Source organism: Lissotriton helveticus, chromosome 3_1 (assembly GCF_964261635.1).
Source record: "Lissotriton helveticus chromosome 3_1, aLisHel1.1, whole genome shotgun sequence".
Classification (NCBI taxonomy): Eukaryota; Metazoa; Chordata; class Amphibia; order Caudata; family Salamandridae; genus Lissotriton; species Lissotriton helveticus.
This window is the reverse complement of record NC_136061.1, coordinates 205,883,356-205,955,444: the sequence shown is the minus strand read 5'-3', so window position 1 is coordinate 205,955,444 and position 72,089 is coordinate 205,883,356.

Below are 72,089 nucleotides of genomic sequence, written 5' to 3'. Positions count from 1 at the left end.
CTTTTACATACCATTAACTACAGTATTAAGTCAAGTGTATGTATGTATGTATGTATGTATGTATGTATGTATGTATATATATATATATATATATATATATATATATATATATATATATATATATATATATATATATAAATATATATATATATTCCACTGGCAGTCGCCAGTAGATAGTTTAGATAGTTTTAGTTAGGACCTAGATTCCATAGGAAACACATTTTTTATTTTCCCAATAACTTTGGCGCCGTTTGAAGAATCTTCGCGAATTTTTAAAAACGTATGGCCCGCTCCGGTTAGCTCCTATCTTGAAAGTTTCGGGGTGATTCGGAAAGCAGGGGCCGAGAAAAAAGGGGGGGTCCCAAAACGTGTTTTCTCCATGTTAATTCCCATAGGAAACTTTAGACACGGCTACAGCCCGAACTGCTGAATGAAATTACACCAAATTTGGCAAAAAGGTAGCCCTTGTGTCAGAAAGTACTCTTTTTTTTAAAATGGTGTATATCCGTTCAGTAGTTGCTGAGAAAATCAAAAAAATTACGTTTAGTTATTTAGAGGCAGGAGGAACCGCGCACCCTCCCGATCAACAATCCAAACCAGGAAGTGTTGGCAGCCATCTTGTGCTGTTGTGAAAAAAAAAACACAAAAAAAAAGAAAAGGGGGCAGGGTAGAAACATGCTGACCCCTAGGGCTGCTCAGAGGGTCCCACAAGGACTCCCAGGGCCCAAAAAAGCATTAAAAAAAATCGGAATTCGCACTGGGTGGGCGAATCCAGCTGAAAATGAAAAAAACGAAGCGCAGGCTGCTGCGCTTCCTTATTATTTAGCCCCCGGGTGGGCCAAGTCCCGGGGCATGGGGAAATATAATTGCAGGGGCCCAGGGGGACCCCCGGTGCCCCGGGACCGCCACCCCCTGGGGCTTTTCTTAAATATTTGTAGTTGCTTGTTTTTTTAATGTTGGGGCCTTGGGTATCGCCACCCCTGGGGCTTTTATCAAATATTTGTGGGGCGCCAGGCCCCCCAGGCAGCCCCAGGGACCGCCACCCCCAGGGCTTGTTTTAAAAAAATGAAATAAACCTGTGTGGTGGGGCTCGAGCCCCACACACACCCCAGGGACCACCCCCTCCCCGCGTAGCCCTGCTCCTGGAGCCTGTGATGGCCCTGGGGTCCGCCACTCCCAGCGCCGGCTCCTCCAGTGTCCCGCCCTGCCATAGCAAACTGTGGTTTGGATTTTGGAAGAGAGAGCACGAAACCAGCTGATGTCACTGAACATGTCATGAGTGATCTAATATGTGATGTCATCAGCGGTGCATTGTGGGGGCACGAGTTATAGTTAGCTGAACTAATTATAACGGGGGAATTTCTCTGGTTTTGTACGAATGAAATGTTCAACTATCTATAACTTTCCCTAAAACCTATGTTTTTTTCAGTGAATTTCTAAGGTTTTTTAAATGCTAATTTCTAACTTTAACATGCCTGAAACCTTTGGTTCTTATAGTGAAATAAATTGTAGAAGCATAAGTTTAATGTTCCATAGTTATCAATGACACTACAAATGTGTATTTTGCACCTCAGTCATTTTCAATAACACAATAGGAGTGTGGATAAAGTCACCCCATGAAGTAATTTTTGCTTTTAATCTATTTTAGGAAAAAATCGATTTTTTATTATGGTGATGGTCATGGATTATTTCAAACCATGTACTGCATTACGTAAATTATGTGTGGTAAAAGCCTTGTGACTTAGAATCACAAAAAATCAATTTCAGTGGCTTTAGGTCCAGAGCTGTTGTGCTACTATCTAACTATATCAACAAATATTTGCTGTGACTACTACAATTCATGTTCTTGTCCATCTGTGTATCATCTAGTTGCTCCTGCCGCAGGCTATTGTCTAGTGGGCGATCACTGCTCCCCCAAAAGATGAATGCCACTGCAGTGCAGTGTTGCTGGCTGGTTATCTTAGGGAAGGAGGAGGGGAAAGCTGCTGCTGCTTTCTTGTGTCCCCAGTTGGAGGCAAGGTCAAAGGCTGTCAAGGTCCCAACAGCCACTAGTCCCCTAATCAGAGACCATCCCGCAACAATCAATGGGAGGCCTGGAGAAAGCAAAGTTAACTAAATGAAAGTAAATGAGGGCCCGCAGTGACCCGGCAGCACCCAACAGGACATATTACAGAGGCTGTAGGCTAACAAGGCTGTTTTTCTGTAGGGAGAGAGTGGACCTCTTATGGTTAGAAGAATAGGTAGGGAAGGGGTGGTTGCAGGTTTTCAGGGTTTAAAGAGAGAGAGAGAGTGAGCCTGTGGTGGGAGGTGATGGTGGGAAGAACAGTTGGGGATGGGGTCGTTGTGGGTTTTTAGAGTTTAGGGAGAGGGGTGGGGCTGTTGCAGGATGTGAGGTTTGGAGATTATATAAGAATTTGTTTGTTACTTCAATATGTGTTTTTAATTGTTTTTATTCACTAGTAGGCATTAGTTGCAGGAATATCATCACCGTTAATTAAACAGGAAGCTCTACCAATGTAGTTACGGTAGAGGATAGGCCATGCACCTAGCCCATCACAAAACAATTGTACCTATCCCCTTCATCTCGTCTTCAGTCTCTTTCTACCTGAGCTTTCTTGCCATGTCAGGTAGGTTACCTTATGTCCTCCAGTTCACCCTCCGGCAATCAGTGTTGAAAAACTGACCATAACTAACCCTCTCTCATTTAAGGCATGATCAGGCTGAGCAGCACTAATCCTCCCATCAGTAATAGTTGTATACTTATTGCCTTTACCCTACCATCTGTACCAATTGACCACTAATTGGGTCTGCCAACACAGAAATAAAACAGCAGTCCCTCCTTCTTGGAGCTTCTTCTTAATACTTCTTTTATTACCCGAGTAGAAAAAGAGATGTCTGCTACCTCACCCAATCAGCTCCTCACACCATATTGCAAAGTTTTTTCCAAAGGACCTTCTTAATGCTTGTGGTGGCCCACTGCTATGTCAGGGAACATGGGAACCCCGCACTTCGTAGCAGACAATGACCATGATCGCAGGAGAATCACAACTCCCAGCAACCTCAGTGGACGTCAGATGCACGGCCGCATGTGACATCAAGACCGGGGATAAGGCGAGGAATCGGCAAGAGATGCTGCTGAATATTCCTGGGGTCCAGTTCTAAGTGCTGACATTTCACAGCAATTTGGGAGCGTTCTCTGGTTTTAGTATGGGTGCTGTTTGGCACTGCTTATTTTTTGTTCTACTTGGAGTCCTATGAGGGCGTGTATGCTTACACGCTAGGAGTTTGGTTCATAGTATTGCTCATTACCATATGTTCCCTTCATTGGCGAGTCCGGGTTACTTTTCCTTTGGATGGACTCATGCGAGGGAATCATTTTTCGCTTTAACAATAGCGCTTTGTTTTTCATTGACATATACCCCGTTGAGGGGCCCTTGTTATTTCTTCCCTGTTGGCGAGTCCAGTGCCCTGGCTCATGCAGGGAACATACTTGTAGCCTACGTAGGATTGGACTGTATATCCTCAGAGAGTGGTTTCAAACTCTCAACTTTGTTCTTTGTTTATTTGTTTATGTTCGCTGGATACCATCATTTAGATCATATGCTATTGCAGGTGAAAGTCTTCCAGGCATGCTAACGATATTATAATGCACCTTACTGAATTGGATGGCATCCCTTTTTTCTACCAATGACAATGATGTCTGTTTGGAGGGTGTTGCATTCTTTTGCTCATATACTCTGATGGATTAACCTCACTAATGCACCACAGGCACTCACAGGTACTTTCATTCCGGAAGTATTTCTTTAATTTTTTTTCTCCATAAACGTTTTCTTCCCCTTCTTTTCGCTTTTCCTTATATATTTTTTGCAATTGAAGGCGCTTTTGAACTCTGCTCATACTAAATTGAACTCTGTTTTCGTCCTATTTCTACATACTATGGACTTACCAGGGGGAGGGGATGATATGTATGGTGTGTTCATTGTCGACATTGGTAAGTTAGCATGAACTTCGCTGCCATTAGGCTGCTTTTGCGCACAACACTACATGCGTTTATTGTGCAAAACTTTGTTTGTGCCCTTTTCACATGAGAACTGTCTGCTTTTCGTGTTCTCTGCTGTGCTCTGAGGTTTAGTCTGCTCACGATGTGCAAGGTCGATAAACAATGCCCCTTGTTATTCTGTTCTGGTCAGTCCCTTGCACCTAGACATAACATGACACACAGCTGCACCACTGAAAATCGTATGCTTTAATATTGCAAGCTAAGCATGTTGTTCATGCACTTGGAGAGAGACCTTTCCAGAGAGAAGAGCTGTGCTTGTCCTGAGATGTAAACCATTCATCTAGGCCTTGAGGTATGGGGTCTGCTGACAACGCCCAGAGGTCTTCTTTTTTATAATAAACTATATCTTAGCACGGGGAGGGTGGTTAGGCACTGGAGCCCTTTTCCACTGTCTTTATAAAATTATATTCCCGTTTGTATTCTATGGAATTGTGACAATGCTGACAATATTGTTTCTATTAATTTTGCTGCTAGTAATGGCACGTGTACTGTCCCATTGAGTGCATTAGTTAAATAAACATTTTATACTAAATCGTGACTCTGAATACTTTTATTGTGGAGAAGTATAAGTGAGTGAGCGAAAGAGTTGTCTTGCTCCCGTGATTCTTGAGAGAGTCGGGAGCGTCGTGTTCTGGTTTGTCCAATCATTGGTAGCTGCGCTGTTAATCAGAGAACGAATGAGACACTATTGGTAGTCGGTTTTTGGGATTTTGTGTACTGAGGTGGTAGGTTGGTACACCACTATCTACTAAGGTACTGGTTTCCTGCGCATAGTTTTGTATATGTGCAGAATCCCTGCAACAACACATATCAAGGGTAGTTGTTGAGATACAAAAAGTGGTTTCAGCATACCACCAAGGTTGGAGGTTAGACTGGTGTGCTAGAGTTACAGTCTCATGTGTTTTGTTTCTTACAGTATACAGTGTAAGGAATTGGGATTACCTGCTCCTCACCCCTTTCAGCAGAGCAGCATTTTCTTTCTTTACAGGTTAGTGGAAAGTTGGGTCCCTCTAGGTATAGTGGGAAAAGTGATAGCCATTTTATCCAAAGGGTCCAGACTGATGATCTTTTTTTCTTGTGTTTACATTTCTCCCTCCCCGCTGTCCCCCATCCATCCCTTCCCCTGTTAGACCATCCTAAAATCTGGGTGTATTTATATCCAGACTTGGGGCTGTCGAGAGGTGGAGCCCTGAGAGCATCGGTTCGAGCCTGAGGATACGTTCAGGTCTGGCACACGCTAATAGGGAAGGCATCACAGGAAAAACAAGGTTCTTCATATTTTCAATTGTGCTGATGAACTAGCCAACTAGACTTACAGAAAACACAGAGTGTCTGGAAAATCCAAGACAGATATCAATATGATAAAAACAACTAGCAACATAGTGTAAAACACGTTTTTGTAAAGTAAGCGAAGTGAAGCCTTCAAGTCTCAGGTCACTAAAGAAGAAGATTACCTCAGTTGAGTCCATGAGGCATACATTGCAGGGAAAAGTGCACACGACCTATCCTTGGCTAACCCTTGTTGTAATATTTTCTGAACTTTGATGCCCCTTTCTTGTCTGGGTAGAAGGGATGGCAGGTAACCTCCTCCTATAACAGTCGGTGTAGATTTAACCACATCCACCCGAAAGTTGAAATCTTTTGATAGTGGAAATTTATAGCATTTTAAATCACACAGCTTGGGAGAAGATTAGGGATTTCATGAAAAGATGAGTAGAGATAATCAAAGAAAAGTGAGAAATAGGCAAACAGAACATCAATCGGGTCCAAGAGAATGTCACATACGTGATGAAAGTCAAAACTTAAATAATTTATTAAATTGTTATTGTTGTCCCTCCCTGGCACATGTTGATCTTATGGGAGACGGGGTGGCCAGGCAAACATTTCATAAATTAATTAAAAATAATCCCTGGTATCCAATCCTTTCCAGGGCACGTGGGAGGCAGGCAAACATTGAATACATTAATCTAAACAACAACTATGTAATGCATACCAATACAATCAGACACAAGCAAAAATAAATATATCAGGATAACCACATAAAAAGAGCAAACACGATATGGCTTCTTCTAGCAATGTTACTAGAAGATGGTTTTTATAAGTTGTAAGAAATTATTAAAACACTCATGCCTGCACAAAAAGGTGGTCGCTCATCACCACCAAATGGCCAGCAAAAAAGAGGAATGCAGATCAAAGACAAAATGGCCACACACGCACGCACACATGCATGAACACATGCAAGCACACTCACACTTGTGTGTACACACATACACACACACTCTCTCCCTCTCACTGACTCCACAAAAAGGTGGTTTGCCTATGTCCAGCAATGAAGGAGCATGTGAAGATGCACTGGGGGCATGAAAGTGTATTTTCTCATCAAGTTGACTCCTACTGCACTCAGTTCTCTCTGGCAACTATGTATTTCTTCATTTCATAACAGCACATTCAATGACTGCGTTCTACATTCCCGTTGGTCATTGCATAGTTAACATTCTATCCACTCTACATAAGCATAGAGAACAAACTCTAAATGGTCACAAACACACAAACACTAACAGCCACTGACTCCACAAAAAGGTGTCAGCCGCATGACCAGCAAAGGTGTAGGTATGGAGAACAGAGCACGTGGTGGTCTGTCCTGCCTGACGCACCTTCCTCACCTCAATGAAATCATGTAGCATTGCAGGGAAAGGATTTCACAATTATGTATACCCAAAATGTGTCTGGGCCCACACAAGGGACTGCCCTGAGCCTTTGCCAACTGCCAGTAAATCAGCAGAGTCAGATAAAAAAATATACTTTAAAAATGCCCCAATAGGAAGCAACCCAATGGAACATCAATTCCCTCCTCCAAATACATTTAGCAGTTGTAGAAAATATTAAACAATCTCACACATACACAATCTCAAAGAAATGGTAGACAGGCATATGGAGAGGAAGGTAGCTAAGAACAAAGGGAAATCACTGGCTGGTCATGGAATTTAGGAACTACTCGAACCTTAGCCACCAACAAGAACCACCAACAAGAACAGGCAGACAAAAAATAACCTACATTTTGCATGAATACAGGGACTTCCAAAAGCCCCTAACATTATTTTAACATGCACAGCAGCAGTAAGAATGTAAAATATACATTGAACCATACACCCCAGGCCTACTGCAGGGCAGACCAGGCCTCAAACAGTAAAACAACAACAAAGCAAAAGGATTAACAAATCAGTACTAGATTCACCAAACAAACTTAAGGAAATGGTGAAAATATACATTATAAATCAAGACCTCCACCATCCTAAAAACGTGCAAATCTTATCCCTTAAAAAACTGAATTCTACAAGGCCCCCTGCTCCAAACTTCAGGCCAACCAACAACAAACACAAAGGAGAAAAATAGTAGTGTCTACCCTCTCTCAGAAAAAAAACATCAAACTTACTTGAATCTTCCCAAAAAGTAAAGTTTCCAAGAGTGTGGTTGCAGCAGAGATTGCAGACAAAAAGAAAGTGATACTTTCTCTCCAAATTCCAATGCAAAATGATCAAATACTGAAAAGAATCTTGAGGAGAGGAAGAGAAAGTTGATAATGTATGTACACTACCCTCCCAGTGTCTATGGCACTTTCTTCCTGTTACAAAAGGTTTTTGAAAGCGTTTTGTGCTGATCAAATTTTTCACACAGCCACCCTCACCCCTAAATGCTCCACACCCAGGAATACCTGCTAATAAGGGGCCACACATCTTGCCTGGTCCCACGCAGTCCGCAATCAGACCCCCAGCACCATTCACCAGGCCGCTCAAACCCCCCCGCCCCTTGACCCCCAAGGGCCCACACCCTGCCTTCTCCACCTGTCACCCCGAATTCCGTCGCCCCTCCTTGCTCTACCCACCCCAGGCCTTGCCGCCCCACTTCCCCCTGCTCCCCTCGCCCCCCTGCTCTTGATTCGCATCCCTTTTGACACCGCGCTAGCTCCACCTTTCCCCGGCCGCTACCCTAATTTCTTCTCTCCTTTCCCACGCAGGACTTACCAAACTGGCAACCCGGTCCTGATGAAGATCCTGACTAGATAGGATCGAAACGCCGCTGACCCTACATACAGCGCGACTCACGGCGCACCCTCAACCTTGGTTCCCAAACGAATACTTGTTATCCATTCATTGATGACGAACCATTGCTTCTGTATATATTGTTTTGCACTTTGTCATTTTGCGTCCTTCGCTGTGTTTTCCCATCAGTCACTCTTGTTTCACGAGCACCAAGTGCACAAAGCCCCTTTGGGTTGCTAACACATTTTATGCCAACAGTGCTGTTACAACTGTCCTGTATAAAATGTGATTTTAATATATGATGCTATCTGCCCTTTCAAAAATTGATACCAAGAGTCTCTCCTTCTTTCACAACCTCGTAATGCATGGGTACTCACAAACTTTCTCTCGGGGGCCAAATTTACAGTGTGGTTTGTGTCCGAGGGCCGCACCGGTGGGGGCGGGGTCAGTGGGGGCGGGGCGGGGCTAGAGCAACAAAAAAAACTGTGACCATGAGGTTGAACACAGGTCCCTGCAGCAGACGCCTTCGTCCACTGAGATACAAGACCCAGCATACACACCTCTCTCTCTCTCTCTCTCTCCCTCTCCTTCCCTCTATCTCTCTCTCTGCCTCCCTCCCTCCATCCCTCTATCTCCCTCTCTCCCTCCCCGGTCTCCCTCTGTCTCACTCACTCTGACTGTATCACTCCCTTTCCCTCTCTCCTTCCCTCTCCCTCCCTCTCCCTCCCTCTCCCTCCCTCTCCCTCCCTCCCTCTCCCTTCCTCTCCCTTCCTCTCCCTTTCTCTCCCTTCCTCTCCCTTCCCTTCCTCACCCTCACTCCCCTTTCCCCTATTCCCTCTCCCTCCCTCACTCCCATTCCCTCACCCTCACTCCCTACCCTCACTCCCCTTCCCTCCCTCACTCCCCTTACCTCACTCCTTCCCTCCCCTTCCCTCCCTCCCTCCCCCCATTCCTTCCCTCCCATTCGCTCACTCACTCCCCTTCCCTCACTCCCTTCCCTTCCCTCACTCCCTTCCCTTCCCTCACTCCCTTCCCTTCCCTCACTCCCTCCCTCCCCTCACTCCCTTCCCTCACTCCCCTTCCCTCACTCCCCTTCCCTCACTCCCCTTCCCTCACTCCCTTCCCTTCCTCACTCCCCTTCCTCACCCCCTCCCCTCACTCCCCTTCCCTCACCCCCTTCCCTCCCTTCCCTCCCCTTCCCTCACTCCCCTTCCCTCACTCCCCTACCCTCACTCCCCTCACTCCCTCCCCTCATTCCCTTCCCTCACTCCCTTCCCTCCTCCACTCCCCTTCCCTCACTCCCCTTCCCTCACTCCCTTCCCTCCCTCACTCCCCTTCCCTCACTCCCTTCCCTCACTCCTTCCCTCACTTCCTCCCCTTCCCTCACTCCCTCCCCTTCCCTCACTCCCTTCCCTCACTCCCCTTCCCTCACTCCCCTTCTCTCACTCCCCTCACTCCCTTCCCTCACTCCCTTCCCTCACTCCCTTCCCTCCCTCACTCCCTTCCCTCACTCCCTTCCCTCCCTCACTCCCCTTCCCTCACTCCTTCCCTCACTCCCTCCCCTTCCCTCACTCCCCTTCCTCACATGTTTTGAGATCTGCTACTTATATGTAATCGGAAGTGGGTACAAAATCGCCTCTGTACATTTGAGCTATAGTTCCCAGTGGCTGCTGGCATCTACCGGGCAGGGGAGGTGGGCAAATAAAATAATTTATGCATGCAGCATGTTAGCAGCGCCCTGATTGGAGGGAGTGCCTCACTCGGCGCTCCACAGCTGCCTAGAGGCGTGTACTTACTCTCAGCCCAGCTGCCTTAATGCAGCTGGGTTGAGAGGTTTAAAGTGCGCATGTCTGGCTGGCTGTAGCAAGATGGCCAGTCTAAAAGACATGTTCACTTTGAACAGTGCATAGGCAGCTTTCTGCCCACCACTCCTCCCTGCTGTCACTCAGCAGGTCCTGTCCCGTCCTAACGCTTTGTTCAGCACGGGACAATGAAAAATAAAATGGTAATGAATTTCCATTTTATTTTTTATCGGGGGTTCTTGGCGGGCATTTAAGTGGGGTGACGCTCCTACACTCCAATGGAGGAGCACCCCCTGAAAGTTCCACGTTCTGAAAATCCAATACTATACCATCAGCTACTCACCGGTCATAAATGATGTCTTTAGTGGTTCAGAGCTAGAGCGGAATGAAGAACCAGCAATCAGGGACATATTTTCCACTCTTTATGAACCTCTCTCTGGTGTTACCAGGAGATGCGGTGGGAACACCTGAAGCCATCGAGGTATCATGGCACAATGCCCAGTACTTTTGGGAGATATCGTGCAGCATTTTGCGGTCAGGATGCGCCTCTCGAGGAGAGTGCCTTGATTGTTTTTCTCGGCTCCAAAACTCATCTGCCGAGTGGACAAGATTACCTGTGAAATCATGCCTCAAACATTTGTATTTTCTCATATTCAGCAAGAAAGCTGTGTGCTTGGACTCTTCAAGAGAATAGATTGGCTCTTTAAATCCCCTTCCAGGCCTGGAGCCGGTGGCAGGCAGCGCTGCAGCTATTCACTGAAAGCGCTATTCTGAACTGAGCTCTGCGATAAATATTTGGTATTGGGTTGGAATGTAATGGGCTGCCACTCACCCTGCCTGTGTGCTCCCCCCCCCCCGGGCTGTGACAGCTTCCAGGTGCGGCGCACACAGCCGCACCCAAGCATTTCACAGGTCTTTAAAAGACCATTAGCATGTTAATGAAGCTAATTTACGCTATCAGCGCCCCTGCAGCCCCACTCTGACTACGGCGGAAATCGCCCGGCCCCCACAGGCCGCAGAGTCTCCAAGTCGAGCTCTGGTTGCAGACAGCCTTAAAAATAAAAAAATAAAAACTCAGGTACAATGTCTGAAAAGTCCGCGGGTCGCCAGGGAAGGCTTGCCGGGCCGCCAGCGGCCCGCGGGCCGTACTATGAGTACCCATGTCGTAATGTCTTATACATGCACGTTTATTTACCTTTCTCATTGAATACGATTGAGATATTACACCCATATCTCAATCTGGTCTATGGGTTATACTCCTGTTGTTTTTTTCCTTTATTGTGAGCAACTGCTGAGCTGCGAGAGTAGGTCCCTCTGTGACCATTACTTTCTAACCAATTTATTTTGCCGACTTGGGGAAGGTTTCCGTCCACCAAGTATGTCTAAAGAGACTCCCTGCTACACAGACGATTACACTTACCGTATACTTAGCAGCCCCTCCCTACTCTCCAACCCTGTACCTTCTTCCTCCACAACCCGTCACCAAAACTTCTAAATTTCTTTTGAACAAACTTGACAAACTTAAAAAGAAACAGATCAGAACCAATCTCCTTGCACGCATGCTCACGGACTACCTTAGATCAAGTGTCATCCTTTTAGGCCTTCAAATCCGAAACACACCAGCCATTTTCACACAAGACCCCAAATTTCGCACTGGTTTCAGCCATGTAGATACCACCTGCTCCCAGCACTGGATGGTGCTGGGCATTGACACCGCCACTGAACACAGACGCAAAGAATTAGAAGAAATTGCCGAAATCAAAAAACTGATTCTGGAAGACAGCTCTTATCTTGATGCAAAAAACCTTTTGGATAAAATAAACTCCACCATAGCCACATTTGACACTTTTGAACTTAACAAAAAAGTTACCAAATCCAGAGGGACATCAACTACTACAAGACTGAGACAACCTACCCGTACTTCCTCGACAAATTCTACAACACTCCCTACAACCCACCCAGAACACGCAATTGGGGCAGATTCCACAACAACAAACAGATTACCTTCTCTGATTCTTCAAACACTTCCATCGAGGAATCTGACCCCGGTGAGGGATCGAGCGCATCTAGGAACACCAACAGATCAGGTCCCTTGCTACCGCCTGGTTTTTTAGAACAAGGGCGCGGACGTGGCCAGAACCGCATACGGACTAGGAACAACTACCAGCCTCAATACTCCGGAGAAAGACAAACCCGGAACAGATTTGACCAGTGGGGACCCCCACAGTAGCCAATTGTCCTAACATCCGGGCCCCTCCGACACCCGGGGTCAGTGCCACCCCAAAAACACAAGATCAACAATCCATCCCTATTTTGAACCTCTCCAGCCACACCCTATCCAGCGAGGAAATCCACCTGCTCAGCAGGGGCCTCGGCTTTGTGCCCACGGAGTGCAGCAACTTTTTTTAACTACATACACAACTACTCCAATTTTTTCAAAGAATTAGACTAAGACATTTCTTCATGGATAAACCAGACTTCCAGACCAAATTTTCACCTTCCCTCCACCTTCAACCCGCCATCCTCAGTGATGGCCCCCGAGATACTCTCATTTGAACGACTGGTCCTACATGAGATATCAGACCTCTAAAAACAATTTAAATATGTCCCCTACAACCTCCCACTTGTCGAGAAACAGACCCTCCTACACTTAAAGGAACAAACTGATGTGATCATTAAACCAGCAGAAAAGGGGGGAGGTATTGTCGTTATGGATGTGGACCAATATGACATTGAAATAAAGAGGCAACTTTCCAACCCACTGCACTATTGCAAACTCCCCAGGGACCCCTTACCTGAGTTGAAAAACAAGATCCAGCTAGTAACCAACCGAGCCAAACTGGATGGGATCATCACGCATAAGGAACTTCTATTCTTGAACAACCCACACCCCCAAACACCGGTAATTTATGTCCTCCCCAAGATCCTTAAGGACAGTACCAACCGCCCAGGGCGCCCGAATGTTTCCGGTTGCGGGTCCATACTCGAGCCACTGGGCAAATATATCGATGCTGTGATCAAGGAAATCGTTCCCCACACTGAAACATACATCCAGGACAGCATGGACCTCATCAAAACCATAGAGGACCGGCCTTTTGACATCAATACGGAACTCGCGGGCTCGACATTGAGTCCCTCTACACCAACATCCCCCATGAGGAGGGACTCTCAGCCATTGAGAATATGCTTGAAACCAGGCCACGACTGACCCTAGTTCCAACCTCCTTTATCATGAACCTTCTACGCATCACCCTGGGAAATAACTATTTCCTGTATCAAGACACTTTCTACCTACAAGTTAAAAGTGTTTCTATGGGCGCCTGCTTTGCTCCCAACTTTGCTATTCTTTTCGTGTATAATCTGGAAATGACACACATACTCACCCCCATTAACCCACACAAAGCATAAATCTGTCTTTGGCGTAGATATATAGACGATATCCTACTGCTGTGGTCAGGCAACTCTGAAACATTGAACAGTTTTGTAGAATGGCTTAACGACTCCCAACCTCACCTCAAGTTTGCCATGGACTGCAGAACTAATGACTTGCCCTTCCTAGATGTCACCATCCACGCAGAAGATGGGAAGATCGGCACAGCTCTATTTCGCAAACCAACGTAACGTACACGCTACTTCACTATTCCAGCTACCACCCACGAGGTCTCAGGGATGGGCTACCCTATGGCCAATTTTTACGTATTCGCAGGAATTGCAAATGGCGCAAGGATTATTTCAGAGAGTCAGACATCCTACAGAACAAGCTGGTCTCTAGGGGTTATCCCGCGCGACTCGTGAAACGTGCTCGCAAGAGGGTGTGGTACTGCCACCAAGATGACCTTCTGACACCCCAACCAAAGAGAACACCTGCATTCCATTTGTTACCAAGTTCAAGCCCATCTTACGTTCACAAGGACTCTTCCTTGAACCTCCACTGTTTTTGTACCAACGTGGACAGAATCTCGCCAACCATCTCGTACATGCCATTACATGGCAGACTAAACCCACACAAACAGACTCAATCACTACCACTTGGGGTTTACCACCGCTGATCGGACACTAAAGGTGCCAATCTTGTATTGTTTGTGATCTCACTTACAATATGAAGAAATTCAAGATCAACAATAAGACCTACCCCCTCAAAACCCTCATGAATTGCAAATCCCAGAACGTGATCAACGCCATCCGCTGTCCTTGTGACCTGGTGTACATCAGACAGACCAGCCAAATAATCAAACAAAGGATAATACAACACAAGAGCAGAATCCACTGCGAGGTCCTGACCGAACCCCTAGTTTCACACTACGTTGAAATGAACCACACTGAACTTGAAATGTCATGGCAAGTGGTTGAACAACCATCACTACCTATCAGAGGCAGCAATCTCCAGAGCCTACTGAGCCGCAGGGAATGTAAATGGATCACACTCTGCAATTCAGTCAGTTAGGGGTTAAATACACTTGATGAATGGAAATGTACCATACAAGTTTGACACCCCCACCCGCCTTACTGGCTGATCCCAACCCCCCACACTGCGCTAGATGGCCATCGCTGATCCCCCACACCAGGCAGGCTTCCCCTATATTACTGCCTCCTCTGACACCCTGGCCACTAGCCTTTCCTCAAAGGCCCTCCCCCAAAGGCCTTTCTCAAAGGCCCTTTGTCAATAAAAGCTCCCCTGGGAACCTAATATAACCACTCAATCTCACAATCATACTCAGTGGTCTACCAGATGTATATAACCCAATACCACATATTCATGCTATGAACCAGGAAAACCAAATCAGTGCAAAGGACAATATATAAAAAACAATAATGTTACAGTTTATTAACAATATTATAACAAAAATGCAGAAATCATTAATAATTCATTATACAATATAAAAATAAGTTAAAAACATTATATTTGAATAGCAAATATAGACATGTGGGACAAAAATCACAGAGCAAGAAAAATTAATTTCAAATCAGGGAGTACCACGGTACTTAGACCTATAGACAAAATAGATTATATGCAAAAATGCTTTAGGCAAGAACAAATTCTAGCTAAATAATCAAAAGCAATTATTTGCAAATGTCATATATCAATGGTAGTTCCCAACATTAAAGCATTGACGCGTTTAGGTGGGTCCAATGGCGATAACTGCCCACCTTCATCAGGACAAACACAATATCTTCCCACTTTTTATAGCAATATCTATTAAAAAAATATATAAAAAACAACATACATATTACAATTTGGACTGACTTGGTTAGCTGGCTCACATATTAAAATACCACCCAGACACACTACTGTAATTAAACTGGGCATCCTGCATACTCATGCATCATACTCTACAACCATTCACACAGCTTTTAAAACCGTTCCAAGAATATAAATGTGGCCTTTAATAGTGAAAAAAGTGCCAAGGTGCTAGTCTTTACTTAAGTCTCGGCATAGCACCAACAGAACACCACTGGTTATTATACCCAAGGTATTACCCTCTTATGTCTTCACAAGCACTTCAACGATAAAACGCATTTGTGAGCAAAAGGGTACAATTACCTCATATGTTTATATGTGTTCTTTCTGCTATTATTAGCTTGAAAGAAATTTTATATACCAATGGTGACACTCCGTCACTTGTGGCAGAAACTGAAAAAATCAGAGGAGAAAAAAATCAGTACCACACATTCCCAATACACTAAGTGGGGAACTATCTAATATTTCATGTAAAGTACTTTAAAGGATATACACGGCTAATGCTGTGGCGTCGTTTTATATAAAGAGCACAGTTCCTTTCTCATGGCACCCAATCTGGCCAAAGAGATGTAATAACCAATCTAAAAAGAGAGAAGTACGAGTTCATTAAGTAAAACGGCCACATATTAATCCAATGCCTAAATTCTAAAGTGTCCTAAAGACTCCACTCGTATTATACCTGAAAAAGCCAAAAAAGGAGCCCAGGAAATGGTTCCTCTTGTTTCTCAAACCGATCAGAATAGAGATATATGTCCACAGATAGCCATAGTCTGACACTGGGGGAAGAGAGAAATTATTAAATAAAAGTGCCCCACCGTCGCTAAATTTGTGCACTGGTCCTAGAGACCACCACTAGTGTCATACCTGAAAGAAGCCGGCAACGGAGCCCCCGATATGGTGTTTCTCGTGTTAAGCCAAACGATGTTCTAATATATAACAAGCATTTACAATGCAATGGTCTCGGCAGTATTAAAGGAAGAGCTATTGGCATTGCTTATGACTTTTTTTAAAAATCATAAATAAATAACATTGTCATTTACATTGCCAATAGCTTAATCGTTAAATAAATGGCATTGTCATTTACAATGCCAATAGCTTAATCGCTCGCATATGCATCACCTATTGCATTTACACCCACACAGAGCCACCCACACACACACACATACAGAGCCACCCACACAGAGTCATTCACATAGAGCCACCCACACACACACAGCCACCTACACAGAGCCACCCACACATAGAGCCACCTACAAAAAAAGTTATCTACACGGTGCCACACACACACAGGAGAGCAAGCACAGCCAAGGGGCAGGAGAGCAAGCACAGCCAGGGGGCAGGAGAGCAAGCACAGCCAGGGGGCAGGAGGGCAAGCACAGCCAGGGGGCAAGCACAGCCAGGGGAGAAAGCGGGGGCCAGGGGGAGCAAGTGGGGGCCAGGGGGAGCAAGCGGGGGCCAGGGGGAGCAAGCAGGGGCCCGGGGGAGCAAGCGGGGGCCAGGGGGAGCAAGCGGGGGCCAGGGGGAGCAAGCACAGGCAGGGTACGCAAGCACAGGCAGGGGGCGCAAGCACAGGCAGGGGGCGCAAGCACAGGCAGGGGGCGCAAGCACAGGCAGGGGGAGCAAGCACAGGCAGGGGAGCAAGCACAGCATAGCCATTACTCGGCGCCTCCAATGCCTGCTCGGAGTGGAGGTTGATGAGGCGCCCTTAGCTCCAGTAACACAGCTGCAGGTCAGTCTCGTCCTCCAGGAATGGTCGAACCTGGACAGCACCCCCCTCTCGGCTGCCAGTGAGTAGAGAACAGGGGAACGTGTCGACTTGTAGGAAGAAGGGGCAGAGCACCCTCTTCAGCTCCTCCTGGGTGCCCGGGTTGGGGATCAGCCACCAGTGCTTCTGCTGCCATCGGGGGGCCATCGTCTGGTTCTGGGGGCGTCGGGCAGAGCCTTGAGACCACGGAGCAGTCCTCGGAGTCCACAGCCAGCACACCGCCCCCTCCGGCAGCGCACCCAGTAGGCAGTGGCACGGGGCGGGGGGTAGAGGAGGCATGTTGAACCCGCTGGCACTGCCAGTAGTCCAGGTCTGAGGTCTGCCCCTGTGGCACGGTTGCGCAGCCGTGCACCGTCCACCCATGCCCAGAGCTGCCCATCGGCCTGCGCCTCGTCGTACTCCTGCTCCGAGGGCGTGCTCTGGTGGGCTTGGCTAGTCAGCAGCTGGCACTGCCCACGTACCTGCAGGAAGTAGAAGCTCTGCCCCCCGAGGCAGGACAGGTTGGCATGGGAGGGAAGGTGCCTAGCAGGGAAGTCCAGGGCCTCATTCCTGGTGAGCCGCCCCCCCTGGACCCGAGGCCTGTGGGGCCCGTGTTTCGCCTCCTGCGTCCATCCAGAGTGCCCTGAGGTTGACGTGGCATTGAGGGCCCCCCGGACGAGCATTTCGGAGGCATCCACTGGCCCTGGTCTGCAGATGAGTTCTGGGGAGGGTTGGCGCCGCTTGTGAAGGAGCCAAGGGCGTTGCCCCGGGGCTCTGTTATCTCAGCACTTTAGGACAAAGGCCGAGCGTCGGGCAGCAGAGTGCCTCTCAGGAGAGGGGGTGAAGTGCTCTCGGTTACTGGTCTTCTGCTGAGAGGCCCTTCGCCCTTTGCAAAGTCTGCAGGCAGCGAGAGACCACGTGTGCGCAGAGAGCTGGCGCCTGGGACTGATAGATTTAGGGTGCTATGATGGCATGGGTATGGTAGCACTCTAAATAAAAGGTGCAGTTGAGAAATGTTAGAGGGGTGCTGTACAGGGGGTAATATAGACATGTTTTACCTTATATTGAATGTACTGTTTTCTCCACTCGGGGGTGATGTGGGCTTAAAGATGCGCCGCGAACTTCATGCTGCCCCCGGAACCGCTGCCGTCAGCGGGTCATAGAGGGTTACACGAACCTGAGACCCACTCCCTCCTGTGTGTGTCCCTTTCACGGTTCCTCTGCCCTTCTCTCCTGTTCCCTTTCACTGTAACCCTCCCTCCTTTCCTTTCCCTCCCTCTACACCCTCTTTTCTCCTCTCTCTGCTTCTCAGCCCCTCTCCTTGTTTTACCTCCCTCTCCCCTCTGTCTGCGGACCTGCAGCCATATTCAGTGCGCTTACTACGCCTGCGCATTTCACCCGGCGTGACATCATGGTAACCACCTCCTCCTTCCCAGCGATCAGAGACAACCTACACATTAGGGGAGGAGCGTAAAATGTCAACAGCAGATCCGAAGGTGCAGAGGAGGCGGTAAAATCGAGGGTCATGCATAAGTCTCCGCCTTATAAAAAAAAACACCTATTAGTAAACAAAACACCGGGGAGGGTGATGGTGGGTGGGGACAGAAGGAAGCGGAGCGGCCTGGATGGTAAAGACTGCATGTCGGGCGAAAACTTTTTTTCAGCGCTATACAGCGCTAACAAGAACTGAACCATGTTCAGTATTATTTTCAGTGGCCACTATGTTCAAAAGGGTCAGCGTAACATTTATGGAACATAAGTGCTTTACGGTGTAATGTTCCATACCGGAGTACAGCCTCTGTTGACTTCGGAGCCTGATAGAAATATACAACTCTTCAGTCAGAAATTGGCCTTCTAAGTTGAAAACACGAGATGCAACAACTGTGCATTCATGAAACAAGCATGAAACAAAATGACTGCATTCTCAAAGGCAAGACAGGAGCACTCCACACGACCATGCTTCTCCGAGGCGAGGAAGGAATGCCTCGGGGAAAGCACAGTCATTTTCCGATTCGGGGGCGTGGTTTTCGTTCTCTCCTCTTCACATTGGCTGGAAGGTAAAATTCCAGCCAATGGGAAGAGGAGAGAAAGAAAACAAGAAAGAAGCTTAAAAAAACACCCCCAAATCCGAAAAAGACAGGGCTTGGACCGAGTGACGCCCCTCTCCTCCAATGGCTGGCCAGCATTTACTAGGCCAGCCAATGGAGAAGAGGGGTGGGTTCCAAGCCCCATCTAAGACACATTATCTCTTCGGCTCCGCCCACTGCTTTGCAGTGCGACGGTAGCCTCGACCTAAAAAGAGGACCGTAGTGTATCACCAATATTGCTGTGACTAGTAACATATTGCAACAATGTCATTTCTATTCCATTCACGACTGTGTGCATAGAGGTTATGTTCAAAAATGTGTTTTAATAATGTCTTCATATGCCACATTGTACTTCTAGCAAATTCGGAATTGCATGCATTTAATTCCAGCCCTCCAGCAATGGCCCTCTTTTTGCCACTCTCTCGGGGGTCTCTTATCTGACACCTACTGTTTACTGGTGGCCCCAATCAACCAGTGTTACGACGACGAACAGCATGTTGCAACTATGTTTTTTCTGTACCATTTATTTCCGTGTGCACTGCCATTGTGTTTTCCAAAATGTCTGTATATGCCACATTGTACCTGTAGCTAAATCCGAATTTAATGCGAATAACCCTATTGCTTAGGAAATGTTCCCTTTCAGCCTACAAGCCCGAAACCTGTCTCCCCATTTCACACTCTTCCACTGCCAGCAGCATGTATCGTCTCTACGAGCCAGACTACTCCTGATGTCTGCGGAGTATTGCAAGCACTGTCCCATAGTCTTTCTTCACCCGCCTCTCTTCTGAAGGACGTGCCATTTTCCTGCCACCTCCTTCCCCACCTACTACAACCCGCGTCACAGACCATGCCTACCCCAGGATACTTTTCTGTGATCCTTCGCCTCCCCACTTTACTTGGACTCCGGGCGTTGACTACAGTCTACTAACAAAACTCCAAAGCCGTCCGACGGCCACCGGATTCACAAGGCGGCTAGATCAAGTCTGACATTAGGTAAGCCCAGCCCCCAGCCGAGGCCACGTTATCATCGATTGCCAACTCGCCTCCTCTTTTTCCCGCCTCCAGGTACCAACAACAGGACCTTGGCAATGGATCGGTTGGTCCGACCCTGCCCCCCGACTTCGTTTCTGATTAGGCTTAAGACACTGTGCAGATCGGGGCTCCGATACTACGCCTCCGCCTACCTTTGTTCCCTACATAGTACCTTCCAAACTTAAGTCTGCTCGCCCCTAGCACCCTGCCCCCTCCCCTGCCACTCGCACTCCCTCCAGGCCCAACCTTCATTCTCTCACTCCCTAGGAATACCACATCGGATTCTTCGAGCCTCCCTGAACCCAACCCGGACATCCTCGAGTGCACCGAGTAGATTTCTTCACCCGCTCGGAAGTCGTTACTTAGCCCTTGGAACACCTACGGACAGTACTTGGATAATACAGTACTCCATATTGCCCACAAGTACGTTTTTAGCAGACCATTCCCCCTCCTTCTTCAGCGTGTCCCGCCCTTACCCCTCTGACATCCCACTGTGACCCTCCGACTGGGTACCAGTCTCTCCTTTCATCCGCCTTCGCCTCTCTCTCTCCTCCCCTACTCAGCACACCCCGCGCCCCTGAAACATCATACAGCCACCCTCACCCCTAAACGCTCCACACCCAGGAATACCCGCTAATAAGAGGCCACACATCTTGCCTGGTCCCACGCAGAAATCCGTCTGCTTGCAATCTGTCCCCAAGCACCATTCACCAGGCCGCTCAAACCCCCCCGCCCCCTGACCCCCAGGGCCCACACCCTGCCTTCTCCACCTGTCACCCCGAATCCCATCAGCCCCTCCTTGCTCTACCCACCCCAGGCCTTGTCGTCCCTCTTCCCCACGCTCCCCTTGCCCCCTGCACTTGATTCGCATCACCCTTTGACACCGCACTAGCTCCACCTTTCTCCGGCTGCTACCCTCATTTCTCCTCTTCTTTCTCACGCAGCACTTACCAAACTGGCAACCCTGTCTTGATGAAGATCCTGACTAGATAGGATTGAAAAGCCGTCGACCCAACATACAGCGTGACTCACGCTGCGCCCTCAACCTTGGTTCCCAAACGAATACTTGTTATCCATTCATTGATGACGAACCATTGCTTCTGTATATATTGTTTTTCACTTTGTCACTTTGCGTCCTTCGCTTTGTTTTCCCACCTGTCACTCGCACCGTCACTCTTTGTTTCACAAGCACCAAGTGCACAAAGCCCCCTTGGGTTGCTACCGCATTTTATGCCAACAGTGCTGTTACAACTGTCCTGTATAAAATGTGATTTTAATATCTGATGCTATATGCACTTTCCAAAATTGATACTGAGAGTCTCTGCTTCTTTGCAAACTCGTAATGTCTTGTACATGCACGTTTATTTGCCTTTCTCATTGAATCCGATTGAGATATTGTTGCTCAAAACCCTATTTACAAGAGCAGCGTAAATAGGAGGCAGCTCCAAAATTAAGACCAGGGAACACCTGGTCTTAAACAGGCAAAACGAGGAGAAATCCTTTATTTCCCCTCGTTTTTGCTTTTTCCATGTGTGCTGCCTTGGGCAGCACGCATAGAAACAGCAATACGCCAATTATTGTTTATGTTTAGGAAGGTGCCCTTTCTGCACATAAACTATCATTAAAAAAATGCAGTTTTGTAACTTCTATGTGTGCTGCATTAAGCAGCACACATAGAAGTTACAAAACAGCAGTTAAAGGTGGTTTATGTTTAGGAAGGGAGACCTTCCTGCACATAAACAAACTTCCCCTCAACACAGGCACCCTTGCACTATGATGCAAGGGTGCCTGCTTTGGCACTAGGCACCATAAATATGGTGGAGCCTGCGTTTCTAAAGTGACAAAGCGTTTTGTTAACCTTCTTGGCTTAAAGACACGCTTAGCCACTTTCTTGTAAATATGATCCCAAATGTTTTAATACACTTTAAATACCTGTATGAGTTCTACTACAACGCTGCGAAATGGTATCAATGTGGGCTGAAGGACAATGCACGATGTGCAAGTCGTGGGGCAGTAGAGGCAAATTTCATGCACTAAACATGGGGATATCCCAGAGTATAGCAATAATGGAGAGCGGTAGTAGATGTCCTTTCCGACATGCTTATGGAAAAGATAGAGCATCAGCCAAGCATATTAGTTAGGGATGTGCGACCTGCAATGTGCAAACTAACGGCAATAGAACTACTACTTGCAGAAGAAGGGTGGCCATATGCTGGGCAAAAGGAAAAACGCCCACGAAACAACAAAAGATGGTGGATATCATATGTTGTAGAGATCAGTTGAAGGTCTATGCTGAAGAATTGCCATAGCTTTCTCGATCCAAGAATGTATGGACCCCATATAGGTCTATCTATTCGGTGTGGGGTAGCCCTCTCCTCACCCTGAGAGTCAATGGGGCAGATTTACAAGCCCCTTGCAACAGTTTTGCGCTGCGTTGTGTCACTTTTGTGAAGCAGGGGTGGTGTAAACAATGGGGCCAATTTCCAATGTCATGCATCTAGGGAGATGTGTCACGTTGTAAAGCCCTGCGTCACATTATACCAGCATCAGGTATAATGTATGCAGGGTGGGCATTTCCACGCAGGGAAAGCCACCTAGAATTGATGCAGGGAAATGTACAAAATTCTAGGATGCCACTGCGTCCAAACCTTACGCCTGCTTGAAGTAGGCGTAAGGAGTGACACAGTACAATGAGTATAGGCCTCCCCATGCATTGCTGGAGTTGCGTTGTGCTTGAGACACGACTCCAGCATTGTGAGACTTTTGGGCCAACAGATGCATCTGTCAATCCTTGCGCCATGGTGCGCCATATTGTAAATAGGGTGGATCCATGGTGGCGCAAGGGTATCACAGGCTGGTGCTGGGAAACTGACACATCTCTACAGATGCGATCGTTTCTTGTAAATCTGCCCCAATATGTTTTAGCAGAGGCAACAGCGCTACAATGCAACTGACAGACATCTTCTGTTATAAGATTGACCAATTGAATGCTGTAAATTGTCCTTGATGTTCTTTTGTTTCTTACCTGTACTGAGGCAATGATAATATCAAATTAATGAAAAGCTTTTACTACTGAGGCGGAATCTTTTCCCAGACAGCATTCATTTTTCACTTCGATGGCCTGTGAAATGGCTTTTCCCTGCAGCATTAAAAACATTCTGGAATATTTAAATGTAATTCACTCAGGGTGCAAGTAGTGACTGCTTCTTTACTTTAAAAATCTTTTATTATATTTTAATTTATTTTTTATTTTTTTGTGTTTTGTAGAGCACTACTTACCACCCCGGGCAGCGTCAGATAGGCTATTTTGACACTCCTCATTCTCTAAGTGGGCGGCAGGCACGAGGGCTACTTTCACAGCTGGATTGTCTACTGAGAGGCAACCATACCCCTTGCGCATTCTAGTCACCACCTCCTGCAGTAAGGGGCTGCCTTGAACACAGGGCCTCATTTATGTTTTCTTTTGCCTTGCTGCTGCGCTGCCTTACGGCAAAAGAAAAGATACAGCGCATTCCTGTCATTTTCCCTTGTGCCTGCGCTCAATGGTGGAAGGGTGCCTGAGTTGCTGGGACCATTATTTTTGTGCAGGAAGGGAAACTTCCTGCACAAAAAAATCACAAGAGGCATTTTACTCTTGAATGCAGCACACATAGAGGAAAAACAAGGAGAAAAATATATATTTCTCCTCGTTGTGCTTCCCTTATGCCTCCCCTGGGAAGACGTATGGTTTTGGTGCTGAGTTAGACTTACGATTTCTCGTAAATCTGGGTCAGTGTCAAAAAGCCATGGCTGTTGCTTGGAACTCCCCAGCAACACCCATGGGACCCCCCTTTCATGCAGTTTTCAGCCTGAAAGGGGCACATATTTTTAGGGGCATGAAAAGCCATGCAGCGTGGCTTTCCATGGCCTTATAAATAGGTCAGTGGCACATTGAGCCACCTGAACATCAAAAAAACTGACGTTCCCTCGGCGCAATAGTGCCACTGGCACTATCATAAATGAGGCCCACAGTTTCTAGGGCTGTTTATGGTTTCTAACTCTGACCCTAAGATGCCCTCAGAGTACTTATTCATGCGCGTGTAAGTTACACCAGGCACACTAATACAGAAGAAATTTCAAGAGCATGCTCACAACGAAGAAACATTTTCAACGTCTTACTAAGGTCTCATGTCTTGTATTTTTCAGTGCCTCTTTCATTATACATATGTTAAGTAAAGTACTTTCTAAAGGGCTATTTCATAATGGAAAGAGGTGCTTCTAAGGCCCATAGAGTGGACACAGAGTAAAACTAGAATTGAATAGCAGTTCTAGCATGTAACTGGGATAGGAAGAATAAAAGAGGCCCACCTTTTATTACCTAGTTTATCAATGTGTTTCAAAGTTCACGCAAGCCATTCATTAATCATCTATGGGCTTATGTATACGTTTTCATGTGGTTTTATGGTTTAAGTTGCTTTATGGTAATCTAACTGTTGACTGTTATATATGTTTATATGCATTCCTGAAGCGTAAATCAGTAATGTCTTGTAATCTATAAGTTTTGATTGTTGAAATGCTCCTGTAAAGCGCTCTGACACCCTTTGTAGGGTCATGTTTGCGCTATAGAAAACACTAAATAAATAAATAAATTTATGTATATGAGCATATTCACTGATTCACGGATCCCAGGCTAAGGTTGGGATATATGCGTATACAGCTATGTTATGATAAAATTATGCATGTTTGGGTATTCCACAACGTCTGAAAATCTGCCAGCTATAGAATTGCAAATAAATTAAGACTCAGGAATGTTCTTGGAGTGTGAATATTTTAGGCAAAAGCAAATCAATACATTTAGTCGTTATCAGCAGAATAAAAAGTAAGCTAACAACAATTTATTGGCAGTTAGGAAATTAATGGATTCTGGTGATAAGGAGTTCATTAGATTAATTCTGTATTACCGGAATCACTTTGATGAAATTGTTGCGTTTAGTCGGTAACTCATTGTTTTATGCATTTTCTATTTAATTGTCTATCTTCTAATAAATGCATGTGCATATTAAAGTTTTATATGATTTATGAAACGGTACATTATAGATACAAGAAAACACAACGTTTATTTGTCTTTCACCCAAGGGTATCTTGGCTCTGAATAACAGATATTGTTACCCAACGGTACTTATTTTATCGACCTCAGGCGGATGAACGGCTGAGTGAACCCACCCCAGGAGGTCAAACACAGGCCCCTACCGTGAATTAGTCCACTAAGCCCCCGGACCCAAACGAAAGAATAAAGCAGTGGTCGAAGTGGGCGGGATCGGCAGGGCACAGTGTGCCCATATATCTTCAATTTAATAGATTCCGTTCCCCTACTTTATTTTATTTTTAACACGTCCCAGGACGGCAGAACTTGCGAATGTGCATAGATAAGGCCTGGCATTCGTGGTGGGGAGGGTGGTGGGTGGGAAGGGCAGAGAAGGAAAAGGACTGTCTTTGCCTTCTTGCCAAGATAAGACAAGGACAGTGTCGAATTATCCTGCTTTGCGCTGGCAGCTGCCCCGCCCCCTTCCTTCCTCTTATTCCCTCGATTTCGGTCTAGCTCTTACTGAAACCGTGATTCCTTTAGTTTATTTGTTCTTCCATGAAATGGATCCAAAAAAGAAAAACACTATTGCTGGATATCCTTTTCGGACATTTTTCTATTCCAAAGTACACCCTTGGGACGGGGAGAGATTAAAGGTTAAACATTTGAAAAATACCTAAATAAAGCAAGACCACGTGGTTGCAAAGTGGCCTGATATATTTTATTCACACTCGAACACATTAGCGCCACTTTACAAAGTCTGCAAGTGAAGCAATACTTTTGTTTTATCGTCTTTCTTTAAACAACATTGTTTTCTCTGGGTGGGGAAATGCACCAATCCTGGAGGTGCTGTGCAATACATGCTTGACGGTGGATTGCAAAACAAATTGTGTACAGCGGCTCTATTTTTAGGGATGTGGTCTTTTTAAACCATACTGCTTACGGTTTGTAAAGATATAAGCAATGGACATTAAAACAGGTCCCTTCCAGGCCCTGTATTCATGTCCTTAACTTTTCAGGCAAAACACTAATGCCAGCGGGGGTTGTAAAGTGGGAGTAGGGGAAGCAAAGCATGTACATCTAGTAGCGGTCTTTAAAAATTTAGTTATTCCTAAAGTTAAGGGCCTAGTAACTTCCTTCCCCCCCCCTCTGCACGTATTTGTCCATGTTAGTGCTGAGTGACGTAAACAGCAGTCAAGTGCTGCTGCTGCCCAGGGGTCCGCAAGTAAAGGTCAAGAGGGCCGCGTGCAGCCGCGGCTGTGCTTTGAGTTTCACTGCCCTAGAGCGACAGTGACACTGTCACTGTGGTCACAGGACCCTTGAGCAGGGTGTCTCTAGGGCGATGCGACCAGTGCGATTGCACCGGACGCTGCTTTTGGTTGGGGGGAATGTGTTTTTTCAAGTATATTATGGTTTTAAAAGCACTTGATGCCTCCATCCCGGCCTCAAGCAATTTTTGACAACAACAAAAATGTCATGATAACTGCAGTGATTAATGTTCTTCCTAGAGAGAGATGGAGTTTTGTCAAGTGGAAGTTTTGGCTCGTGGAAAGGTAGAGCAGAGGGTTAATGTGCCTGCTACAAAGAACATGTACCTAGCAGATCACAAAGCGCACATAATGTAAATAGGTCTGTGGGTTACTGCTTTTGTCAGAGACATCTTTTTGTTACTTGCAGTTTATAAGTCAAAATCCTAACATAGAACGGTGAGCTATTAACTGCTATTAAGCTATTAGGAGCTGCAGGCAAACTGTAAGGTATAAATTAGAGCGTTATGTTTCCCTAGATTTGATTATCTTAATGTTGCAAAATGGGGTTCATTTGGTTAGAAATCAATTCTGGTTATTAAAGAGAACCACCAACCATGGTAATTCATTCTAAATTCAGAGTTTATGTTTCTCCAGACCAATCACTATTAAACTATACGGCCTACCAGTATGGTTGTCATGTGACTCCTACACCTAGTAATCCTTTGCCTTATGTAACATTTCCTATGAGTGATTACACACGTATGGTTGATTGTCTCTGCGTAATGTGTGTGTTGTAAATTGCCCTCACACCCTTCACTGGTATCAGTGGTGCTGTAAATCAAATTAAATGCATGTGAGTGTGAGTGTGGTCATAGAGACTTGAGGGGCACTGCTAAAGGGTGGTAGTGAGGGAATCCATGGCAGAAGGAGCAATTGGGGGTGGCACCAACAAACATTGTTGCACAGAGCTCCAACAGCAGTAAAGCTGGCCCTGCCATTGAGGCCAGTCTGCCTCACCCATAGGTACCTCCATTGGCCTTGTTTCAGCAGTAGTAGCTGTAGTAGCTGCAACTCATCAGGTATTGGTATTGCAGGATTTGCATGCACAGCAAACTAAGTTCACAAACTTCATGGTCTCTCTGCTTCAGACACAAGCATGTTTAAGATGTGCTGCCTGTTTTGGGGGCAATTGAATGATGCAGCAATGGAGGACAAAATTATGTCGTAGTGTTGACTAAATTATGCAGCATTAAAAAGGTTGCAGCGTAATGTGGTATATTTTCTGATCCTTTATTATTTTGACATTTTTACACATGCTAACTGTCTCTGCAAAGATTTCGGCCTATTATTACCAGTGAAACATGCAAATGTTGCAGTGAGAAAGGTGATCAGTCAACCTTTGCAAAGGGCGGTCCACTTCGCAGAAAGACAAGTCACATTTTGTAGTAACTGTTGATCCGTTTGAGCTCAAAACAATTTATTAGTTAAAATCGTCAAATTATGTAGCAGATGACGCATTATGTGGCAAATGTTGGGGAGCCACAATTATATAGAAAACATTTGTAAACTAGGATATTTTGCAATTCATGGTCATGCTCTTGTGGAAAAAAGGGAGAAGTGCTGATGACAGAAACTCCATGGCTCGAAGACAAATGGCTTGTGCTTCCACTTTTAAGCGTATTTGGGACATTCTGTGATTGAAAATGAATCCCACTTTTTCAATGAATTATCATGTCGATAACTCATATTAAACCATAACTAAACGTGTATTCATTATTTGAATTTAATGACATTATAAGGAAATGAACTGCCAAAAATACAAAAACATTTGAATGATTTGCTCTTTCTGGCCACACCTCTAACACCCCCCCCACTGACCCAATCCTCAGGTTATTCCCGCTCTCTGATTCTCAACCCATAGTTCCCCTACTTTTTTCCCCCCACTTCGACCACTCGAACAAAGTAAACAATAAAAATGGATACCTCCTCTGTGCATATGGAATCTTTCTTGTGCTGAGTACAATAAGTCAAAATAATTAAATAGTATAAATGCATTATTCTTTTTTACTACACACAATGATCTGCATTTGAATCAATCATACATTTTTCAAAAGAAAACGGGTGAAAAACAGCATTTTTTGTAATGAATGTATACAACCCTTAACGAAAAAGGAATAGCAAGGCATACGCGAATAGAGAAATTACTTACTTTAATACTGATGACACCTTGTGTAAAAATGGTTGTGCAAAATTTATTTTAAAAACAATCTTATAGAAATGTGTGGAACAAGGACATGTGCAACAAGTTTGTGATTAGAAAGCGATACTGTTAAGTCAGGAAGGTGACAGCAAACACTGTGGTGAATGGAGAAGCGTGCCATCCTAGTTACCTCCATACGAGGCGTGGGGCAGCGACAGTACAAAGAGTGCACCTGCGACTGCATAGCTTGAGAAGGGGAATATGTTTTTCACATGCCTTCCATCAGAGCGTTGCCAGACACCAAGCTTAGACTGATGCTGGCAGTGGCGGATGGTGAATATTTACAGTGGTGGGGCGCAAATTCATACACTGAAGTGCAGGCCCATTTCCAAGGAGAATCAGGAGTACGGAGGGAGCTTCCATAAGAGAAATGTGGAAGAGATGGCAGAGTCAAAATTGGTCAAAAGGACACAGTTTAAGGGAGTAGGAAAAGGGTGAGAAAGGTCCATGAAAAAAGAAGAGGGTGGTGTGCCACAGTAAAAATAGGGAGTGTGCATTCAAATTAAAGTAGAAACTGAAGGAACTGAATGAGAGGCATGAAAGATGTGGGCAAAGGTAGAGAGAAGAGAAAACTCAGTTTAAGAAAAGATAAAAGCATCATAGTGAAGAGAAACAATGGCCACAGAATAGGCAGCAAACAGTGAAAGAAATAGAAAGGAGAAACATTGAAATGAAGGTAAAAAGTGATCAGCGAGATGAGAGATACATAAGAGAGGACAGAAGGTGACACAGTGGAATAACAAAATGGAGACAGTGGAGAAGAAAAATATACCCAAGAGGAGTTAAGGAAAGGAGCATGGAGAATGACAGTCATAGGAGAGTAGTGAGCAGTACAGTAAATGCCCACCAGCCTGACTCCACTTACTACAATATCATCATATTCAAAAGTGTAGTGCACATATTCTCTGGTAAAGAACAAAAAAACAAGGGAGCATTCCATTTAGGTGAAACACTTCTGAACTAGATAGTCCTGAACCCTTGGTGCCAGTCTGGCTGATTGGTAAGATTGAATGGGACTTAACATGCCAGGTAACCTAAAATGTCTGAGAGTAATTGATATGCCAGAGTGAAACCACACAAGGTCATGTAGTGATGACTTGGGAGAAGAACATCTACAATAGGCTTTACATATGAGCAAGGGATTAGAAAGAAAATGTTACAATTTAAATATACGTCTATAAGGTATCACTCACCCAACTTCAGAACCAACAGCCTATACATTAAATGCAATTTTGTGCTTTGTTTAACATTTAGCTGGTGTTGTATCGAAGGAAGCCCACCCCTGCCTTAACTGGGCCTCTCTGGCGATCGCAAGTTTCAACATTCCCTTTCCTCCACTCCTTCCACGTGTCAAGCTCTCCAAAACAATGGGTCGTGATTGACAGGCGGTTCTCAAATCATCATATTCTTAACCCCACGCAAATAAGCCTTGGTTTGAGTTTGCCCTCTTTCCTCGTCAACTTAATTATCTAATGGAGTATTCCCAAGTCTCGATTTTCATTTGATGTGAGTTTACTGTGTGTGTCCATTTCATAGATGGTACAGGAAAGAAGGCAGGGGCAGGCCTCTCTCCAAGCGAACCAATCCCCCAAGCAGCAGTCCGAAACCTGCTATAAACAAAAATGCTTCTGCAGCAGCCGGTTTGATTTCCCCACTAAGCTAATTGTATAAAACACACTGTTTATTTACAGTACCATCAACTCTATGGCTCGGACATCGCAGACTATTGTGATATTTTACTTGCTGTTGTCCACTCCGGCACCCACACTTGCCAACCCCCGGGGCCCTATACCTCTTACCGAACAGGCTTTCAAATTGCACACACACACACACACACACCCACGCACACATGCACACACACACACACATTTAAACACGCACTCACTCATACAAGCATATATACACACACGGACACAAACAAAGACATTCACACAGACATACACTTGCATTCCTGGCATATAGACAAACGCACTCTCGTCCACATTTGGAGGCCGAGAAACACAAAACACACTTGCTGCTTTATCTGACCTGCAAGGTGTTGTGTCCCTGATCTGGGACCAGAACAGCATTAGCACTTCAGGACCCCAGGCTAAATGGGCTAAATAGGGAAGACAAAAGACAACACACGGACACTGCATGATGGTGCTTACATCCATGCAGGGGACACGCCCAGAGGCTCTTTATTTTCCATGCTGCGTCCCTACGTCACTGTCGTGACTATCGGGACTGGTAGGCATAGGGGTGTGTGCAAGCACCCCTCTGACTAGGGCTCACACGAGCCACCCCAACGGGGACCACAGAACACTTCTCCAAAAACATGGACCAAAGCAAAAAAACATAACAAAAACAATATCAACAAAAACATGCCACATTGCGTTGCAAGAACAGTGTGCACTTGAGATTACTGTTCGATTCATAAAATCCGTTCAATACATTACAAAGTCCTTCAAACGTGACGGTCTGGCCGGACATGGCCAAAGCTGGTACCTCTCAGAACCCCCTCATTAAACTGTTGCAGGGTTTCTGTTCTCACACAGAACTGTGCACAGAGGAGTGGAACCTCGGCAAATTAGGGTGTCCCAAAACTCACCTTAGCAACCAACTCACCCCTTACCGAGCTAGCTACAGTGTCTCATTGGACATATCAAACTCCCAATGTTTAGACAAACCAGAACATGAACTTACAGTACCTCAGGGTACGTGGGACTCATGAACACTCTTTCGTTATATTATCATTACAAACCAGAACATGGAGTAAAGAAGACACATGTGCATTTGAAATGTTTATTTACTAATGCCGTCTTCTCAGGCGCAGTATCTTAGATAATACAAGTATACTTATTATCAGTAGCAAAATTATCAGCATAGTTACTAAGACATAAAAAGCGAATGGTGACAGCATGTTAACATACTGTAATGAATAAGAGTTAACAACACTTATATCTCACCCTCCCTAACACATATATTATATTATTAGCTAAGAAGGTCTCTTTGGGTTGTTTCAGGGCGGGCCCATACCTTAGTGTCCTAGCATGAAGGAATCACATCAGCATACACCAGCTCTCTCTGCATGTGCACCGCATCAAGTGTGTTCTATGTGCCTCGTGCAAAGCAATATCAATCCCGCCTGAAGCCAGAGTTGGCAAAGGCTGCACTTGTGTTATGACTATGAAGGCGTGGAGATCAGACCTCATAACAATTCCATATCGTGTTGTTCCTGAAACTTCAGCACTCTTCGTGCAGACATAGTTTATTAAGCAAAGCTGATATCAGAGCAATAACATATTATTCTCACATACACCACGGCAAACTACTAGGTTGAAAGCTAAGTCAACAATTAAGTGTCGTGTGCAGAAGTTGCAAGAAAGAAAAATGGCGTTTAAACCTCAAATGTACCTATGCTAACTTAACACGATATAAGGATATACAGGAGCTATATGACAAAACACCATCCTCAGGCCCCTGGGATTCTTCTGGGCAGGGCACCAGGTCTCTCTCAGGTGTCACACATGGTGTCTTCTCCACTCCCGACGATGACCGCCTTTGATCAGGAGACTCAGACCCATCACCCCCCCCACCCCCGCACCCCCCAGTACCAGAGTCATCACCGGATCCCAGTTCCTGCTCACTTGGGACCACAGAAACTTCCACTGGATTGCTAGCAGGGCTCCGGTGACCCTTGAAGAAGGACCCATTTCTGGTTAGGGTCGCTCCGTTCCTTGTCGCCGTGATCTTGGTTCCATGCACTTCCTGATTTATCCAGGGCTCAGGCTCAAAATAGACTAAACTTTCCTCTGGGGTGCGATTCCTCACCATAACTGCATCCCCGACTATCACGCAGCTTGATTTCGCTCCACGCCTCTGGGACACTTTCTCATTCTTCAGCTGGTGGTTCTGCAGTCTTTTTGCTACCAGCTCTTTTTCAGCGGACACAGCTTCAGGGTGTGGAATTATATCGCCCACTGGCCGGTTCATGCATAAGGATACTGGGCTTACTTGGGTGGTAGAGTGAGTAGTTATTCGATACTCTATGAGGAAGCTGTAAATAGCACACTTCAGCTCCTGTCGTTTCACCTTGTTTAGGGTACGCATGAAGCGATCCGCCTCTCCGTTCGCCTGTGGCCATAGGGGTGTAATTTTCGGGTGGCTGATTCCTCTGGATCTTAGGTATTCGGCAAATTCTTGGTTTGAAAACGGAGGGCCATTATCAGTGTGCAGCTCTCTAAACAATCAATGCGTTGCTATAATCTTTTCAAAACATGGAAGGGTATGACTGGCGGTGGTTGAGTCCATGATTTCAACTTCGGGATGCTTGGAGAAATCATCAATAACCACCAGCATATGGCGCCCATCCGGTAGACTTCCAAAATCTGCATTTGCTCGATACATGGAAACGGTGGATTCACTTCTGTGATGATGGGTGCTGGGGGATCAGCAGGCCCCACCGTTTTACAAAGCGAGCACCTACTCACGGCCCATTCCACGAGAGCATCCAGACTGGGAAATCACACTTTGCACCTTAGCCTAGATTTCGTCTTGACTACCCCCTGATGAGCTAAGTATACCAAATCCACCACACGCTGTTTTAGACACCCTGGGATTACCAGTCTTGGTCCTCTCATCCAACACGCTTCCGGGGATATTATCAGTCCATCCTTCACATTGTGGAGAGACACCAGTATTGACCTCGCCACCTTAGTGCGATACACAGTTTTGTCCAGCAGGTCGCCCCATTTTCCTGACCCCACTGCGGCAATACAGAGTTGGAGACATTCGTCCTTCTTTGTGGCTTCTAGGATTTCCTCCAGTGATACAGGAAGGGGCCTGGAACTCTCCGCCACCAGGCGAACGTATTCTTCAATTTCTGTGGCATCCTTTACCTCTGCCTGGGTGGCCGAGCGTGCGTGCCTCGAGAGGTAATACGCTGGGTTTTGAGTTCCAGGATGGAAAACCACAATAAAATGATTGTATTGTAGCTGAAGAATTAATTTTTTGATTCTAGGCGGGGGCTTTGAGGACGATCCCATGAACAATGGAATGAGCGTCCATAAAGGTACAGGTGAAAATGGCGGCAGCCCCAGTGGATGGCAATGGCCTCTTTTTCGATTTGCGAGTACCTCTGTTCCATTGCCGTTAACGCTCAACTAGCATATGCCACCGGGGTCCATTCCCCATTGCCTTGCCGTTGAGACGCTACAGGTGGCGTGTGCGTCGGACGTCCAGGAGCCGTCCGTATTGCGCACGCACAAAGTTTTACCGCACTGCTTGAAAATTTTGCGCGCATCCAAGGGGTTAAACAGCCTATGCCCTCACACAGCGATGCAAACTGGGATGTCAACTCCTCCACACTTTCTTGATTTACTCTGAGCGCGAATGCGACCAATTGGAGGAGTTCTGCTGTCCACCAACTGAGCAGCATGCCTTGGCCCGCTTTAGTGACATACATCTTGGTCCTTGTTGAGGCATAGATGACGTGAACTGCACCCTCCACATCGTCATCGTCAATGTCTCCTTAATCAACAGGACTGTCATTGGTGTACATTTGATTGATCATCTTCAGTCGAGGGTTCCTTTGCGGCATTGTGGATCAGCAACATTTTGCAAAATGATTCAGCCTGTTGCAATTTGAGCATCGTTTCCCATAGGCTGGGCATGGCCCCTTGTGAGGGTAAGGTCCGCCGCACCCGTAGCAGGCACGAGGCTCCGATGATGCCTTATTCTTTTATTTCCTTTTGTCAGAGTTCTTGGCCGTTACTGCATTGATTGGCTCCATCTTTACCACTTGCTGGAGTGCCGCTTCCATATGGGCTGCCCGTACTTTGGACAGCTCCTTCGATTGGCCCATGGTCAGCATATCGGCCAATGACATACCTGGGACATGTAGGATGATTTCACGTAACTTTGTAGACGAACAGCCTTGTATGAACTGGGCTTGGATCTCATCTGCTGCATCAGGCAACGTGCATGTGCTAGCTAATTCTCTCAGTTGGGCATAAAATGCGTCAACAGACTCTTCTGGTAACTGCCTGGCTTGTCGCAGGAGAAACCTTTCATTGTCTGGGTTTGCAAGCATTCAAAGTGGGCTGTGAGCACCCGTTTCAACGTGATATAGGTATGTGGCGGGCCCCATTCTATTACGTTTTTTCCAGCTTGTGAATCGCTGGTCCCCCCCCCCCAAGTGTAACAACATAGGACATCTTCTCTCTTCCTCCAGGTGAATGGCAGCAAATATATATCAAGGTGCTCAACCCAGTCCTTCCACGTCGTTGCCTGTGCCGAGGGAGGGCCATCAAGTAGAAATAGCACTATAGTAGGGAATGGCAGACATTGTGCTGGTGTCTGGGTGACCACGTCAGTGGATGTGGAGTGCTTTTCCCCCAGGCCCTGGTTGCTGCAAGCTCAAAATGCCCCTTTTCTTCTTTGGGTGAGTGTGGGTGTGTGCTGATAACTCTGCACTCTTCCTTCACATAGAAGCAGTATCACTTGCCTGTCAGACACTCTCTGAGTCCTGCACACTCTTGCTGGCTTGGGCTGTATGTGCTCCTATTCCGTCTGTCTCTTTTAAAAAAACTTTTTTTTACTGCCTCAGAACGATAACACTCATAGTCCTGGTCACTTGTTGCCTTCACTGTGCCCCGTGCAGCCTTGCACGCTGCTACTCCCTTCCTGGATTGCCCTTCAGTTATCCAGCGCTCCACGCTGGAGATAGGCCACCCCCCCATTTCCTCTGACGGAGCCTGCAGGCAGATACAGGGCTCACCGCCGCATGCGGGTGCCATGCTGGGTGCAGGCCCTGCGGGGGATGGGTGTGACTCACCCGCAGACAACGGCTGAAGTGCAGGGGAGTGACTGCCACGTGCAGCGCTAGATGCCAGGCGAAGGTCATGGTCGAGAGCACCAGAACTCCGGCAGTGCAGGCTATGTAGGTAACAGGACTTCACTGAGTTCAGGCGTGGGGTATACCCGCTTGTCGCCACTTATTGTGTCCCTGATCTGGGACCAGACCACCATTAGCACTTCAGGCCCCCAGGCTAAATGGGCTAAATAGGTAAGGCAAAAGACAAAAAGACAACACATGGACACTGCATGATGGTGCTTACATCCATGCTGAGGACACGCCCGAGCCTCTTTATTTTCCATGCTGCATCCCTACGTCACAGTCATGACTATCGGGACTGGTATGCATAGGGGTTTGTGTGAGCACCCCTCTGACTAGGGCTCATATGAGCCGTCCCAACGGGGACCACAGAACACAGGGCAGGGCCATTACCTCCTCGTCCTGTCTTCCTCGCCACAGTAATTACCCATGAGCCTCCGGCTCCACACAGAACTCCAAGCATAAAAAAACAGCGCTCTAGTCTCCCTCTCCCTCCTCCAAGATGGCCCCCAGTGGCTCCAGCCAATCCCATAAAGGGATACAGAAAGACCAACACGACCTGTTCTTTTTTTCTGCACTACTCCGAGTGCTGTGTTCCCTGCTGGTCAGGTGAGTGGGGGCTGGGGTACTGCTGGAGCAGCCCCGCTTGTCCTCTGGTATTGGGAAGGGGGGCGTTAGTGTATTGCCATTTCTTGGTGGTTTGACCATGTTGTTTTGTTTAATGATTTTTTTTCTCCCCCTTCTTTTGCCGTTGCGCTCCGGTCCTGCTCTAGCAGACTTGGGAGCGTTTCTGTGGACTGGGCGCCTTGTGCCTCGCTACTTGTGAATGCGCCTTGGGTCCTGCTGTGCGGGGTCTTACTGGCCGTGTTCTGTCTCCCGGCCGAGCATCCTGCTGTGCGGGTGTGTGCGCGGCCGGGTGCGTTTTTCCTTGGGGGGCCGAGGACTCCCGTGGACTCGTGGTGCGTCCTGCTATGCGGATGTGTGCGCGGTCGCTTGCGGGTGCCTGTGGGGCCGGAGGCTCCCGGTGACTCGCACTTACCTTCTGCTGACTCTATGATTCGGGGGCTGCGGGAGGCGAGATGTGGCTTCTCGTGCTGTTTTCCCTGTGCACGTTGGGTCCGGGCATTCTTACCGGGATGCGCGCAAGACTTCCCTCGCTTTTCTGTGCTGTTGGGGGCGTGCAGTGGGTGTTTTCCATTGGTTTTTTAGCTACCTCGGGTATATATTTTTTATTGATCAGGTGTTTTCTGTGGATTGCCTGTGTTTGTCACTCATGTTTGGCTCTTATGGAGGGTGTTTTTTCGGATTTGACTGCTCCTGATTCCTTGGAGGCTTCTGACTCTGGGGTAACGATTCCTTCTGTGGGATTATTGCTGAGCGTGATAGCTTATGCTATGGCTGCTGCCTTACGGAATATGGGGCAGGTTCCTCCTGCTAAATGGCCTAGGGCTGATGTCGCTCCCGCTCCTGACTCTAAATCGGAGGAGGATGTAGACGTCAACGATCGTTTTGTGCAGAGTGCTGACCTGACGGTGGTGCTGGGTCACATTCGCTGGTACAGGGTTTTTCCTGGCTCTGTTGTGCATATGGAAGATGATTATTTGTCATTATCAGCGTCCTGCGCCTGATTCTTTGCCTCTGCATTCTTCTGTTTTGATGGTTTTGGAGTCGGAGTGGGAGAATGTGGACAGGGCTCTTTTTCCGCGTTTTTTGAATAACCGCTATCCTCTGCAGGACTTTGCTGTGACAATCCCTTCCTCTGTTGAGGTTGATTCCTTGCTGGCCGGTATGTCCTCTCATGGGACTGTTGTTTGGGAGGATTCCTCTCCTGCTGACCCTGTGGATCGTGAGGTGGATGGTACGGTGTAGCGCACTTTTGCAGCGGCTGCTTTCTCCATCCAGGTTGCGGCCTGTTCTTAATATGCCGTCCAGTCTTTCCTTACGGATTTTCAGTCTTTGGCTGTATTGTTGGACCAGGGGGTAGGTGTCTCTTCTACTCTGGCGTTATTGGTAAAACATGATTCTTTGGGGACGGCTGCTTCGGCTGCTGGGTCTTCTTTCGCTGCATGCAGGCTTTTGTGGCTCCGGTCATGGTCGGCTGCTGCACTGAAGGGTCTGCTGATGTACATCCATTTCTCTGGTGTGTGCCTGTTTGGCTCTTAATTGGGGAATTTGTTTCGGTAGACGGCAGAGGCCCGTTTGCTTCTGGCTCCAGAGCGTTCTGGCCGCTTCCAGGCTTTTGGTTCCCGAAGGTCTTTTGGTCCTTCGCGGAGGGTATGTGCTGGTCAGCCCTTTCGTGGGATGGGGAATGGCCGGGGTGCTTCTTCCTTTGCTAAGTCCCGGTTCTCCGGTAATTTTACCTCCTCCGATCCCGCATTCCAAGTCCTGACTGGGTCGCTCCTGGAGTGTTTCCGGTTGGGGGTCGCCTCACTTGCTTCTTGGACTCTTGGCGCGAGTCTGGGTCAGATCGGTGGGTGCTGCAGGTGGTATCCAAAGGTGTTCATCTTGGATTTTCCCTGTCTCCCCCAGGCTGTTTCGGGTCCTCTCCGTGTCCCAGGGTCCCTCTTCTGCGGGTGGCTTTTTTGGAGGGTGTCGAGTCCCTTGTTCTGTGGAAGGCCGTGATTCCCGTACCCGACGTTCTCTAAGGGTTTATTCTATCCTCTTCCTGGTGGTGTTGGGCGAGGGGGTTCTCGGTCATGTGAGGATTTGTTTGGGTATATGCTTTTGTTCCTCTTCGGAATGGTTTCCCTCCGGGCTTTCCTCCCTCTGATCTTTCTTGGGGATTTTTTGGACTCCTTTGTCTTACGGGTTGCTTCTCTGCATGTGCCTGTTTGCCCGGATTCTCGGAGTTTTTCTCCGTTGCTGCATCCTGGGTTGTCACTCTCGGTTCCTGGCATTGCCTTTTGGCCTCTGCTCTTCGCCCATGGTATTTTTCGGGTTCTGGCTCCTCTTATTGGCCATTTCCGGGGGGGGGGGGACGTTAGTGTTTTTTCCCTGTCTGGTCGTTACATTTTTCTACTTCTCTTTCGTAGACGGGATTGCATTTCCGGATGCAGTGCCGTGTCCTGGAGCATCGCGATTTACTGGTGGATGTTCCGTGGTCATCCCTGGTTCTGACGCGGGTATTGACTTTCTTTGGGGCTCTGTTCGGGACTCAGTTGGGGTTGGTGTTCCTGCCCCCTGATCGGTTCTGTCCCTGTGTCTGCTGTGCGGTCCCTGTTGTCGGGGCCTTCTCCTCATGTGTGCCTGTGATTGCGGGTTCGGGGTCTGATGTCTGCATCTTTGTGGACCGTGCCATGGGCTCGCCTTCACATATGTCTGTGGGTGTCCCGCACTTTTGTTGCATTTGGAACCCCTGTCCCCTAGTTATGAGTGTTTTGTTCCCTGTGTCCCCGGGGGTTCGGGTGGTCCTGGTGTGGTGGTTGGCCGAATATCGTCTGTCCAGGGGCCGCCCGTTTCTGATTGTTCCCTCGCGGGTTCTCACTGCCGATTCCGGCCTGCTGAGGTAGGGTTCTTCTCTGGGGGTTTCTATGAATAGGTCTGTTGACCTTTTCGGATCTCCGCGGGGTCACCGTGTGTGGATCCGGACGGACTGTCACGTTCCCTCGGTTGCCTCAGCCGTCGATTTGTTGTTGGGCGGGGATGAGCCTGGCGTCCCTGTCTGGGCTTTTCCTGACTGGTCGGGAGTGCTTTGTGATGGATTGTCTGAACCGTGTGTTTCCATCCATTGGGTCTTTGTCCCTGCCACTCTTGATGTTCAGATGGTTGCGGTGGATGTTTGGGTCTCCGATTGTGGACCTCTTTGCTTACCGGTCCTCTGCCGCATTCCGCTGTTTTTTACACGTTTATGCCTTGTCTGGATGCTTGGAGTGTGGTCCCTCTGTCGTTTCTTTGACCGAGGGGCCTGTTGTATGCCTTTCCTCCTGTTCCCCTGATTCCGAAGGTTTTGCGGGAGCTCAAGAGGGTGGGGTCGTTTGTCCTTCTGGTTGCTCCGGGGTGGCGCTGTCGACCTTGGTATCCCCTGTTGCTGGAATTGGCTGTATCTCTGGGCTGGACGTTACCGTTCGTGCCTTATCCTCTGTTGGGTCCTCTTCTGCCTCTGCCTGTGTTCCGGTCCCTGGGTCTGCGGGCCTGGCTCTTGTGAGGGGATCACTGTTGCGTGCAGGTTGTTCTTTGCGGTTGCTGGCATCATTCAGCAATCTCCGAGGCCTTATACTCTTAAGTCCTACGCTAAGCATTGGGATAACTTTGCCTCTTGATGTGTGTGTCGCAGGCTGTCGTTGGCTTCTTTGGACCCTGCTTGGATTCTGGATTTTTTTACTTGATGGTTTCCTTTTGGGCTTGGCCATTTCCACTCTCGGGGCTCTATGGGCCGCCGTTCGGGCATTTCATGTCCTGCCTTTGGTTCTGTTTTCTCCTTTGGTGGCTCGGCTTTTTGAGTCGCTTTCTTTGCCACGTCCCCGTCCTATCTTCTGTTCTCCTCCTTGGGACCTTCCTCTGGTATTGCGTTCCTTGCAGTCGGCTCCTTTCAAGCCTTTGGAGTCGGTGGGCCTGAGGTTCTTGACACTCAAAGTGGTGTTTCTTGTGGCTATTGCATCTGCTTGGCGTATTGGTGTGCTGGGTGCCTTCCTGCGGTCTGCTCCATTTTTGGTCATTTTGTCTGATCGTGTGGTGTTGCGCCCTCATCCTACGTTTATTCCTAAGGTGGATTCTTATTTTCACCGTTCTGCTGAAGTGGTTCTTCCGATTCTTTGTCCTGATCCTTCCTAGGCTGAGGATTGCCTTCTCCACCTGTTGGATGTGCGTCGTGCATTGTTGGTTTCTTTATCACGCACTTCTTCCTTTTGTACGGTTGACTATTTGTTTGTCAATTTTGGTTTGTCTCGTCAGGGCCTGAAGCCCTCCCTGTCCACTGTCAGTCTTTGGATTGAGGAGGCCATGCTGTTGGCTTATGGTTCTGTTTCTGTTCTTCCCCCTCTGTCTGTTCGGGGTCGGTCCACCGGATCTGTTTCTGTTTCGTGGGCCGCTTTTCAGGGGGTGTCCGTGGTGGATGTTTGCCGGGCTGACACTTGGTCGTCCCCGCTTACTTTCAGGTCCCGTTATCGCCTTCGGATTGGGGGTGGGGGTTCTGTTTCCTTGCCTCTTCTGTACTGTCGGCTGAGATTCCTTGAGGTGTATGTTTCTGTGGAATATTGTACCTCTTGTGGTTAAAATTTGTTTCTCTACATGATTCTGTGGAGTGTTTTCCTTCCATGAAGCTGATTGCTTTGGTATCGGCTCATGGGTAATTACTGTGGCGAGGAAGACAGGACGAGGAGGTAATGCCCCGGTTACTTACCGGTAATCTTCATTACTCCGAGTCCATGTCTTCCTCACCACAGTATAGTTTCCCTTCCCTCCCGGACCTGTTGGTGGCTTCATGTCTGCGGCTTGGTTCTTCAGGTCATGTTGGTCTTTCTGTATCCCTTTATGGGATTGGCTGGAGCCACTGGGGGCCATCTTGGAGGAGGGAGAGGGAGACTAGAGCGCTGTTTTTTTATGCTTGGAGTTCTGTGTGGAGCCGGAGGCTCATGGGTAATTACTGTGGCGAGGAAGACATGGACTCGGAGTAATGAAGATTACCGGTAAGTAACCGGGGCATGTTTCCAGACTCCTCTGTTTCCTAACTTCTAATAACAGCACAACAGAGGCTGGCTCACAAACTTTCACCAAATCAGAAGGCGGAATAGAGTAGAAGATACAGAGGTACTCCTTATTTCTCTATTAATATTAAGACTTCTGATAGGGTGGGGGCGTGGCTTGCGCGCCGCTTCTACATGGCGGGTTGCGCTTGAGCTCCGTAGCGAGTTCGGCCCTTTGAGAGCTTTTCTCCGCTTCTGGCTGCCCTTCTTCGCGGAAAAGGCACACCTCTCCAGCGGAACATGAGGGGAGTTGTTTGAGGCTATTTTCCTGTGGTTTGGATCACCGGCTATATGAATTCCGCAGCACTCTTCAAAAGCGCTCGCATTCCTGACGAGCGGCCGCCATTTTCCCGCTATTGACGTTCCTGTCATTTTACCTCAGAGGCGCCGCTATGGATACAATTTTGCAGTGTCGCCTGGCTTCCTAAGGTGTTCCTTTCATGAGGCTTATTTCTGGTAACATTTGTATCTTCTTTTCATTATTTCATTGCTGCTTGGCTGGTTTTTTAAGCTGCTGACGCGCTGTTTTTTTCCTCAGTGCACTTCTGTCATACAAGGTGTTGATATTTTTTCCTGCTATTCTATTATTGTATTTCCCTGCTTTGCGCATTCCTTCGCTGCTAACATATCCTGGCACACATTACCGTGGGCGCCTATTTAGTATTCTCTGTGTCATTCTGCGCAATTCCTGTGTACCTTTTTCTCTCAAGTGGTACTCTTGCAGTATTTTACCTCACAACTGCAATTATGAATCGGTCTACGACCGCCAATTGGCGCTGGGCACTTACTCCCACCCACCGGATCCGCCATCTTGGGAAGGGAAGGGAGACGGTCTAGCCTATCGTCCCTCCCGCCCTCCCAGACTACTTAAGGCCGTTCCTCCTGAGGCTCGGTATTGCTTGCTAAACTGAGATCGTTTTCACCCTGAGGCGGAAGCCGGGGTTCTTAGCGCTTCCTTGCGCCTCTCTGGTTAAAATTGTTATTGAATGTGAATAACATAGCCATATTGCAGGATCAGGGTTTTTAATCACTGTAAATATTTTAAAGGCAGTTTTTAATTGATCCTTACCTGGGGCGAGATCACTTCGCTCCAGGCTGTGTCACGAGCACACTTCAGCCCGCTCCTGATTGGCGCTGGGCACTTACTCCCACCCACCGGATCCGCCATCTTGGGAAGGGAAGGGAGACGGTCTAGCCTATCGTCCCTCCCACCCTCCTCACACGAAAATGGATAAAAATAGTCGCACTCCCCGTCCGCGCAGCGGGCGGGCGCAGCGGGCGCGCCGGCGGCGCGCCGAAGGCGCGCCAAAGGCAAGCCCGTCTGCGCCCGTCCGCGCCGGACACGGGCCTAGGGCCACAACCCCTGGTCCTATTGGAGCTGAACGGCGGCCACCGTACTCTCATGCCTTGCTGAACGACCTCCGCCCTCAAATCAAGGAAGAATGCACACGGTATAGTCTAGATCTTACATCATCCATAAACGCACTATACTGTGAGCATTGTCAGGTGTCCATTCCCCTCTTAAATCATGCTGTGGGAAGTAACACCCCTAAACAGACAGGACAAAGCTTCATAATTGCCCTGATCAACGTGCGTTCTCTAGCCAAACACAGGCAAGAAACAGCAGATGTCATCACTGACAAGAACATTGACATTTTATTTCTTACAGAGACCTGGTTGGATAATACTTCAGATCCAGACCTTGTAATAGCCGTCCCAAAAGGTTTTAAATCCTACAGGTTAGACAGAACGGGCAAGAGAGGAGGTGGGATTGCTATAATTGCCCGCGACTCTTTCAAAACCCGCATCACTACAATTCCTTCCACAACATGTGAAGCGTTTCAATTTGACATCTACCTGTCCCCCTCTTTTAATTTTAAAGGTTTTTTATTATACAGAAGGCCTGAAACCCGGTCGGGATTTCTTACAGAAATCACCACCATCCTAGAAGCTTCCGCCAACGATAAGTCCACCACACTATTAGGAGACTTTAATTTCCACTTGGACTGTTGTGAGGACAAGGACACCATATCCCTCCAGTCGGAAATGGAGGTTTTTGGTCTAACACAGCTGGTAAAAGGCCCTACTCATAATGCAGGACACACTCTAGATGGGATATTCACCAATCTAGAGAACCTGCTTGTGACTGATGTCCTGCCAATGACTTGGACTGACCATCATCTGGTACTGGCCACAATACATATTGGTAAACCTCCCGCTGCCACAACACCATATCCCATACCGGAGTCGTTAAAAGTATGGAAAGACATCAACATTTCTAATTTTAGGGACATACTGGATATTTCCAAACCTTCCCTGTCTAATGATCCTGGAACAGCCACCGAACAATACCATGCATGGTTGAATCAGGCAGCTGATAATTTGGTACCAATAAAAAGAATATCCAGGAATAGAAGGTTCCCTTCAGCACCGTGGTACACTGAGGAGCTTAGAAAATTCAAACAAAAATGTCGGAATAAAGAAAGACATTGGAGGAAAAACTATGATCAAGAAAACAGAAAGATGTACAAAGTACTCTTAACCCAATACAAACTTCTAATCACCGAAACCAAAAAAAGGTACTATACGGAACAAATTGAAAGTGCCAAAAACTCACACAAAAAGTTATTTGAAATAACCAAACAATTGGCGGGATCTGTACCAGACCTGAATCCCCCCTGTTCACAAGAGTTCTGTGATTCATTGGCCTCCTTCTTCTTTACCAAAGTGAATGACATTTTCTCAGCATTTAATCTTGGTTATAGTCAAAATACAGAACAGGTAATGGCCCCACTCTCAAGTAAAACTCTATCTGTTTTCGCAGAAGTCACAGAGAATCAAATTGATGACATCATAAAAACCATTAAGTCCGGATCTGCTTTAGACCCATGTCCCCTGAACACCCTCCGCCCGTTAATAGATATGGTGATTCCAATTATAGCCAAAATATGCAACCTAATGTTTCAAACTGGCATCTTTCCCAGTCACTTAAAAAAAACTCTATTAAAACCTCTCCTAAAAAAACCTGGCCTAGATAAAACAGAATTGAAAAATTTTAGGCCCATAGCTAATCTACCACTCCTTGCTAAAATAGTAGAAAAAGCCATGAATATCCAACTTACGGAATTCATCGAGCAAAACCATCTGCTCGATGAAACACAATTTGGATTCCGTAAGTTTCATGGAACGGAAACAGCACTTATTAAGGCTGCGGATGATATCCGATTAATTAGAGACCAAGGTGGTGCAGCACTATTGGTGCTCCTGGATTTGTCGGCCGCCTTCGACACGGTTGACCATAAGATTCTGGTCAACCGTGTCGCAAGGATGGGCGTGCAAGGCCTAGCTAAAAATCTGTTAGCATCTTTTCTGGCGGAGAGAACCCAGGCCGTTACTCTGGGCCAATTTAAGTCCGCAGAGTTAACACTGCCATGTGGGGTACCACAAGGTTCATCCCTCAGTCCGACACTTTTTAATATCTATGTGTCGGACCTCGCAAAAACCATCAAAGCGCACGGGATGAACCTTACCTCATATGCTGATGACACCCAGCTGATTCTGGCAGTTAGACATGATGGGGACACAGTAGCAGAAAGTTTCAAGACAGGTATGCTGGCCATCGGACAATGGATGTCAGCAAACTGTTTGAAACTAAACTCCGAGAAAACGGAGGTGGTCACTTTTGGCCATCTCAGTCCCAACTGGTCCCCAACATGGTGGCCTTCATCATTTGGAAACGTGCCAAAGCCAGCCACAAAAGTGAGAAATCTGGGCGTCATTTTTGACGACAAATTAAATTTCATGGCCCATGCCAATCAAACGGCGAGCACAGCATTTTTTTAAACTACGCTTGATAAGGAAGATTCTCCCGTTCCTCCCAAATAATGTAGGCAAAACATTGGTCAGCTCTCTGGTCCTATCAGCATTGGATTACTGTAATGGACTCTTTTCTAATGCCCAAGTTAGGGTCATTAAGAAAATGCAAACAATCCAAAACGCTGCAGCCAGACTTCTTTCAGGTACTCCCAAATTCATGCCAATAGCTGAGACCTTAAGAAGTTTTCACTGGCTCCCGGTCAGGAACAGAATTAAATTCAAAACATTATGTATTGTCTACAAATCACTACATCATCAAGCCCCCCAATTTTTTATAGACAACCTTGTTCCTTACGCCCCCTCACGAACACTTCGCTCAACAACACAGAATGTCTTGGTGGTACCCCGGACCAAGCTGGTCAACTGGGGAGACAGACGCTTTTTGGTCACTGCCCCAAAGCTGTGGAACACTCTCCCGCAATCCATAAGATCCTGCGAAACCCTCATCTCTTTCAGGAAAAAACTGAAAACTTGGTTATTTAATCTCCAATAACTTAACAGAGCAGCACAGGAGAGCAAACAAATGTACAGCGCCGAGATGCCTGCGGGCAATTGTTTGCGCTTAACAAATGTTAAAAATAAATAAAATAAATAAATTAAAAGATGTGGGCTCGTCGTTGAAAAGACTCAAGTCACTCTCTCCGTCGCCCGAGTCTCCTCAGGCAGACACTGCTTCCACGCTGGATACCATTTTGGCGCGCCTTAACGAGGTACATGATATTGCGCAGTCAACTAAAACTAACACAGACTTGTTACAAGTGGAGGTCTCTGCTATCAGGAATGACTTTAAAGCCCTTTCTCTTCGTGTGTCAGCCACAGAATCACAAATTAGTTCTGCTGAGGATGGTATGCACAAGCAGTCCAGATCTCTCACCCACTTGGAGCGCTCAATGGCGGCATTGCGCAGAGATCTCACTGAGCAGGAGGACCGTAATCGTAGATCTAATCTGCGTATTTTTGGTGTTCCGGAGGATTCGGAGAAGGCTGCTTCTTCTATGATAGAGTTTTTATCTCAGTGGATCCCGGACACTTTACAAATCTCCTTCCACAGAGAGTTTGAGATTGAAAGAGCACACCGTGTTCCAACGTTTCGACCTAAGGCAGCAACCCAGCCAAGAGCAATTATTTTTAAGCCTCTACGCCATCAGCACACTGAGCTGATTCTCTCTCATATGAGGAAAGTCAAACAAGTCAGCTGGGAAGGTCATCGCATCTCCATTTCACAAGACTTTGCCAGAGACACAGTTATAAGACGGAAAGGCTTCCTAAATCTGCGGAAACGTCTGTCTGAAATGGGAATTCCTTTTTCTTTTGCTGGTCCTTCAAAATTTCGCATCACTCATAAAGGTCGCACTAGAATCTTCGATGAACCTGCGGACTTAGCTACATTCCTGGACAACCAGTTGGAGATAGAGATGGAAATCCAAAGAGCAACCTCGCAGTCTCCTGGTTCTTCGGGAACTTGAACTGTTTCTTGTTTGTTTCTGGTTGTTTCTGTCTGAAAGCCTGCTTCTGATCTCTCTCCAGTTGGCTTCTTTGTCGGTCTCTCCTTCTTGCTTTGTTTGTGCTTACTCTGTTCTTCTTTTTCTTCATGTTATTCTCGATTTTCTCTCTTCGTCGTATGTTTTTTTTTTTTCTATGTGAACACTTTTTGGCTCTCAAATGTTCTCTTATCTTGTATTGTGCTCATATCCACATTCTAGCTTGGTTGGTTCTTGCTGTCGTCCTTCTCTGTCCCTCCTTTCCACTTCTCTAACGGTTCTTTCCTTTTTCTAGTACGTGTTTTTTTCTCTTTCTTTTTATCGATCATTTTTCCTCTTTTTCTCCTTCTCTGCTACCTTACAGTCCTACTTTCTTCCTTATATATCTGACGTTCTTACTCTTATCCTATACAGTTATGCCTCTTCCTCATTTATGATGTGTTTTTTTCTTTTTCATATGAGTATATTATATGCCTTGCATTTATCTAATTGTTCGGATGTATCTTCTATATTTACTGTGTTCTTACTTCTCCTAATACTCTTATTCTTTACTCATATTTATACTGCTAAGATATTAGTATATTGTATTTGGTATAGTTCTCTTCAGTATTAGGTTTGATATTTCTCTCCCTGGTTCCTTTATTTCTATTCTTTCTCTCTCTACTCAATTACGGTACTGTCTTTGCTAGTTTCTTTTTCATACATCTCTTATTTCTTTTATAATTCAACTTCATAGTAATGACATATGTTGTTAGACTTTGCTCTTTCAATATGTAGTTAGCTTTTACGATTTGTATTTTATTCACGTCAAGGTTTATACTATTTTGGCTTTTTCTCCTATGAGTTTTTGGTTGCTATTTATTATATTATTGTGACATACCCTAGCTAGCCCTTTCGCTAGCTGGTTCTTTTACCTTATATTGCAATGTAGCACTTTTTCATTATCAATTTTTATTCTTTACATTGTTACGATGTTTTTTTTCGACAGTATTTGTTCCTTATTACCTGCTCTGTTTTTCATGCTATCAGCTGTTATATTTTAGAATTGGGCTACTGTTTTTAACCAATATTGCTCCCTGTTCGGGGCCTTTGCTCGCTTTTTCCACGTTCTCCCTTGCATGATGTGGGTCTTTTTTAGACCTTCCCTTCTACATCTCTTCGCTCTCCTTTCTATTCTATTCTCTTCTCATCTTTTCTTTCTCTTTGTTTCTCCTGGTTCTCCCACAGGCACGCTCCCACTGTCTTTCGTTTGTTTCATGATTGGTCCCTTGTCTTTATGACTTATTTTCTCTTTCTGATATCAGTGTCGTCTTCTGTTTACCCCTCTCTTGCTTCATGCCAGGCTTAAATGTGTTATCCCTTAATGTTAAGGGGTTGAATCATCCGGTGAAGAGGACAAAAATTTTGGACTATTGTAAGTCTCTCTCTGCAGATTTGGTTCTTTTTCAAGAGTCCAAGATCTCTATTAGAGAGGCCTTGTTTCTAAAGAAGGATTGGGTTTCAGATGTTTCTTGTTCTGATGCCTCCGGCAAACGGAATGGGGTTGTTACTTTAATCTCGAAGACCTCTGGTTTGTCAATAATTTCTTCTAATCATGATTCTGAGGGTCGGTGGTTGTTGTCTAAATTGTCGGATGGCCAGCACGATTTATATGTTATGAATATCTATGCTCCGAATGTTGATGATCCGGCTTTTTGGAAAGCCATTACCAACACCTTGAATAACACCCCACATGCTGGTAACCTCATTGTTGGTGGCGATTTTAATTTACCAATGGATCCTCTCTTAGATAGGAATTCTTCATTTCAGTTTCGGCCTCCAAAATCCCATAAACAAATGCTTAACATGTGTTCCATCTCTCATCTTCAGGATATCTGGCGCCTTCATAATCCCACTGGTAGTGATTTTTCTTTCTTCTCTTCGCCTCACTCTTCCTTCTCTCGTATTGATTATCTCCTAGTTCATTCTTCTCTTCTCTCATCTTCTTCCGCGCCGCTTATACACCCTATTGTGGTTTCTGATCATGCCGCGGTCAGTTTTACGCTTTCATCTTTTGCCCCTAAACCACGTTCTCGTTCATGGAGATTAAATACTGAAGTCCTATATGATTCTTCCCAGGTTGCTGAATTTTCTACAGCAATAGATACTTTTTTCCGTGAAAATGAAGGTTCTGTCTCTTCTCCGATCGTTTTATGGGACTCTTTTAAATGTACGTTCCGGGGTCAGGTTATTAAATGTATGTCCAAGCGTAACTCGTCGATTAAAAATGAACTTACAGACTTATCCTCTCAAATCAAAACCCTTGAGGCCTCCTTCCGACATACTAAGAATCCGTCTTGCTTACAACAATTAAAATTTCTTAAGTACAAATATAATACAATTGTTACTAAAAGGGCTCATCTTGGTGTCCAAGCACAAAAGTCCAAGAAACTGCTATTAAAGAATAGGGCTGGGAAACTTCTAGCTGCTACGTTAAAATTTCAAGATAATTCCTTTAAGTCCTCACAAATCTCCTCTATTACGGACCACACCGGATCTAAAAAATTCCAAACAGAAGAAATACTTGAAGTTTTTCGCGACTTCTATAATAAATTGTATACTCCTTCTAATCAATCCTCTTTTGCCCAATGTCAAGACTTTTTAAAATCAATTCCGATTCAGTCAGTCTCTGAGGAAGATCGCTCTATTCTCAATGACCCTATCTCGTCTGAAGAAATAGTGTCTGCTATTAAGGCCACACGTTCTGGTAAAGCCCCTGGCCCTGATGGTTATCCCATATTATTTTATAAAACATTCCTTCCTTCGCTTGTCCCTAAGTTACAATCGGTGTTTAATTCTTTTGTTCAGAATGGTTCTGTTTCTGGTTCGGCTGCTGAAGCCACCATTGTTGTGATCCCAAAAGAGGGGAAAGATCATTCGGATCCTAAAAACTTTCGTCCTATTTCCCTCCTAAACATGGAAGCAAAGATTTTTGCTAAAATCCTAGCTAAACGGTTAGAATCCTTTATTCCCCATCTGGTGCATCCTTCCCAAACTGGTTTTGTAAAAGGTCGTCTGGCAAGGGATAATATACGCACTTTTTGTCATATTATCGGTGCTGCCAAGCGATCGCATCTCCCTGCTGCGGCCTTGGCCCTTGATGCGGAAAAGGCCTTCGACAAGGTGTCTTGGCCATTCCTTCGAGCTGTTTTATGCGCTCATAACCTCGGAGACTCTTTCATTAATATGGTAATGTCCCTATATTCCCAACCTAAAGCTAATATTAGAGTTAATGGTGCTACGTCTTCGTTTTTTCATCTTCGTCAAGGCACGAGACAGGGGTGTCCCTTGTCCCCTCTCTTATTTTTATTATCTATTGATCCTCTTCTCCGGCTGATTGACTTACACCCTGATGTAAAAGGTTTTTCTTTTGGCCCTCATTGTCTTAAAACTGCCGCTTACGCGGACGATGTTCTAATTTTCTCGGACGATATCGCCTTGGCCATCCCTGCTATCTCTGACACCATCTCCTTGTTTTCAAAGGTCTCGGGTTACACCCTAAATAAAGATAAGACGGAGATGTTCCCTTTAAATGCCTATTGTTTTCCTGCCCATATGGGTTTGGCTGGTTTTAAATGGCAATCTAAACATCTCAAATATCTGGGAATTTATTTCTGCTCCACTCTTCAGGCCACTGTGGCTTATAATGAATCTCAGACTCTCCTCAAGGTTCGTAGTCTGTTGGATACATGGTCTCCCAAACATATCTCATGGTGGGGTCGCCTACAAACTCTGAAAATGATGATCACGCCGATCGTTAATTTTGTTTCCTCCATGCTCCCGCTTAAATTGTCTGTTTCCTTCTTTCGGGAAATTGATGCTATAACATCTAAATTCCTATGGAATGGAAAACGTGCTCGTTTAGCATACAAATATTTGCGTCGACCCTGTGATATGGGAGGTTGTAATTTTCCTGATTGGGAGAAGTACCAAACAGCTTTCTTGGCTTCTCAAGGAGCGTTGTGGTTTGCTCTTCCATCTCGTCATGTTCCCTCTTGGTTGCTCGTCAAACAAGATTTGGCATCACCTTTACCTCTTGCCTCTTTATGTACTACATCGGCTTTGCATATTCTATTTTCACGGTCTATTATTCTTGATACAATTGCTGCGATCAAGAAATTAGATAGGAAGATGGCCATTCCTCTACATAAAACTAGATGGTCTTCTATTTGGAGAAACTCCAAAATCAAACTAAATATTTCTCCCACCCTCATGGCATATTGGGCAGCAAAGGGTATCTCTCTTGTTCAGCATCTGTATAGTGCCTCTGGGGACCCCTTACCGTTCTCTTCCTTGGCGCACACACACTCTTTGACAAATCTCGACTTTTATACCTTTCTTAAAATTAAGGTTGCCGTCTCTAAAGTTCGTCTGCACCCCTCTTCCTCCACCATTTCGCTGTTCCACATCTGGATCAAATCTGGGCATGTTGCCTCTAAAATATATAAATTTTTGTCTGCTACTTCGCTTCCTGATCAGACGATTGTCCAACAAAAATGGTTACGTCATTTTGACCATAATATCACGGACCATATCTCATCAGAAGCTTGGCAATCCATTGGTAAACTATCTCTTCGTAATAAAATAGCTCCCTCCCTTATGCAATCCAAGTTTTTCTCGATCAATCTTCTCCACTGGACGCCTGTACGTCTTCACTCGCTCAACCTTAAAGAGGATGATCTATGCTGGAGCTGCGGTTTGGAGGCTGGGGATTTTCCCCATATGTTTTATCACTGCTCCTTACTTCAACCTTTTTGGGACCTCATACAGAAACACTTATCTCTTATTTTTAACATTGAGCTTCATCTCTCCTTTCCCTTAGTTTTATTAGGTCCCTTGGCTGCTCCTACCCCTCTTCCTTTGGACCCTTTGGAATTGCAGCTACTAGATCTTCTTTTGACTGTTGCGGTTAAAATCATTCTTATGGAATGGAAATCCTTTGCCTCTGTATCTTATCATACGTGGTGGGCGTGGATATCCTTTTTACGTAGTGCCCACACCTCGGTCGATCTAGCACACCTTACGCCTTCCATTTCTAAGGGGGTTTGGACTGCTTTGGATGATTATATGGAACTTTCCTCGAAAGGGTTAGTCCCCCAGTTCCCTGTTGCTCTGTCTGTCTAATTCTTCTCTGTTCTTTGCTCTAGATTGTGTTAGTCCTGTGGGAATCCTTCTTTTTCTTGTTTCTGCTTTCCCGTCCTCTCTTCCCTTTCATCTTTTTTGCTACTATTTTCTTTGCCTTTCTACTTCTTTTTCTTTTCTTCTGTTCCCTCCCTTGTCCCATTCCTAAATCAGATAGTGATACGGTTTGTTTTTGTTCACGGAAGCCCTATATTGGATCAGATCCTTTATTTCTCATCGATTTCTTTTGTATCTTATTCGCAAATATTGTTTTTACTTATCAAGTTGGGCTCCGGTAGGAATTTTTTCAGCTTGTGACTGATTGTATCACTTATATTGTATCTGGTTTTACTATTTGTATAATTTTCTTTCTCAATAAAACCTTCTTGAAATCAAAAAAAAGACTTCTGATAGGGTAAGGGGGTGCATGATTAGCAATCCCTGAAGCGCCGTTATCTGACATGCTTCACGGCCAGTGCAGCATGTTAGATATGTATTGTGACTGTGTGAGGCTGGGGTGTATCAGCCCCCGCCTGACACATGTGCAATACACAATCCATTAGTTTATTTGTTTTCTTGTAAAAGCTGTACATTCTAAGCAATTAGTGGCAGATCCAGGTAGTCGGTTCACACCCTTGCGCCCCTTTTGGAGCAGCCCCTGTTGTTGCTGGGAATGCACACCACCCGTGGTGTTCCGGTACTCCCATGCCCGTGGTGACACAGTGGATTTTCCTTCAAGTTGCGGGGAGCATAGAGCGCAAAGGGTGCCAGAGAGAATCCAGAACCCTACGCAGGATGCAGAATGTTAAAACAGAGCTTCTTCCACATGATTGAACGATTGACATTAGTTCTTTGAAAGGGGTGGAACTTAATCTAATAAAAAGCTGTTTCCAAAATGGTGGTCAGTCCATTGGAGGATATCTGATTATCCCAATGCAAAACGTTGCAGAGCTTCTTCCTGAGATAACAGTTCCATTTTGATTTATATCTAAAGGAGGATTGATAAAAGGAAGGTATGTTGAACCAAATTAGTGTTCCCTGCTTTTTCATTGCTCTAGTCATTGCTGATACTATTTTCATTCAAGCAGATTGGACTGTTTTTTCCTGGATCTTCAAGGTATTGTCTTTTTTCTGTGTAAGTTGAGCTGCGTCTACTGAATTCCTCTCTCCCAGTTGTCTGAAATCTTGATTTAACGAGGCCTCACACTTAATATACTGCTCTATGCTCAACATATCAAATTTGAGAAGCTGTTTCTGAGATTACAATGTTCTCTATAAAGCTGGCCTGCTACTTCTGGTAGTTGGGTTTACGCTATATGAAATACCCAACACACACACACAAACACACACACAGACACACAACAAAACATACCTATTATTGTGAAGACCAGGCATCGACCTTAATGACGTGTGTAATTACTATTCTAACTCCCCACATGCTTTGATAGTAGGGAAGGTTATAAATTGGACCGGGGCAAATCTAACAGTGCATTCTAGTTTCTTGTTTCAGTCGCTCAAAAAGTACCTAAATACACTACTGTGACCAATCCTTAAAATGCACCGGTCCTCACAAACATAGTGTTTATCAGGTTCTGACACGGAGTTATCCACGGCCGCCGCCGCCGCCACCACCACCACCACTACCAACACCACCCTGCACACAGTTCCGGCGGCAGCTCAGCTCAGCACTATGTGACTCTGGGCAATAGCTCACTTAATTTCCACTACGGCCCCTAGTGCCCATTACCACCACCACCACCACCCTGCACACAGCTCCGGTGGCAGCTCATCTCAGCACCATGTGACTCTGGGCAATAGCTCACTTAATTTCCACTACAGCCCCCAGCGCCTTGAGACCCGTAAGCATGAGTAGTTCGCGCTTTACAAATATGGATTTTTTTTTGCATCACTGCAGCTAAAGCTGAACTGGACTTTCTGCACTATCTCATTGGGATCGCAGACTGAAACTGCAGCTAATACTGTCTGTCGTCCGTAGGCTAAGCTAAACTCAACCATGTATTATCCAAGCTCTTCTATACAACACACAACACCTCAAAGAGTGGATGGATTTGTAGTGCTTCAAAATGATTTTAACTTTTCAGAATGTTATCCTCCCTCTTACTAGTATGCGTAAGACCTCCTCTGTCTTTAGCTAGAATCCGACTATATAAATATCCCATAAATACATACTGGTAATTTTACCTAACACACTGTTAGGTAAAGTGTGAAGTGTGGCTCAATGGTTAGAGCGGCAGACCCTGATGCAGAGGTCTAGCCCGGGACCAGGGTTCAATTCCCCGCCTCGGCGGGTCTTGGGCTCAAAAATTCCACAGACCTGATAATTCTCGCCTCGGTGCCTATTCCAATCATGGAGTCCCACTCTGCAACTCTGGGCAATAGCTTGCTTAATCTCCACAACGGCCCCCACAACGCTAAGGATGCCTGGCCTCCATCTTGGGGGTGCCCAGGAGTGGACACCTCACAGGGAAAGCCAGGATGGGTTCCACAGCGGTATTGGTAAAAGCGCCTTGAGACCCTTGCGGTGAGTAGTGCGCTATACAAGTATCAATTTACAATTACTATGTTCTGTCAACGAGCTTTTCCCAGACCTCAGCAGCAGCCGGACTAGTTTCTATCCTTAAATGTAAAATAAGTGTACAAGTCACTAATCTATACATTGTACCTTGGCAAAGTGTGTCCTGCATTATCCCAAGGTGAGTGACAATTGAAAAGGGGGGGCCCTCGGCCCCCCCGCACGCATGGCGGCACGGCGACCGTCTCTCCCCCTCTCTCCATTGTTGCCTCTCGGTGGTGGGGGCGTGCCCTGGGGGGCACGACCCACCACCGATTGGCCGGCGGCCTCCCTGACCCGGATACAAGGTAAAAGGTCCGGGTCAGGGGGGGCGGGCTACAGGAGGGGCGGGCCGGGGTGGGGGGCGTTCCCTCCCCCCGCCTTGCCCCTCGGGAATAAAGAGGTGGGGAGCGCCCAGGAGACCCCCTTGTCCCTGGACGCTCCCCCACAAGACAGTGTGCCCCGCGTTCGGGGCTTCTTTGTTTTTGGTGATCTTTTGTCTTTTATTTTGCAGGTCGGGGGATCCGGAAGAAGATGGGATCGCCCGGCGCCCCGAGAGGCAGTGTTGTTTTTCTCCTGTCCTGCAGGCCGTCGGATGTTCGGGCGAACCGGCGGGAGCAGAGGTCGTCCTGCGTTTAGCCAGCAGAGTGGGCGTTGTCCAGGGGTCAAGTTTTTTGGCGCGTCGAAAGGGTGCGGAGCTCGGGGGAAGGCTGCGCATCGGAGGAGCTGGTCGGCGTAGCTGAACAAAGGCAGGTTTGCTGGGACGTGGGGTACATGGATTGTGTGCTTCTTCGGTGCAGTGTGCAGTCGCCGATAGCAAGCCGATTATTTTGTAGATACCGAGGGGTGATATACCAGGGCGGAGGCAGGTTTGCTGAGATGTGAGGAGGATTATGTGCTTCTTCAGTGCGATTTGCAGTCACCGATATGGGTAATTGTGCATTGTAAAATCGAGAAACATATGGTGCGGTGCATACAGCATGTGAATTTTGTTGCAATAGAGACAATGATTGGAGTCGGAATCACACGCAAAGTGTCGATGGGTGAGGAGGGGAACGTTGCCTTGCTGGTGCTAGATTCTGGGCAGCTTTTTGAACATGCTTTGAATAGAGTAGGAGTCTTGCCGTCGGATTGGTAGTTTCAGGTCTGGTTGTTGCTCGGGGATCCATTGGCATGGTGTGACAAGTATGTGTTCATGCACGGTAAAGGATTTCTGGAACTATTGCATTCTGCACGAGTGGTTGCTACGCAGAGAGTGGTTTTGCATACGCCTTGGTTGAAAGTTAATAGCGATTTAGATTTGTTTCGGAGGTGCTGCTTCCTTCTCTCCCATTCCTTGGCGCGAGGCATGGCATGCCCTCCAGACTGCTCGCTGGGTGAGTTATGTCGTCTGTGTCCTTTAGTCTGCGCTCACGAAGATTGGGGGGGGGAGTGTGGACGTGCAGGGGGTCGTGGAGTGGGAGGAGGGATGAGCAGGAGCTGGTTGAGCAAATGTTTTGGAGACAGCATCTAGCGTTGGAAAGTGGTGTTCCTGTGGAAATGTGGTATAACTTAACTAGTTTGGTAACTGCACTTCTAAGCATCAGATTCGAATTGTTTGAGTTGCGACACCATTAGTTAGTGGGGTGCACCTTTGTTCATCAGGAGATCGGTATGACGCACCAGTGTGGTGTTCACCCAAGGAGTTACACGTTTGACTTGTGCTAGGAGCATGGATTTATGTTTGCGTTCAACTGCTCATTCTGTCCCTTTTTTCGGTGGATGCAGTCTGCCTGCCTACAGCGGGCGAGGTGTATCTGAGGACAATTTCAAGCTGGTGTTTGTGTGCATGTGGTGCAGGATGGGTTGATTGATGACCATGGAGTAGCTGGGATTGGAGTGGTGCACATTGATGATACCACTGTTTTCTTGTGCGCGGAGACAGGGCAAGAGGGTGCTTTTGAGACTGCGTACATGTGTGTGTTTGGTTTTGCGCTTGGGATCCAGCGTCATGCCCGATCGGCTTTCCTTCTCCGAGGGATAACAAGCTGGAAATGTTGGTGTTTGGGCTGCTTTGCAAACTAGCGACCCTTGCAGGGGGGCAGCCTGTCGATATGTAACGAGAACTCTTGGTTAGAGGCAGCGGATATGTTGAGGGTTTCCGGCTGGATGGCGCACAGTTTGTCAAATGTACTTGCCGTTGTTTCCTGTGAAGGTTGCACATCGGGTCATGTGTTGTCTTCGCCGGTCACTGAAATTTCTGCCGGGAGACTGGTTGGAGAGGAGAGTGCCTCTTTTGGACAGCTTGCATGAAGTTTCTCTCGTGCTGGTGTGCCGTCCAAGAGGTGATGCAGCACGTGCGTGGCATCCATGAGATTAGAGTGGCATGACATGTTGGATGTCATGGGCCTTAACCCATTAAAAGCATTTCACCCGGCATTAATATTAACGTGCGCAAATATGGGCTTAGTCAAAGATGTTCAATTTTGACATAATTAATATGACATTTTCCTTAAATCACGCTAGGAGGGTTGGGTCTCACCACCGTGGGAAATCTGCTGTTTATATTAGTTAGGGAGTACGTGAAGGTTTGTAAATAGGTGTGAATACCCACAAGGTTGCATCTATGCACACAGGCACTACGTTATAATGACTTGGGAAAACTGGGCACGAGGGTTGGACTAGGAGATTTCACATTGTTTACTGGGTGAACATGCCCAAGGATGAGGAATTTTTTAGGCGGTTCTTTCAGAAAGACGAGAGGTGACATAGTTACCAGAATGTTTAAAAGGGACTAAAGTGGGTTTTCTTTTATTTCTCTATTCAAGAAAGGAATTTAATTAACAGACAAACTACTGGGTTTAAACATTGCATTTTAGTTAGGTTCTTACTGCCTGTTCTGTAATTCTCAGCTGAGGAGCACTCTCATTGCTTGAAAGTCCAATTGGAGTCCTTCTTCTAATTTTTTGAAATGTCCCCGTTTGGGCTTTAAAATTCTGGTCACCCTAGTTTGCAGGGATGTACAATACCAAAATGTAGGGAGCTGCAATATCACAGGTGGGAATTCGGTACACACCCTCAAATACTGTGACACATTTGGTGTAAACAGAACATAGATGCACATGGGTAGTGGGCACACACGGACTGTGACAAGTCCAGAATTGAGAATAGTGCACGGTAATGATTGTAGTTTACCTTTGTGGACTAATGTTCTGTAGGAGGACAGCCCAAGCGGTTAGGACAATGCATGCATATTCCCATATAGCGGCACGGGAAAAAGGCGAAACAATGCCTCTTTTAGGCACTGGGAAGACAAGATTCAGCTGTGTGCCTTTGTTTCGCCTCCATTGTATTTACAATTAGGTGTGAGGCCCCAGATGGCTCCCAGCCAAGATACTTTGGGGAGTACACCACACAATGATGACGGTCTGGATAGCCGAAAGAGGGTTATAGGGCTGCTTTCCTAGTATTAACAGCAGTATTGAGGGCCAACGATACAAGCAAGTTGGGTAGGCACCTCACCAAGGCCCCACAATTGTTAGCGTTTCCAATGGGAATCCACTGCGATTCAACGGTACAGGGCACGTATCAGAGGCAGAACGCAAACACCCTGCGTCCATGTGGGCACAACAACAGGTTTCTGAGCTGCAGAGCACAAAGAGTAGTAATTTGGGTGTTCATTCCGGGGCTTCTTCATTGATGTCCTCCAGGCACTGGCGATATTTATCCAAGCCATGATTGCTGCTGATTTATCTTACGTTAGGAACAGCCATTGACACAAGTCAAATTCTGACACTTTTGAATTACTATCATTGGCGTCTGCTGAGGGGATGGTTAGAATATTAATGGAACGATTCACGAATAGGGTGTTTCCCCTTCTCTGGGGGTCTTCCCGGGGATCAATACACATCTGAAGGTAGGGCCGGACAAGACTGAGAAAGCCAGTTTCCCAGGTTCCACATTCCGCTGCAAGCCAAAGCAGTAAGTCATACAAGGGACGTATTTCATTGAAAAGGTAACGGACATCTGAGGTGCTGTTCACCGTTCTAGGTGGGGACATTGCACCAGTCCAATTGACTATTCGTTGAGGATAGGTAAAGTCAACATTATTAGTAAGCTATCTTAGTGGTAGCTGTTTGGCGTGCTGCCTTCAGGCTAAGTCTTGTAGGAATGTAGAGCAGCTTGTTTTACCGGTCTATAATCTCATAAAAAAGAACAGGTGTATAACGAATATATGTATTTGTTCTACAACACAGCCCTTTAGTTCCTTTCCGGGGCTAAAGGCATGGAACTACAGTCAGTAAACTTATTTAACATACAAGTAAATTGGCACAATATACGTTGAGCCTATGATGAGATTAGAGGCGAATAATTACAGTGTGTAAACTTATATAGCACACAGTGATTTAGCACCATACACGTTGAGCTCTAGGGGTGTACCAAAGCCATATATCAATAATGTGGTGGGGGAACCACGAATGCCATTGAGACAGGGCCTAGAGCCTGTGGAGAGACTCTTGGGGTCCTGATAACCAGACACACCATGATGTCACACCTAAAGGGTGCCCAAGAGCCTAGGTGCGGCATCACATAGGTCTGGGGATGCATGTGATCACGTCCGGTTGGCTAGGAGGGTATTTTCCCAGAAGCCAGAGTGGTGAGCGGGAAGGGTCCTTGGGCCAGCTTATGCTCTCGCGGAGTTAGGGCTTTGCTAATTCTTTTAGCTAAAGACTGTGACGCTGCACTGTTAAGTAGACTGTTTTTGTTTTTTACACAGAGATTCTATGCATAAAGACGGGGGTAGGAAACCAGTATTAAGAGGCGAGGTCCTCGCCTACGGCACAAGTCTCTTGGGTAACGATGATTTTAAAAAAATAGGAAGCCAATTTACAGCCTACCATGGTTAGGGCGGCGCTGATCCTATGCTTAACGACATAGGTGCTGCACTAGCAAGCAGACAAACGGAGGCTAGGCTTAAGATTTACGGTCGACGTATTAATAGGTGGTGATACAGCACTAAGATTATGTAAAACCTAGCAACTGATGGTAATGTAAGTCTGACGCATGTACAGCAGTTATCGCCGGAAACACTAATGGTGTGTATCTATCTTTCCAAGTTATGTATGACCGGGTCCATGGTGGATATCTGGAGTGCTCCACATCTCGACAGATGCAACAGGAGGACAGCCCAAGGGGGGCTTACGTCAGTCACGGCTGGGTCCATGGCGGATATCGGAGGAGTGCTCCACACCGCAACATCAACAGCGGGTGGACGTCAAAAGGGAAGCATACGTGGAGAAAGAGGACACCAAGTGCCCAAGTATTGCCGGCAGGTGTAAGTGCTACCCATTCCCTACGGTGGGAGTGGGTATTGTCACCCAGGTTTTCGTGGTCTTTTCCTTTTTCTTGCAGTCTCTCAAACCTGTCACGCAGGGGAGGAACTCAGCACTATAAGTAGAGGAGCTACAATGGGCCAGTCAAGCAACAGGCTGGACACAGGACAAGGAAGAGTCGGTTTGAGGGTCTGTGCCATGGTCAGGTCAGGAACTTCTTTCAGGGACTTTTAGCTCAGCAGCCCGACCTCCTGTCAGTGGTGATACTTCACCTGGGGGGGACAGAATTGTCCAAATTGGTGAGGCAAATACTCATTAGGTTCATCTCCACGGTGGGTGGGTCTTCAGGATTTACCCGGGTGGCACAGTAGTAGGGTCTCAACTTATCCCGTGGGGGCAGGAACTCGGTCAGGGCGTTGAATCACTCGGTAAAGAGGATCAACACACAGAGGGACGAATTATTTCAAGCCCCCCTCGGTTGCAGATGATCCAACATGGGTGTATTTGTTCTACCTGGTGAGGGGAGTCCATTGGTCGGAGGAAGGAAGGGTCCTGTGGTCTGATGAGATTAGGGCCGGTTAGGACGGTTTTGCTAAAGTGAGAATTTTCTAGGTAGGTCTAGGCAGGGGGAGGCCAGATCGTCGGTTAACAATGCTGGCCTGTGGCGGTAAGGTCATTATCGGTGAGCACATATTTGAGGTCTGAGGGGGCGGGCATCATCCTATGGAGGTTCCCGCCCAGGGGGAGGGGCCTGCGGGCCACTCCTAAAACTCCAGGGGCAAGGTAATGGATGCTGCAAAGCAAAGGAGCGCGGGTAGGAGTAGTTCACGCTTTCCTTAGGCTGGTAGCCACCCCGCGCGCGTGGACTCATGACGCCACCGGCGCAGAGTAAGGGCCCTCCTTTAGTGGGTAAATGGAGTTCAGGGCGTAGACCGGGCAATTCCCAGGGTAACACTGCGCATGCGCACGTCTCTAGGGGAGGCGCAGCTTGTAGGACCTGACACCGGTAGTGACCTTGCCATATGGCCAGAAATGTACAAAAATCAAGTCAGGATGTTAGACTCGGTTAGGAAACAACATGTATTAGAGTTTTGTTAAGGTCAGGCTCTCAAACTTGTTGACAATAATTTTGTATTTAATGTCCTGCTGATTTTTGTATAAATTGTTGATCATGCAATTAAAACCTTTTTTAATTTCATATCTTAATAAATACGGCCGGGCGACTAGCGCCCGCCTTCCAAAAGTAAAGACGTCTCGTGTCCACGTTTCTGGGTGTTGGGTGCCGGTTTGGGGGGGAGGCGGCAGCTAGTCGCTGACCATGTGAAAAGGGGGGGCCCTCGGCCCCCCCGCACGCATGGCGGCACGGCGACCGTCTCTCCCCCTCTCTCCATTGTTGCCTCTCGGTGGTGGGGGCGTGCCCTGGGGGGCACGACCCACCACCGATTGGCCGGCGGCCTCCCTGACCCGGATACAAGGTAAAAGGTCCGGGTCAGGGGGGGCGGGCTACAGGAGGGGCGGGCCGGGGTGGGGGGCGTTCCCTCCCCCCGCCTTGCCCCTCGGGAATAAAGAGGTGGGGAGCGCCCAGGAGACCCCCTTGTCCCTGGACGCTCCCCCACAAGACAGTGTGCCCCGCGCTCGGGGCTTCTTTGTTTTCCCACCCACCATCCCTTGGAACAAAAGTCTTGTGGCATTCATTATGTCTGGGTTAATGATAAGTTTTAAAGGTATTGTCCACATGTCTTACATGGTAGTAGAAATGGATCTGTTGGTATATTTTGATGATGCTTTTGTTTAGGTAATTTTCCCTTTTTAGCAAATTGTGGTGAAGTAATTTTCTTTGATGCCAAGTGTCTTTAGGCCTTTTTTCCCCTTTTTTAGCTGTACTGTGATACTGTTAATGGATCTGTTGGTATATTTTGATGATGCTTTTGTTTAGGAATTTTTTCCCCTTTTTTGCAAACTGTGGTGAAGTAATTTTCTTTGATGCCAAGTGTCTTTAGGCCTTTTTTCCTTTGTAGCTGTACTGTGATACTGTTATTTATTAGCCAGTGTAGCTGTCCTGTAGAGTTTTTTCCCATAGGTCGTCATATTTATTAGGTATGGGGCATGCGGTAAGGTCATTATCGGTGAGCACATATTTGAGGTCTGAGGGGGCGGGCATCATCCTATGGAGGTTCCCGCCCAGGGGGAGGGGCCTGCGGGCCACTCCTAAAACTCCAGGGGCAAGGTAATGGATGCTGCAAAGCAAAGGAGCGCGGGTAGGAGTAGTTCACGCTTTCCTTAGGCTGGTAGCCACCCCGCGCGCGTGGACTCATGACGCCACCGGCGCAGAGTAAGGGCCCTCCTTTAGTGGGTAAATGGAGTTCAGGGCGTAGACCGGGCAATTCCCGGGGTAACACTGCGCATGCGCACGTCTCTAGGGGAGGCGCAGCTTGTAGGACCTGACACCGGTAGTGACCTTGCCATATGGCCAGAAATGTACAAAAATCAAGTGAGGATGTTAGACTCGGTTAGGAAACAACATGTATTAGAGTTTTGTTAAGGTCAGGCTCTCAAACTTGTTGACAATAATTTTGTATTTAATGTCCTGCTGATTTTTGTATAAATTGTTGATCATGCAATTAAAACCTTTTTTAATTTCATATCTTAATAAATACGGCCGGGCGACTAGCGCCCGCCTTCCAAAAGTAAAGACGTCTCGTGTCCACGTTTCTGGGTGTTGGGTGCCGGTTTGGGGGGGAGGCGGCAGCTAGTCGCTGACCATGCTTGAATTTGACACCTATAGACAGTCATTCCGTTTCCCTCCATCAGCAAATGACGCAGGGCTGCAGGTGCTAAGTGCTGCTACTGATGGGTTGTTTAGCACATTAGCAGACTTGGAGCCCTCATCCAATTAGCGCATTAGCAGCTGCGTAGTGAGACCGGAGCATGCACGCGGGCATCTTCACACACCCTGGGAACTTGTGAGCGCCAGGGTCAGGGGGTCAAGGAGGCAAACGCCAACATTTCTAATGTCCTGGAGTGTTTCTCAGAAACATCTATTGAAATCCTCTGTAGAGAAAAGCGTCACTAGTAACATGTGGATATGGCGTGCCACTGTGCAATATGATTGTATTCATTCTCAACATTTGGTATACTACAGCTCGTTGTTTCTATATGTGAGTTCTGGACTTCACAGACACAGTACAGAATTCCCACAGTACGGCTGCGGATCTGTCATACTATATGGCACTGGTCCATGGTAAAGTTACATTACAATGCAGAAGGCCGATGACTATGTGGGGTTTATTTGCCCTTTTATATTTTTGTCATTCTATGTAAAACCTTGAATTAAACATACATTATCCAATGTCAGTTGTAATCCTATGGGCTGCTACAATATTATAAAGTATTTATAATGTAAACATAAATGTAACCACTTATTCGGGAAAGCTACCGTACTTTCCTGGCTTTGTCATACCACAGAACACTGCTCATATATTAAACAACATATTATGATACAAATTACTTTTGGAAAAGATGGTTTACAGTATTCTTACCTCAAAACTCTAAATGAGACAGATTATACATATAGAAAACTGCAGGCAAATTTGAAACAGTGGCATATACCTAAAAACAATGGGCAGAATACATTGTCGGCCAGCACGCACCTTGCACCTATTGCACCTCACGCGCGACAGTATGCAGACTTGAGATATGCTATAACTCATGACAAACTGCAATGCAAAAACACAATGTGCAACCGCAAACACTAGATCACAAAACTCTGTTGTGCTACAGCAAATGTATGCAAGAACAGGATAAAGATAGACCTTGTTCCTGCACAGCAGGCAAATGTGTGTGCACACACCTACACGCACGCAAACACACACTCACACACACCCACACATGTATATACTAACTTATGCTGACACACTGGGAAACCCGATGGCCATGTTAGATCACATGCTGAACATATTGAAAACACAGATTGTGGTACGTATAACAAAATAAGCCTCAGAAATAATATTTGTTTTGAATTGCATGGTGAAAAGTATTTTTACCATGCTTCACCAACACTTAACATCGACAGTAAAGAACATTACATTTTTCCCTAGCTCAAATGACAGGTACAGATGACATCACCAGAAGTGCAAGGTTCCCACAAACCCACAGAACTTGTAAAATACAGAGAGAATCTGTTGATTTAGCAGATAAGGTCGCTGTTTGCACTGTGCAAAGAGGGGTGCAAACCTTAAGAATTTGACTCGAATTGAGACTTACCGTCAATAGTCGAATAGCATATCAATGACAATGAAGCACGTTTTGATACACAAGAAGGAGAGAGTAGTGGATTTACAAACCATGAGGGTTTATTAGCAGATTATCAAATTGCAAACTCTAATCAGTCAAATTAGTCTAAAATCAATAATCATGTGGGTACAGCATAATATAAATGAATCCAAGCAAGTCAGAATAGCAAATATAAAGCCAAGTTATTTGGGTAATATTGCAGCCAAATCATAAAAGATTCAGCTGAGGGCCAGATGTAGGTCACAAAATACTGGCCGTTACCGACCGGTATTTGTAGTTTCAGATGTAGGGGGCCTAAAAATTACTGATTCTGTAAATTTACAGAATCGGTAAATTTACCGATTCTGTAAATTACCGAATCGGTAAATTTACAGAATCGGTAATGTGGGATGTAGGTGGCACTGAAAACAGTGCCACGGGCCCTTAAGAATTAGTTATTTACCATCAAATACTATTTGAGGGTAAATAACGAATTCCTGTGTACATGCACATCATGCCCTTAGGGCATGTATGTGTGCCACATGGCACACAAGCCTGAATCAGGGGTGCAACAGGGTGTCACCCTGTCCCCTTTGTCAATTCTGTAATTTTACCGAATCGGTATTTACCGATTCGGTAATTGCCATTGGTTCCTATGGGCCTCAAGGTCCATAGGAATCAATGGCAATTACCAAATCGGTAAATACCGATTCAGTAATTACCGAATCATACAGATTCGGACAAAATTACCGAATTTTTTCCTACATCTGATTTACCGAATCTAGAATGCTGAATCGGTAAAATTCGGTATTCTAGAGTCGGTAAATCAGATTTACCTACATCGGGCCCTAGGTTCCTCTGAAGGGAAACTCCCTAATGCTAAACTAAGGTTTCAGAAGTGAATAAGAGCGAAGTTTAGGCTGCAGGTGTCAGCAAAATAAAGCCTCTAAGGCAGAATCAAATAAAGGTTCCAGTCAAAGAAAGTAGAAAGGGGTTTACTTCTTGAGAGATTAATTCTATGAGCAGAAATAAAAGTACAGTAGGGTCTCAAGAGTGACAAAGAGACATAGGCCTTCAAAGGTGGACAAAAGTAAGTCTCACTGGCCAAGTGAGTGAGATTAAAACATGAAATTAATCAGAAATGCTACTCCTTATGGTTACCACAGAGAAAGAACCACTCAAAATTAACAAATCACAACACTGTTGGTGTTGGCCCGAAGACTCATACAATGGAAGATTTTCAGCGCCTTGGGCTTCATAGATTTCCAGCAGGGAGGATTCTTCCTCTCTGGGTGGTCTCACACACAGGTGCTAAGATTTCCTGTCCAGCTCATTAAAATATACATTTTATGGCTTTCACACACAGTCTAACTATAACAGTAGAGTTCAAATAGTATAGAGCTGGAACTTTGTCTCTGGAACGAGATAAGAAGTTATGCATAGCAAGCAGAAAACCCAAAATTGCATATAATATGGAGCCTTTCAAATGGAGGTATACATTGACTATGTCTAACTTAACATGAACACACACTAACTGTAGTAAACTGTTAACATAAAGCTCCCTCATTATGGCAAATCTAACTATAAAATCATACTCAAAAATGAGCAAGCAAAGATTATACGTAAAGTGTAATAATATGTAGGCAAAATGAAAATGAGAAATAGTGACGACATATCACCACTGTGCATACGTCCTCAGATACACCCAATAGCTGCACCATGAGCAAAATACATATATTGTGTCTGTGATCTTAGGGGGTAACATATGATTGTGTGAATTAATGTGAGGTGAAATAAAGTGATGCAGGAAGTGATGTTTTGCCTGCAACCCACATGCTTATTTCTCACACCCTCCATGCTCTATGTGCAACCATTATGCACTCCCTGCAGCCCCAAAGCTTTACTGCAGTGTTGAGGCTGTCCTTGCAGCCCTCCGCTCAACCTTCTACTCCATGCTCTCCCGAAATTCCTCATGCTATCCCCCCAGATCTAATTCCCTGCCTGCAACATCCATACTCAGGCATCAATCCCATGTTTTCATTCTACTTCTGTGGCTGCGGGAACCCTGCTATTTTTGACTCCCCCAAATATACCTAAACAGAACACCCACAATTTGTGTGAATAAGAGACGGTGTTCAACCTCAATTTCATGGGGAAAGGTGTCCCTTAGGTAAGGGACCTCCCAGCACATTAAACATATCAGAAATATTGTTAATTAAGTAAAAGTGCCCACTCAATAACTGAGCTCTGGGAACACTAAACAGTGTAAAGGTTTGTTACAGAAATCTAAAAGCATAGTACAGGTTAATTGTCATGAAGGCTCTCGGCGAATAAAGAACTTCAGAAAAATAGAAAATACAAAATATTTGAAGTCCCAATTTGGCAGCAAAATCGGGAATCCCCAGTAGAACAGGAAGATCTCTAGCTCACCACCAAAACCGAGTGTTTTTAAACATTATTTCTGCATATGAAATTAACAGAACTGCAGAATCATCATTGTATAATTAAAAATGTTACATCCATAGCAAATCAGAACACAGTCTCATAAAACGTTATATTGCCTTAGCACATAAGCACTATCCCACCACATCAATAATTATTCTGTCCCTCTATGCTAATATGGAGATGGTGGAACAAACTAGATACATGAACAGCAGCATCTTATTATCAATGAGTAAAGGACACTGAGCTAATGGAAAGACCTTGAAGAAATTGTTGCAGTTTGTGACTGAGACGTGAAAGTTAATTGAATACACCACGAACAGTGACAATGTAAAAACTATAATATACTACTTGATTATGAGCCGCAGAAATGACAGGCAGTGAAATGTGCAGAGGGGCGTTACGGTTGCAGTCCCTTTTGGAAAACATTGCTGTAGGCCCAAATTGAGTCCTAGTTGACAAGAGACAGGAAGATGTGTTTCAACACATCATAGGAAATTTGTTTCAAAGACAATTGTTTCATACCAGTGTAAACATGTGTAAAAGAGTGTGAAACGGTATTCTGTACATTATTAGTGATGCATAAAAATATAAATGCACAAAGGACATAGTGACAACTGTGACATCAGACATGTTTTTCTGTTCCAAATGCTCAGCATCCTGGAGTAAATAGGTCCAATAATCATGCTATTCTGCCACTAGGTGACGGATTTTTTAGGTGCACCTTGCCCCGAACCTAAATGCTCTAATGTTACTATTTTATCTATTACTAATATCCCGTAGTTTTTCGGAGGTTTCATCTCTGGTCAAGAACCTCAATGAGCCTTTACCTGATCCTCTACAAGCATGTACAGAGCCTGGTGCTTTATCTGCTCAGTCGCCTATAAACTCACATCAATGCATCTACTCCAAGCTATTGCACTGTCTCACTGCTTCAATATCTTTAAGGGAATCTGTTGATGTAACAAAGCTAGGTATTATTAACCATTCTTTGCAGCGCTTAGATTTTGGTCGAATGTTCAAATTCTTTTTGCACACTTATACCTCTGCCCTTGCTGCCAATTCTACTTCTGAGGCTGAACTTGGGGTAGATGTGACTCACATTACGGTTATAGGGATATCTTTGCAGTATCTCTCGACTCTCTATACTTTGTATACACTTCAATTAAAGTTTCATTTGATTATTAAGTACTATAGGATTCCAAACAGTGCCAATACGACCTCTAGGAAGAAAACCGTTCCCGTCTTTTAATATCTCCAAGCAATAGCCATTTTCTACTTCAGAACATAAATATTGATGTTTCTGAACACAATGGTTCTGCACCTAGCCAGCAGCTTTATGCTTTCAATAATGTTTAGTCTCCATCACATTATTTACAATCTTCCATAGGTGTAAATATAAGAGGTTATCCGTCTCTTGCTAAAAACTACAGTTGGACTATTATCCTCTGTATATTGAAGTTAACAATTCAGCAATAAACTAGAAAACTAAAGTTATGATTTGTGTTTCTCAAGCCCTTTACTCGGATTCTGTTCCAACCATTGACAATCTTGAACATTGCAACCAAAAGACTCACTTGTCTATGTTTGTCAGCATTTTCCTATGTTTGCTATCAGATGGGGACAGCCCTCAAAAGAAGACATAGGACCACTCCTTTACAATCTACAGCATTATTAGTACAGAATGTTACCGGATGAGCACATCTAATTTTGATCTATTGCCACTCCAGAAATCCTGGCTAGAAATGTTGATTTCACATATTATACCAACATACATTGGATTTATAGCCCTGACCTATACAGTGCTAAAGTTTGCACTACTGGAGCTGGCCATTTCTATTGCTATGAAAATGTTTCCAACTTTGCCTATTGTTGCTCTTACTTATTTTTTAACACATTAGCCATTAAGATCCACCTTTACTCTCTGTTACCCAAAAAAAGAACTATCAAGAACTAATGTTCCCCCAAACTGATTGATGATACCATATTGGTGTTTGAGTACAATGATTTTATCATGCTATTTTCTTTATGTTATGTTGAAGCACACAAGATTCTGAGAGGGTAATTGTGTGCCAAAATGTATGATTATGCAATCAGTAATGTTCACCTAATCAACAATGACACAAGACATCTGATCTGTTATCAAAGATCCCTAAAGTCGTTATCAAAGATCCCTAAAGTCATACTTGATTCGTGTGAAGTTTTCTTATGCAATGTAATTGTGGAGCTAGTCTGTGTCTAAATAATAGTCATATTCAACCTGAGATACCAGCGTGCTATACAAGTGTTGGTGGCTCATCCAAGGCATTGATAGGCATTACATTTATCTCATATGAACTTTAAAGATTATTTTCATATTTTGAGATAATTATTCGCTGTGAAAGTGATCACTCTCCTCAGAATTTAAGACTTAGATTGTAATCCTCTTGGCTACAGCTGAATATGCTCGCTAAAGCCCCACATTTGTTGAGGATGGGGAATAAATTCAATTTTTCTTTAAAATCTTTAAATGATGTCCCTAATATTCAATTAAGCTGGTCCAGTAATATATATGGCCCATACCTGGTTGCATCTTTAATTTGTTCCTTAATTTTTTTTTTATGAGCTATGGCCAAGCTCTACCTTTCATAGATCCTGTTCCTCAATGTTTTCTAAAATAGGATAGGGATTAGGATCAGTGCTTAATTTGAGCAGGAGCTTTCAGGTCCTCAGCACCTGCACTTCTTTCACAGGGCCGGGGCTCCAATTTCTGACACTGCAGGTGGTGGTCTCAATATTAATTGTTCAAATTCAAAATAAAAAGAATAACATACATTGCATGGTTTCTGGCTGGTAAATGTTCATAGACAGGCCAACATAAACCTGTCCAGGCAGGCATGATTGTGTATCACCAAGTTAGTGATGATGTCATCTCGCCGATCACAAATCCAAAAAGTCATTGACAAACTATGTCTTGCATTCTATTCCCTGAGTCTGCTGCACCATGCCACTGCCTGAGCCTAAGCCTCCCATTGGATAATTGTAGCTGGGGGCTGGCTCAAGACGGAGTTGTGGCAAGGAAGCTGCGAGAGCGCATTTTGAACTTGGGAGTGAGGGCTCTTGAGGAAGTAAGTGATGTGTAGCCAGAGTAGCATATACTGCAGCCCTGCATTGCTGCTGTCCTCAACGTGCTCGATGCAGCTGTGGTCCAACACAACTTTTGTGTGCCGTGGCGTCACCTGTAGAATCTGTGCGCTGCACCCACAGCATGGTAATTGCTGAGCGTGCGTGAGTCCAGTAGGCAACACAGCCATACTTACCGGCATTGGCAGCATTACAGCTGGGGACAATGCCTGTGCTGTAGCAGGCAGGGTCACAGCAAGCTGAGCAGTGGATGCAAATGCTGTCGCCTTCCCTGGACCTACTAATTACAGGCAGCACTAGTAGTGACATCACCTGCTGTGCTCGAGCAGCTACCTGTTCTGTAAATAACCCAGTTATACTGCACTGATTAATATATGCAAACATTTTTTTTCATTTGGTGTACATTTTGTTTTTGCACTCGGTGTTGGTAAGAAAGTAAAACACGTCATCTTCCTCTTCTTTAGGAAAGACAACAGGAAAATGCAGAGTTCAAAATAGCAGGGACATGTACAGGCTGACGACAGGGGTCACAGGCAGCAACAGTGTTATAGATGAGAGAGGGAGTAGGAGTAAAGAGGAGAAGGAAACAACAGGAGAGGAGAGAGATAAGACAGAGCTAAGTCGAAGAAAAGGAGAGCAAATCAGATACAAAGAGAAAGCAGCTATGATGTGAAGAAGAGAGCATTAAGAAGAGAGAAGTTAGAATGAAAGGATGTAGGTCAGAACAGAGGAAAAAAAGCAGACAAATGATAGAACGGAGACACAGCTAATCACTGCTAAAAGAGTGATAGTAAAGAGCCAAGATCGAGGGGATAGAGAGCGGAGCATGGATAAAAGTGAAGAGGAAAAAGGGCAGGGGTGGAATGAATACAGGGCAAATCAGAAATGCCGGGAATATGGTAACACACCAGGTGTGCCAAAGATGATAGAAAACAATTAAAGTGGTTAGAAGATAGACTCTTAGAGCAAAGACGTAGGGGACAGACACCAGATCAAAGTTAGAAGAGAGAGACAGTGAGAGTGTTGAAAGTGGGGCTCACCGGAGGAAGAAGTGAACCGTGGCCTCCTTGGCAAAAGTTTCAGCACCTGCACTTCTTTTTCTACAAATTAAGCACTGATTAGGATGTCATTCCTTTGCATTGCGAACTGCGCCAATAGTCTATAGATGCTGAACCTATCTATTTATTTAACATTTTTACATAGCATGTGAACACTGAGTAGTATACATGTACATTAAATAGTAATGATTGAATGAATTAAATCAAATTGTAAAGCACACTGCTATCTTGTGGTATCCCTTCGCTATTGAAACAGCCTAATTGAGGAGGGTGGTGGGTTTATAGTTCTAGCTGAAACAGCCAAGTTTTGAGATTGTTTCTGAAAGACGTGCGGTTCTTCATGACTAGCAGATTAAGAGGAATAGAAAGGCCCCATTCGGAGGCAAAGTAAGAAAAGGATCTGTCTCCTATTCTGCTACTTATAATTTTGGTAACAACAAGACAATGTTGGTTGGCAGTGAATTTCTGCCAACGGGTGTTCAAGATCGACCAGAATTGCTCGGCAGATAATTTTAATATGGTACACAAGGTTTCGTACAAGATTCTTTTGAAGACTGAGAGACAGGGAAGTGTGTTGAGATGCTGTTAAACACAACAACAGCATCACAAAGGTTGTACATCTATCAAAAATGGAACAAACAAAAAGGGGATTCTGTATAAGGTAATATACATGGTAAGGTGGAGAGCAGGGGCCAGAAGAGGCACAGAGAATATACAAGGATGTAAAGGACCAGTTAAGGAGTAAGGGGAAAGGTACCAGAAGAGAAGGAGGAGGAATAGGGAACAGGTAAAAGGTTTTAGGAGAGTAAGGAGGGGCATGGTAAAGGAGGGGAGGGAGGAACTGGTGAGGTGAGGGTAGGGGTGGAATGGCATGGGTGATAGATTAGGGAAGAAGCAGGAGAAGGAAGAGAGAGAGTGGGTGAGGTAGTGGGAAGGTGTAGAACGGGCAGGATAGGTGGCAGATCAGGAAGGGAGGAGCAGGAGAAGAGTTTGTCCGAGTACGTATAAGTGGGATTTATGACGTTACAACGCATGCTTTAACATCGCATGCCTTTACAACGCGGTTATTACATCGCATACCATTACAACGCATAGCGCTTTTGGGTGTTGGATAGTGAATAGTTTAATTTACTATTCCAACTCCAGTCCCCGTGCACACTAGGGAAGGTTATTGGATAGTAAATTAACCTATTCCCTATCCTAGAGCGCCCCCCAGCGCAATGCGTTGTAATAGTTTGCGTTGTAATGACCGCGTTGTAATGGCAGTGCGTTGTAAAAGTTTTGTTGTAAGTGATGTTTCCCGTATAAGTGGGTGAAGAGGGGAGACAAGAGTAGGAAAGGGAGGAGGAAGAAGCGATATGTGAAGGCTGGGAGCACAGAAAAAAGAGACGGAGAAGTAGCACACCGAAACAAGAGGGGGCAAGTAAGGGTGATGCATCAGAGTGGTCTTCGGTTTAGTGGTAGATTTAGAGGAAAGAGAGCATATGAATCCAAGCAACAAAATGATAGCTAGGCCAAGGGTTGGATTCAGTCTGAAGAGATGAGTCTATAATCAATCAATCAATCAAGCATTTGTAGAGCCCAACTACTCACTCGAAGGGGTCTCACAGTGCTGGGGGGTGGGGAGGAATGCAACTCCAGGATGTTACGGTGCTTTGT